Source organism: Tyto alba, unplaced genomic scaffold, assembly GCF_018691265.1.
Source record: "Tyto alba isolate M040663 unplaced genomic scaffold, T.alba_DEE_v4.0 Super-Scaffold_2, whole genome shotgun sequence".
Taxonomy (NCBI): Eukaryota; Metazoa; Chordata; class Aves; order Strigiformes; family Tytonidae; genus Tyto; species Tyto alba.
The window spans coordinates 6,848,327-6,920,415 of record NW_024881282.1 but is presented as its reverse complement, the minus strand read 5'-3'; positions in this window follow the sequence as shown (position 1 = coordinate 6,920,415).

Sequence of the window (72,089 nt, the reverse complement as noted above, 5' to 3'; positions counted from 1 at the left end):
GTGTTGGGTAAGTAACCATGTCTCTGAGGATCACCAGAAACTCTTGAGGGACTGGCACCTAAAGATAGCTAAATCCTTCACTGTCCTGGAATGGGTTTGGGTTTAAAATGATCATTATTCATGGCAAAAAAGTGCTGACAGTAATTGGAATGTGTGTTTGAAAATGAGTCCTCAATATCCTATCTAGTGGGACTGATTTTAGAACAGAGGTGTTGTCTGAAGATCTTAGAAATGAATAGAGACAGACTCTAAAAAGATTTTGGATGTATGTAAAGATTTAAGTGTGATTTATTTGAGGAGATTTCAGAAAGTATTAACTCTCCTGCATGGCATCTGCTTACATCAGAAGCCACAAAATGTTTTCCAATAAACAGGCGTAGAATCCTCAATGGAAAAAACCCCGAAGAAAACAAAGACCCCCTTAGCCCAGATTTGTGTGTTTGGAAGACAGGGCAAAAGGAAAGGTAGGAGGTTTGGAGACAAGCCCCTCTTGCCAGTGGAGCTTCTAGGGCCAGAAGTTGATTCTGTGTAGGCTAAACCTCTCCTGTACTCATCAGGGATAGGTTTTTATCTAATCAGCAGCTCCCTAAGATACTTGGGGAGTAGATTGAGAAGGAAATTTTAGCTAGTCAGCAGGCGTATTTTTATACTGAAATATGTCACAAGACATCCTGAGAAACCAGGTTTATCTAAATATTGACTTTTCCAGCAGAAACTGAGACAGAAGTATACTGTGCTACTTGTATAATTTCATATCCATATGGAAGAATCTTATTTTTTTATTTATAATTTTTATAGCCAGAAGCTGATGATCTTTTAGTGTGGTATATCATGGTTATACAGAAGATTATTACAAATAAGATTGAAATAATATTTTAATAATAATTTTATAATTAAGGTTAAATAATTAAGATTATTACTAATTTACTCCTTTCCATGCCAGGAACACTGTCTGAGTAAATGTTTGAACATAGTTCCCAAACTAAGATTTCATGTGATAGACAATCCACCACATCACTAAATAAGCTACTCCAATGGTTTCTCCCTATTAGATCCTAAATGCCATTTCTACCTGGATCTTGCTGAAAGATTTTTTACATGTGTTTGGAATAGGAGATATTTATATGGTTTATAGAAGCCTATACAAAGATTTAGATAAAGCATTTATAACTATAGAGGCCATATATATGGAAAAGAGAGGCAGAAGAGATGAGATTTGTATAGAATGGTGACAGTCATTAAAAGGTCTTATGAGTCAGCTGGTGATGGACATGCTTCCTTTTCTCCTGCAGTGTTTGCCTACCTATATGTTGAAACCTATAACTAAGCTGTATAAACCTCAACCCCAGATGAGCTGATCTGGAAAACAAAAAGTGCTTTTGCTGGTAAAGAACACTTACCACTGTTTTTGTAATTCCAAGACCATGGTGACTGACTGGAGTTTCTGTGTGTTGGCCTGTGGTGCTTACCTTACACTGTCTGTGGATAACAGTGAATCCATATCATCAGTGCTGAAGGGATTGCTGGTGTCTCCTTGCGAGTCCACTCAGTAGTTACCCTCTCAGCTATCAACTACAGGAAGGACAGATGGTATAATGTCAGCTTAAAAAGTCAGAGCAGCAGAGCAGTTGAGGCTGTCAAGTGTTTAGGAGTTGGACTTTAAGTCCTAAAGAAATGCTGCTCTGTTTTGAGTCAGCACCGCTCCTTTTTGGGAGTCATTTTGGGTGATGAGGTTTGCAGCCTTTGAGATAACAGTTAAAAAGAGTTCTGGTGCAGTATAGTCACTAAAGTTTCTTGATTGAGATTGCAATATGATTACTTTATAATAATTACAAGTTGGATTTTTTTTTTCTTATGGATTGTGGAAGAGAATGGAAAAATTGTTAGACAGCTATGTTATTATTCTGCACTAGTAATGGTTTTAATTTAGTCAAGTTTAAAGATCTGTGACTGTGATGAAACCACAAAGTAATGGTCCGAAGTCCAACCAAAATGGGAAAAAGCCATAAATTCATCAACTACCAGACATGACTTACACAAAAATACGGAAAGAGGAACTAACTTCTACAGTAATGTGCCTCACTTGGAAATCTCAGCATGTTCTCAGTCCAGATGTTAACTGATTTGGTAATATGACTTCAGTGCCCTTTGAAACTGCAAAATGTATTTTGATACCAAAGCCAGAATCTTAGTAGTATGTCCTTGTTCTTACCATGGCTTTTAAAACAGGATCTAACATAAGTTGAAATACAAAATTGAATTTCTTTAAGAATTTATCCATCTGGGGCCTTTTCACCACCTGAATTCCAACATGCTAGAGAATTATCTAATTCTCACTTCCAGGAATCTATTAATTTTCAGGCAAAATAGTAAAGTTTTCACAGGGAACATATGCTGAAGGTAGTAATTAATTTATTTGTTCAAGTAGACCTAAGGCAAGATTCATTGAATCATTTTGATTTGGGGTGGAAAGCAATTTTTATGGTATCTGTTTTTTTTTTTTTTTTTTTCTTTGTTGCAATATCTGACTGCTTGTTCCTGGTGTCTGTTTATATAATAAACCCTGTTACTGATGGGCTTGAACAGCTGACATGAAGTGCAGAGCTGTAGGTTTGCAGAGACTGTAACAGTGATTACCAGCTGAGCCTTTGCTGCTTTCTGTAGTGAGCAAACTGTGAGAGGTTGCTTAAAGCTTCTTGAGCTCCTGTGGTGGGGCCAAGCCTTGTTTCATTTAGAGGAAGCTGGTCTTGCCACCTTAGGTGTCCTTAGTCACCTTAGGTGACAGGAAAAATGAACAAAAACATTTGAGAAGAAGTAAAATTGCCCACAGAAGCAGTAATCATTGTCGTGGGTGCAATACTCTTAAATTAGTTCTGCATAATGTATGGCAGTACTGCAGCACCTCTGTGCAGGAGTTTGCATGTTTGCACCTCAAAAGGTGCATCAAGACAAGCCTGTTGGTTATTATCAGCCTAGCAGACTTGAATTTCAGTAGCTGTGAGCACGTCAAGTTTGAAGGCTGTCTTTGTGGCCATACTTCAATTACTTTATTTGCATATTGTGCATTTATAACCCAAGTATAGTTCAAAGCTTTACACTGTTAGGTCCTTCATGAACCTAAAGCGGAAAAGTGACCCATGATCCAAAAACTTACATAAACCACGAGGTGACTGAAAACTACAGTCAACATGAACACTACAATTGGTTAGCCTAATAGGTGTTGGTGTCAGTACTCCAGCAACGCAATTACTAAAATGATTTTCCTGAGAAGAAGGTGAATGAATGATTTGAGTGAGGATAACAAAATGTGTTTATAGGTATTTGTAGCTATATTTAACCTGTACTATTCATAGAAAATTGATCCTACTCCAGAACTAATTAGAGCTGGAATGTTATCTAAAGGATACTACTTTTTTAAGGCAAGCGTATCAAATAAACACAGTATATCAAATAAACATTCATACAACCTCTAATGGTTTCTTCCAACCTAAATTATGCTATGATTTTTAATGTATTTCCTGGTGTGAAAAACCACAGAGGTCTTAAGTAGTCTTACGTTTATATGCCAGTCCCACCTAGAAAAATAGGTACTTTTTTGCAAGAATCAGTATTTTAAAATGGGGTTCCAGGCAATGGAGCATTTTCTTCTCTGTGATTGCTCTGGGTCTGCCTGAACCAGCTCTCATCAGTTCTTCACAAGTCTGCTGTTTTTCTTCAAATATTGATGCCCTTGGTACAAGATCTGCCTCTGGAAGATCTCATTCTGAATGTTTTGCTGATGAATGAGTTACGAGCTTTTTGTGCTAAAGTATCAGACGAAATATTAGTTCATTTCAATAAGTTTTTTCTTTGCTGAAGATGTTGACTTAATTCAGGTCTTCATCAACAAGAAATATGATAATCAACCTGCTAAGAATAGTCATTGTATTTGATAAGAAATTAGTTTAAACAGTGTATCATTACTCTTTAGTTTGAAAGGGAAAAACTTTTTTGTTCCCATTTACTGCACTGATACCTGATATATACCAGATTAATTTTTATTATTTCACTGGAGTGTTTCCTGGTTAATATTGATGTAAATGAGAGCAGAGCCCTCTTCTACCATCAAGGACTGAACACAACCATCATTAATTGCTGTTTCATCAGGCAACTAATAACATACTCTTCAGCTAAGAACAGATATGTTTCTTTGAACTACTTCTAATGCAATTATGAAAGAGAGAAGTGTTTTAAAAGTGGGTTTAAATACATTTAGAAGTGGTGAGGTTCTTTGAGTAGTACACATGAATGAGACATGAATGATGACACTTCAGAAACTAGCAATGTTTAGGGTTTTCACAGTCAATACAGCATTGCAAGAACGACATGTTTTTATTTTTTATCTGTTCTGCTGTCAGAAAAAGACTACACTTACAAAAATATTTTTATGAATTTGTATTAAAGAACACCAATCATCTATAAAAATCACAATTCTGTTTGAAGTTTTTTTGTCTTTTTATTTTAAGAGGAAAATTGTATTGTAAAAGTTGTAAGTAAGGAGATTGGAGGTAAGACAACTCTACTGATTTTTTAGCTTTCTTTTTTTTTTTTTTTTTTATTTTTTTTATATTCACAGCTGACAGTGCACTGGGGTTACATCATTCTTTTTTAATCTTTCACGTCCACTTCCAGTTCCACTTGTGTGGGTCACATGTAGGTCACCCTACCTTAAGGGAGGAAAAAAAAAAGAAGACCAAAAAATGACACAACGACTCTATAAATTTAAAATTCTGTAGAGAAATTCATTTACAGTTTGACATGGAACTACTTTGACAACATTTATACAAACTGATTCAATTTTATGTTTGTAGCATTATTATAAAAATAAAGGATTTTCTCCACCTCATGTAAGTAATCTTGATTTCAACCAGGTGTTCAGCTAAAATTATTTGTGCAAGTCTATCACTTGCTGTATCTTGAGTCTGGACTTCAGTATGGAAGAAGGGATCTATATTCCAGATATACGTATGATTCAGCTTACTTGAAAAATGCATTTTTACTGTTTGTTTTAAGAGTCTTTCCCCAAATGGTATTATTCCTCTTGTTGAGTTCTTCATGCACTGAAATTGGTACAGGTTTCTCTGTGGGGTTTGATAGGCACAGAATCAATTCCTCATTTAACAGTGTTATTCTACATGGTTTGCATTAAGAAACTGCCACCAGCGATAATCTAACAACTTTATCAATTTCTTCCACAGTGCCATGTTGATCTTCAGGATGTGTGGATGGCTGAAATCACACAAGAATATGAGCTTCTGCTAGTTTGCAGAAAGCCTCATGTGCTATTTACCCTTGTCTAGGCAGTCTGTAATAAACACCCCCCCTTCCCAAATCCTTTTAAAGTTTATTTCCTCTATCACTGAATGAACTATTTGGTTCAATCTGAAACAATTATTTGTTTTCTTTTTTTAATCCATAGAAAATTTGAAGTCTTATTTCAGATCAAACTAGAACAAATCAGGAATTTGAATTTATTTGATTGCATCTCTTCTGCTTTTGCCACTTGGAAAAATCAGTTATTCACTTAATTCTAGTCTTAGTGACAGCTGATGTTCTAGATAACTTAAAGTTTTAATTAAATTGGTCAGTAGTCTCTAAATCAACTTACTATGTTTATTGCAGCATTTCTTGTAAGTATATTGGGCTTTACATCAGCTTATTTCAGCCATCTAAAATTTAAATGAATGGTCTAAGAAGTAGGTTATGCTACTAAAAGTGACTGGGCCTCTTCTATAGTCAAAAGAGAAAAGGAGGCTGTAAAGGCTACATTATCTCTTAAGGTAGGAAGAATGAATCTCCATCTGGAATCACCTGGTTCTCTCTGACCGGGTCAGAGAAGCACTCTTCTGACGATGGAGAGAGAGAAAAATCAGCTTAGACTAGATGGCTAACTTCCATTGTCACTTCAGGTAATGTGAATTCATCCTTAGCATCACTAGTGCTTCAGGAGAATTTATATTGAGTGTCTTGTGTAATATGCCAATTATTTAATGAGATTGAAACAAACTGTTTTAAGATTTCATTTTTATTTTTGGCATTTTGGATTTGAATGCATGTACTTTAGTTCAGCATTCCACCCAGGTTGGAATCCTGACCTTTGTACCACTAAAAGCTGTGCTGGAATGAGGTATTCCATATAAATAAAGAGTTTAAAAAGTTCCCTGTTTAAAAATGTAAATATTTTTCTGTTTGAATCCTGTTTCATATTTTAATAATGACCTGAATAATTTAACAGCATTTAGGCTAAATAAAAACCAATATGACGTGTTTTCTTCTTTGCCATTTGAGACACTACTATGCAAAATAATGTCTGTGCAGATGAACAAAGGTCTCCTCTGTGACCTGTGGTGTGTATAATTTTAATCATAAGACATTTGCTTCTGCAGGCACCTTAATGGCTGAGGACAGAAACTAGCATGAATGTTTGCCTTAGCATGACTGATATTCTGTACAACTGTGTTAGGATCGTTAATTTGTTCATGTCATACTGCTACAGAAATCCTGTTTCAGGGTTGGTGATGGGGAGGATGTAGAGAGAGCGAAGGATTATTTTCCTGTCTGTGTTGTAGATATGCTCATATGAAGCCTCCTGTGAGTAATACGTCTTACATATTTCTCATGCTGAGGTCTTTGAAAAGGGCTGACAAGATCTGATCAAACAGCTGTGGCTCAAGAAGACTGAGAGGCAGTGTGTTTTAGACTCTTCTGGGTTTTTTATTTTGCCCCCAAAAAAACCCAGCTCAAACCTGCCTAGAGGACCCTTTGGATTGCTTAAACTTGTGACACCAATACATTTTTACCAGGAGATGCCAATGAAAGCTACATTCCCCTCATGACCTCAGCATGAAAATAACAAATGATATAAGTGCTGGGATCCAATCCTTGGCTGCTGTGAGCTGGTGTATCTTGATGCATGCAGAGCTGTGCTTATTGGCCAGCTGGTACGCTATCCTAAGACTCTATCATGCCACAAAAGTAGACATTTTTATCTCCATTGCATATTGGCTATTCAATTATTGAATAGAAGCAAGCAGTTAGTCCTCATTTTGTTGAGTTGGGACAACTACTTTCTTGTTCTCCATAAGGAGTTTAAGCTGAAACATTAAATATATGATGATATTTACAAAGCACATGCAAAACTGACTTTTAGATACCTCATGTAGTTGCATTCTTAGAATATCAGTAATATCAATAGCTCAATAGTGGTGTGGACTAATTTTCCTCCTACTTGCCACTACTATTGTTACATTTCTATAGCCAAGCTGTGCCCATTTCTGGACTCAGTCCTGTGAAAAACCAACGTCTGTAAAGCAGTTCTGAACTTCCTCTCTTGACATTGATAGAAGAACAACTGTACTTGGAAAGATGAAGGGCTCATTTTGTCATCTTTACCCAAGTTAATATTTGTGGGATTCTGAAGGGAGACAAGCAGGTAATGGGAGAAAATGTGCACAATTTATCTACTCCTAAAAATATTTGCACACTCATATGGAAAGTACTAGTGTGGTGGATTGACCCTGGCTGAACACCAGGTGCCCACCAAAGCCGCTCTATTCCTTCCCGCCTCAGCTGTACAGGGGAAAGAAAAATATGATGAAAGACTCATGGTCTGAGAAAAGAACAGGGAGAGATCACTCACCAATTACCTTCACAGGCTAAGCAGACTCAACTTGGGGAAATTAATTTAATTTATTAAGAATCAAATCAGAGTAGGATAATGAGAAATAAACCCCAAATCTTAAAACACTTTCCCCCCACCCCTCCCTTCTTCCTGGGCTTAATTTCACTCCCGATTTCTCTACCTCCTCCCCCAGAGCTGCACAGGGGGATGAAGAATGAGGGTTATGGTCAGTTCATCACACTTTGTCTCTTCCGCTCCTTCCTCCTCAGGGAGAGAACTTCTCACACCTCTCTCCTGCTCCAGTGTGGGGTCCCTCCCACGGGAGACAGTCCTCCATGAACTTCTCTAGCTTGGTTCTTCCTGTGGGCTGCAGTTCTTCATGAACTGCTCCAACATGGGTCCCTCCCACAGTTTGCAGTTCTTCAGGAACAAACTGCTCCAGCATGGGTCCCCCACGGGGTCACAAGTCCTGCCAGCAAACCTGCTCCAGCGTGGACTGCCCTCTCCACAGGGCCACAGATCCTGCCAGCAAACCCGCTCCAGTGTGGGCTTCCCGCAGGGTCACAGCCTCCTCCAGGCATCCCCCTGCTCCAGCGTGGGGTCCTCCCCGGGCTGCAGGTGGAATCTGCTCCCCCACGGCCCTCCCTGGGCTGCAGGGCACAGCCTGCCTCACCATGGGCTGCACCACGGGCTGCAGGGGAATCTCTGCTCTGGCACCTGGAGCACCTCCTGCCCCTCCTTCTTCACTGACCTTGGGGGCTGCAGAGTTGTTGCTCTCACATGTTCTCACTCCTCTCTCTGGCTGCTGTTGTGCAGGGAATTTTTTCTCCTTTCTTAAATACGCTATCCCAGAGGTGCTCCTGCCACTGCTGATGGGCTTGGCCTCGGCCAGCAGTGGGTCCCTCTTGCAGCTGGCTGGCGTTGGCTCTGTCAGACATGGGGGAAGGTTCTGGCAGATTCTCACAGAAGCCACCCCTGCAGCCTCCCTGCTACCAAAAACCTGCCACAAAAACCCAATAAAACTAGATAATGTGCTGGCTATGTTTTGCCTTACAGATAATCTTCTTGTTATCTGTGATCTGTCATATTTATTACTGCAATATCATCACAACTTTATCAGGCATCTCCTTACATAGCACATTAATTTTTGAATTTGGAGGTCTGTGCTTCTGCAGTGAATGCTGAGGGACTCAGTGGAGATATTTCAAAATGTTAATATAAATGCAGAAATACAATGGTCTGTTGCATTAAATGGAATCTCAAGGAATATGGTCCCTTCTTAGTGACATGGAACATCTTCACTAATTATCTGTAAGAAAATATCAATTTAGCACCAGTAAAATTATCAACTGAAGCAAAAATATTTATGAGAGAAATAATAATGGGAGTAGGTTACTAAATTGTGTTTTGCTAGTATTCTAACAGCTAATTGCATATTAACTGTGTCGTGCTGGAAAAGAGTTATTTAATCTCAGGTTCACTGGTCAGAATAGTCCTGAATGTTGGCTTAGTTACTGACTAGTGTGGTTATCTCCTCATATGACTTTGATCATGTGTTCAGAAGATCCAGACTCAGATGAGCTATGGTGCTTCAGACACTGCTAGATAGATAGCTGTGTGTTTCTTCCAGGTTTTTGCAGAAGTCCAATCCCCAGAATCATATATAACATCATTATTGCTCACTGAACTAGGATTGAGGTTTTAGGATTCAGTTGAAAAGGATTTTGACACAGATTGTAGCAGTGTGAAGCTGATATCTCACTGAACCATGACTACTGGTTCAAAGGACATGTAAACATCTTTGTCTATGTGATGGGGATCTTAAGCTTTCTCAAATGAGCCTAGAAGACCCACACATTTAATTCTGATTTTTAGACTTAACACTTCCTGTTAAAAAACCCAAAGGAATCTTCATTTGTTAGAATGTTTGTCTGAAGCAATGTACAAGTCTTTAAATGTCTCATCTTCTTACTGTGTCTCAGAAGTCATTAGATAGGAGTTAATATTTTGATTCTATTTTGATTTCATTTATGCAAATGTATCTTAATTGAAGTCAGTCATCTTAATTTGTATCAGAATATCTGAGATCAGAATCTTACTCGCTAAGATTACCCTATTTGGATGCAGTATCTCATTTCCAGACACCATAAACTCAGACATAAATATTAATCCTCTCCTCATATATTTTTCTTGACATGATTGTTGATGTTTTGTTTCTATGCAGAAGTGACATCCCTTCAAGAGTCTTCTTCCCATATAGTTTTATAAAAGGAAGAATGAGATTTTGGTGTGGCCTCTTTAAACCTCTTATTGGAAGGCTGAAACAGCAAATCTAGAGCAAAGGAGCTGACTTAACAGAGCTAGTTACATTTCTGTCAGGGCTTATTATTGTAATTTTTCTAGGATCCTTGGCTCAAGAACTATTCTACACACACACACACACACACACACACACACACACACACACATTCTCCAGAAAAATAGGCACAAGAAAGATCATAAGCAACCGTAGATAACATTCATCATTTATTCCATGTAACATAAAAATTAAAAAGCAAAATAGAGTCATTGCAATTGTTTCTTTACAATACAGATACTAACTGATGTTACCAGGTTTCATCTTTGTATACTCAAATTTCCTCCTTTCTACTATCTATCATGATTTAGAAATGTCTTAATCACCCTTGAATGGGTATTTGGCATGTCCCTATTCAGGTCATGATTAGGGAGATAGCTTGTAAGATCTCTAGCAGCTGTTAGTTGTAGTGTGCTAGTTGTGCAGCAATTACAAATTACATGAGGGACAGTGGAAAGATGTCATTAGGTTACAGACAGATCATTTATAATATTTTGGTATTTCCTCTTATGAGTTATTTGTAATGGCAACTGTTTTTTGAGGCCATTTGGCTAATAGCGATTCAGCATAAAAGACAAAGACAAGGTACAGGACAAATCACAATTAAACACACAGATACATAAACTGTAACATAGATAAGAGAGCCACTAAGACCAGTCACCAATCACTGAGCAACTGATGGAGCTGCTCAAGCATATGCTTGAAGAGATTAAACCGAGAATTTTGTATCTGGTAAGAAGAAACACAGAATTATCCTGATTATTGAAATCTGTCCTATCTTCTTATTAAGCTCTATTTCTAAGTATTTTCTGTGTGACCTTGCTCTCTTCTCTGTCTGGGTGTATGTGGGTGATTTGCTAGTGAACTTCAAGCTGGGCTAGCCAGTGAGTAGAAGACCAAAATCTGTAAAGACCCAAGGTGGGAGATGGAGGCTGGAATAACAGTACCTGGGATCTGTGCATGGATTCTAGATGGATTTACTGTTTGGTCTAAGGTGTGAGGGGACCCATAAGTCTGAGAAAGTACTAAAACCAGAGCCATGGAAGGACTAGGGACCATATCTCCCACATGAATTACAGCCTAAGTTCCAATTTAAGCACTTAACTCCTATTAAATCAAAATATACCTCTTCCCTGTAGATATCCTTGAAGATGCCTGAAGTCTGTAGCTCAGTTTTCTGTGTCACAGTTCAAGTGTGAGAAGACTGGATATCTTAGATGTTCGAGATCTGAAATAAAGGCCATCTCCTGTGTTGTCTGTCTTGGGGACGTCAATCCAAATAGTATGTTCAGAGCTCGCTTTTATCAGTATCTACACAAAAGTCACTAATACTTTTTTTTGGCACATCATTCTAACACAGAAAGCCAGTGGGGCTGTCATAGACTACATTGTAGTGTTGTCATGAGCTCTATATAATGGTCTGTGACAGTTATAGGTGTCAAAAGTAGAAAAGGACTCCAGGCATGAAGAAAGTGAGGTGTGCCATTTCCTTGGTGATCTTTTCTTTATCTATGGACCAGCTTTCCAAATAGGGGAATGAGTGGAGCTGCCATAGACTGGATACTTTTCTTTGGCTATGCATACAGCCATAAGAGTACCTTATCAGGATTGCAAAGATTTCCCTCTGTCACTGATAATTGGAATCTAAGTAGTAAAAATATATCATGCATGGCATTACCCTTGAAGCAGATGAGTAGCTAAACCATGAAGGATGGTTAGTTTTCTGGTCCTGCTGGATGAAGACAGTATGGTACAAATCACAGCAATGCAATCTTGTTCAGCTGCCATGTACCCTGCTCTATGAGAGAAAATATTGGGCCACATCCTCATGTTTAATTATACATCTCAAGCTAGCTGGGGAGTGTTCAGCAAGGATAACCCTTTCTTTTCTTTTCTATCAAGTTGACTTTTTCATTTGCCAGATTATTTTGCTTTCTAAATCTTCTATTATTGCCAGCTATTAGACTGGAAAGGGTTGAGACAAAGCTCTTAGGGTAAAGGTATCTGTAGCCCTACTACTCATAACCACTCACTCAGGACAGTGTGCAGGTTATATCAGGTGGTGACACAGGGCTGCACAGCCTCTCTCCTTTCTTCCCAGGTGTAGAGAGTGGATGGCTATGACTTTACTGTATTTTTGCAAAACTGCAAAGACAGTTACCACTGTCATTATTTATTGTTGTTGAAGGCTTAAGAAAGACCTGTGATGTGGGCATGGGGTAGTAAGCAAGAGAAGACAAGTGGTTTCAGAGAATAAATTGAAACAGCTAAAAGAAATTATGTCAAAACTGATTTTCAAAGAAAAAACAAGTTTTGATTAACCACACATTTTTTTTTCATGATGAGAAGCAGATTTTGGCCACAATGTAATGCATCATGGAAGATGCTGTCTGATAAGGGTAATTGGCCCACATAAGACGGAGGAGGCTTGAGACAGCACAGCTACCCCTCCCATGTGGCACTGAGATTTTATTTTATAGTGACATATTTGGTTTTCAGTCAACTATATAAAATTTTTTTATTCATTTTCACTCAGTAGTCTAACTTTCAGAGAAGAGAATTAACCACCTTCTGATTTGTTCCATTTTTCATCCCTTTTAATTGTCAACACTCATAAATTATAGAACTAATCCAGGAAATGTCTGTGGAAACTGAATCCGTGCAGGATACCAGAGAGAGAGTCTTAGAGCAGGATCTTTCTCTCCTACCACAAGAAAGTCTAAATGTTTCCACCTAAGCCAGCTCTGATACAGTGAATAAAATAGGCTTAAGGTTATTTTCCTTTGTCTGCCATAGGAGGAAACTCTTTCCTGTAAATAATAGTAAAAGATGTTCTATTAACTTAAAAGTAAACTGAGTATATAATCTCGCTCCTATGTAGATGCCTACATTGGAGAGATCTTGAATTATATAAAAAGGATGTAAATATCTGTTTTCTCCTATGCTTCAAAACTATTTTGCATTTTCTAAGAACATATCCTACCATTCAAACTTGCTTCTTTGCTTCTGGTTTCCTTCCCTTGACCAAATGTCTGCTTTGAGTAATAATAGTCTTCGTTATCACATAAAAGTTTCATCAGCTTTCCAGCAATTAATCGGTTTGATCTTCTACAGTTTTATGGTTACCAGTGATCTACTCATACATGGCTGCTTCTCAGCTTTGTGGGCAATAGAGAAGCCAGGTTTCTCACTCACAATTGTCACGAGCAATGGTAGCACAGAAGCTTGTCTGGAAACTCTGCACTGGGAAGAAGGAGTCTGCTGGATGCTGCCAGGAGCAGGCAATAAATTCAGTGTGCTTCAGTCAGAAAAAAATGTCAGAGTATTTAAGTCTTGTGCAGAGAAAAGAAAATAAATTAGATCAGTACTAAGTAAAAATTTTTTTTTTTTTTTCAACAAAAGTAAATAGTACTACTGCAGGCATTACTGTAGTTCTCCTGCTTTTCCCCCACTAAATTTTTCTATGTGAAAGAGGTACAGAGTGATGCTGCTATGACAAGTGAGGCTGCTATGATAGCCATTGAAAGTTCCTTTGGGTAAATCTTTGAAACTGAAATATTTCACCTGTAACATTAGAATAAAAAGTGAATTAAATAAATATTTCACAGATAGATAGGGAAAAGAGAACCAGAATTGAAGAGGGTAGAAATATGACAAAACCAAAGTACATGTGTCATAGAGGAGATGGGACACAGCTGCATGTCTCATCAAGAGAAGAAATGGAGTCACCAAAAGTGTAAGAAGAGAGTTTTAAGGATTGGTTGGGAGAGCAATAGCTAGGTGTTTGTATTGTCCCCTATATCCACCTGTTTCCTTTTTCTCCTGTAAAAAAAAGACTGCTGTTTTTAGACACCTGAATCATCACTTATAGATGAAGAACTATGAGTTAGTGAGTAACGAAAGATTTTCACTTAATGTTCTTGGTTTCTTAGTATGGTTCAAGTCACCATTTACTTGAGACTCCAGAAACTGAGCCTAGCCCCTGTGAGTGCCACTCAAGGCTTGGCAAGAGTTATGCCAATACATCTGGATATACTAAGTGGCTTTAGCCACTGTGCAATTTCCACTCCACATGGTGGCTGTCCTGACTGTACAGGCTATGAATTATTACTGCAGTTGAGCCTGAAGCAGGCATCTCATTTAGAAGGCAGACTAATGGGAATTTTCCCTGCATTGACCTAGGTCAAACATCTCAGCTGGAAGTTGTTTCTTTGCATGACTTAAACTCATTTGCAAGCTTTAGAGTATTGCTAGTGCTAATATTGTCTTCTTCCTAGCAGGGAAGAGAATCAAGCTAGATTTGGCTATCAACCACAATTTCTAGTTACCTGAAATTTTGAGTTTAATTAAACTTTTAATGCTATTTGGTTTCAGTCTAGATTGACTGATTTTTTCATGTAGGACTATTGCTGGTGAACTCAAAGCTCCCAGGATCTTCTGGCTGCTCCCCAGAGTTATGATTCTTCTTAGCCTATAGCATACATGCAGTCACAGAGCACAGCCCATCAGGAATCCAGGCATCTTTTTGCCAGATTTTGCCTATAGAAGTGAAAAGGAGAGCCACGGCATGGGCTCAAATTCCACTCCATCCCTGTCTATACCATTCCATGTTTTGCAGAGTCCCTGCTGTGGTTTTGGCTCATGCAATCTAACGCTTTCTTAGACAATGCCTGGGCTATTTGCATCAGGCAGCGTAGGTGAGACCATGCTGTTTCGGAGTGGAAGAGGGGTTCACTGCATAAATGACCCTGCCATGCCACTTGCCCTTGAAGCCAAGGGCCCCGTGCTTATTAGTAAAATCATAACCTCTAAGTTTTATCTTGAATTTGCTGAGAGCTACAAGATACTTAAAGACCCGGTGAATTTTTTTAATGAAGCTTTGTGTCATTAGCCTCTATACTTGGGCAATAATGAAGTACGGTTATAACACCTCTTTAAAGTCACTGCTCTCCTGTAGCGGCTTTCACACTGCAGGTTTTGGAGCACAGTACAATGGATAGTATACATCGCTACCGGTGAAATGAAGCACACTCTCAGCTGCTGTGCAGCAGTTAATAATCTGAATGCAGAAATACTGTGTAATTGGTATAGTGGTGATCCATGGGGAACATAGGTCATGAAACTCCCTACTGCTGTGTTTTCACTCTTTAGCTTGTGGTTGCCAGTTCAATCGGCTAAGAGGCTTTACACAGGAGCTTTAGGGAACAAAGTGGACAAGAAAGTTGTATCCAGATGAAATTATAAACAACTATGGTTGGGGAAGATGTGCATTTTCAAGATGTTCTTGCAAGAAGTACTTAATGAGCAAATGGTCAGGATCTCAGCATTACATCTTGTTCAACAGCTGGAACCTTCAGAAGCAAAGCACTCCTTCCCACCATGAACAGGGCATCAGTTCACAGTCAGAAGGAAGAGTGCCATTCACTGAATCATCGACTTCCAAGCAGTGAACCAGGCAAACCTGACTTGACTTTAAGGTCAAAATTCAGCAGAGATAGCAGTAGTGTAGTAGCTAATGATTGTGTGTTGCTCCTAAGATTCTAACCAGAAGTCACCAATGGCTATGTTTGATAATGAAGATAGTATTTACCTAGATGAACTGAAGTAATACATACACAACTGACCTGACAAACAATTGCGTATTTACATTTTAACTTCAGAAAAATGAGGACGATTTGCTGTGCTGTGCATTGAGCTACGTGTATAGGCCGTGGATATTGTATTTTGATGTACCAAATGGACAACTTTTTCTTAGAGATAAATTATATGGGTAATTTAGAATTTCAGAGTGTTTTTTTTGTTTCTTTCTATCCGTGTTTGTCAAAATAACATCAGTCTCATACTGCTTGGCATGGACTCTTCAAAGCATGGTTAGAGATGCCACTGAAGCTAATAATTCAACTATACCTTGCTATATAATGAACCAGTCATCACAATAGTTCTATTGAAATATATGCTGCATCAACCAACCATTGCTATTTCCTCATCTGGCTTTCAGCAGCAAGAAGACGTTTAGAGGCAATTGTGTTGTGCATTGTTCTAGTGTCAAGAAGTGGTCTATTCAATAAAAGTTCACTTGAGGTCCCAGATTACAAGACACTGGGACCTTGTAATAATTATCTGTTGGTGGGCCTTTGCTTAAAAATCTTGCTTGTTTCAGACTCCATAAATTTTAGTCAAAATTGCTGCTCATGGTCTGTTTTCCCTTTTTCGTTTGAAATATGTATCTGTTTTTCATGTTGAATTAAAAGGAAAATAAATTACATATGTGATCTACTGCCACTGTGTTGCCATCTTCCTGGTATTGGAACAAATATTTTCCATTGACAGATCATTTGTACTGTGTTCTTATCAGAGGGAAAGCCTTGTGGGAGACACTTCAGAAACACATTCCTCAACTGGGCATGTGGGAACAGTGTCTTTGGAGCAGTGCCTTGGGAACGGTGTTCGTTATTGATACAGGCCACTATTTTAATGCTTGTTCTGCTTCTTCATTGCTTACACACACAGGCACACATTTGTGTTCATATTGCACATCAAGCTGATTATTCCTGTTACGAGTCTTTGCAAACCCATTTCTGGTCTCTGTGTTGCCTGGTTTCAAATGGGTGTAGCTGGCAAAGGAGAGAGGCCACATCCATACCTCCAAATGATTTCACTGCATAGGGTCCTTGTCAGATTTAGAGCAAGAAAGACAGTTTAAGTCCTGAAACATTTTCAGCTCCCAGCCAATGAAAACACACTGTTGTCTGTGCTGCATGGGTGTTTTAAAATATATGTCTTATTTGGAAATTCTGCAGAACACACCAATGTTAGCTATGACAAGCAGTTGAATTTCTTATTATTCTACCCTATTCCCTCTTATTACAGCTATGGCTATCTAAATGATAGCTAGCTCTTTTAACCTTTCCTGATAAATCAATCCTTCTTGTCCTCTAATTATTTTAACTGCTATTCTGTGAATCCCCTCCATTTTTGACAATATCTTTCTGATAAATTGCCTATGGATACCTTTGGTATCCAGCTACAGCTGCTGCATTGGCATCCAGAAAGACCTTATATGTGTTTACTCTAAGGTGCCGTTGCATATGGCATCTATGCTCGCTATGTTTTATCATCAGATTGCACCAAGCCTCAGTAAATGTATTCCCTCACTGGGACTTTCTAAGTTTCACTGCCCCATTCAGTATCTGGGACGTATATTATTTTTGAACCTCACAGTGAATCTCACCTTGTCAGTTTACCCTCAGACTCTTTACTACTCTCTTCTCTCATTTATTATCTGCTCTTGAGAGTTCAAAAATAATTTAATAAATATTGCTTTTATTTTTATGACCTGTATTGAAGTACCACTGACACAAATTCAACCAAAATTAGGGACACTTTTACACCACTGTTCCATCATTGAATAAGAAGCAGAGATCTTGTGTTAAAGAATTTGTAGTTCACATAGATGAGAGTAACTGAAGTTGTGAGAGTGTATATTAGAATATGCATTTTATAGAGGGGAACCTAAGAAGCAGCAGGTACCATACTGGAGGGTAGTGAGACCCAAGCAAAAGCTTTTACCAAGCCACTTTGAAGAGCAAGAGTAGTGTGATAAAAATCAACAGATACTTTCAGCAGAGAAATTGTGAAGATGCTTCATATATTTAAAGTTTAATCTGTAAGTAGATTTCTGAAGTAAAAGCACAGGTGCTAAAAGGGAACTGCTTGGAAAAGCACCAGAAAAATAATAATCAGTCTATGTCTACATGGTTGCAATGTTTGTACCTGAAACAGCTCTTCAAATAGTGACTTTAATAAAAAGCCTGTTTATTTTATTAAGAATAGAGCCCTTTCAGAGTATTACCCTGCATGCCTGTGCCACTTGCATATTCGTAGGATCAAATCATGCGATTTCCCCAAGGGTGCACTGGTGACAGAGAGATGAATCGAGAACCTCCTCAGGCCCAGTTTGACACCTTCACCTTACAACTATTTCCTTGTTAGCACATCATTCTATTCTGGCCACTTAATCTCTTGTAGGGTGGAAGCAAATTTTACAGCACAAGATTTTATACCATAAAAGTCCCACCTGCTTTTTTAAAATAGGGGTTGAGTGCCATTTAAGTAGCGCAGATACCTTGTGTTGTCCCCACTATGACAGATGAAATTACAGCTTGGATTATTTTTAGTAGGAAATGTTATCTTGCAGCAGAGGAGAATGAGTGTAGGGGATAATAGGATTAAAACAAAGTGTCTAAACTGACTTGATGTTTGTTGTATCTCCATTTACATTTATTTCTCACCCAAGTAAACACCACCACCTTTATTAGTAATGAAGCTGTTTATCTTGGTAAAGTACTGGTCAGAGTTACAGCTTTAAAGAAAAAGGTTGTTGGAAGAAAAATGACATTTGCTTTTCTTTTGTTTGGAGGGGCATTAATGTCAGTAATTTCCCTAAAATCCCCTGAGAAATGTCTATGAAAGACCAGAGAGGCATAGTGATTAGAATACCGTAATACACCTCCTCTTTCTCAGTCCTAATGAGGGATATCCCAGGCTCAATTCAGATGTCCATTTAAAAAAAAAATCACACATTACGCATTCCCATTTTTTAGGTTTTTATTCTTAATTATGACTTGAAATTATGAAGATTTTTGTCAACAGTAATGGTGTAGATACAAAAGAAGGGATCTAGCCTGTTGGGAAGTGTATTAATAATATAGTAAAAATGTATTAAAAATAGCATAAATGGATGTATTAAAAATGGAGTAAAAATTAATGACACATTTATTTTATTTTACTTTTTTTTTAGCTTTAGGTTTCAATAGCAGCAAAATCTGGGACCAGAATACTTTTAGAAGACAGGGAGAAGATCTACTGATGTTGAGCGTCAAGAGTGTCAGAAAACTGTGAAGTGAACCTTTTTTTGGCAGCAGTTTGAGAAAAGCTATTTGTATGGCTGCTAATGGGGAATGATGTAAATATGAAAGAATAAATGTTTCACCAATAGGATGAAGTATTCCAAATGTTTCATGGATACACACAGACACACATGCACACAGAGTTTAAATAAATATGTAAATTGTGTGGCATGGATTGAAAAAGAATATAGCTTTTGAAGCTCTCCCCAAGGTGTCCTTTTCAACATTTGTTTTCTGGCTTGTTCTGTCAGGCTGAGGATACCGTGAATATGAAAGACATACAAATTGCCATCCAGATTTTGCTTTTAAGACTGAAGACTGCTTATTTGATTGCAGTAAAAAAGTCAACTTTGCTTTTTGATTTGATTTTTTGGTAATATTATTATCATGACAGACTGGAAAATAAATCTAACAATGGTGGCAGGTGTCAATTGTTCATTATTCAATCTCAATCTCTTCTGATATCCAGCAGACCAGATAAACTGGAATAGCTTCTTGATCAGATTCTTCCCACAAGCACAATACTAAAAGAAAAAGTTCTTGTCCCACACTGCAGCTTTTTCTTTCCTTTTTCTTATTGTGTTTTATTCAAAGCCATGCAGGGACAGAGAAATATTAAGATAAAAATCAAAACCCTCCTGGAGTTAGGCTCATCTGACTCCATCTCCTATAATGTTGGAATATCTTGTCTTTAACTGGTGCCTCACCAGCTAGCTATCATCTCACCTCCTGCTGTCTGCTGAGTTGTTTATAAAAACACATTTCTCTCTGTGTATGATACAGATGCTTTAGAGGGGAGAGGAATATATTAAGCATGCAGAAGAGATAGGCAGCCTTTTCAAGTTTCATGGGTCTTGGTGGGAAATCAAGGGAAGTTAGTGACAGGAAAAATAATTCAAACTCTTTAAAGCGCTTTTGAAGTGATTGCTTCAAAGCCCCACTTTTGCATTTTACTGTACAATCCCTAAGCTTGGAGATGCAAATCCAGTCATGATATTGTATCACTCAGGAAATTGCACAAGTTAAATCTACTGTGAATGAACAGGCAGTCTGAGATTCATCTCACCTGCCTAGAAATTTAGATGCCTGTGCAAGCTATTTAGTTTCTCTTGTCAGTGGGAGATAAGTAGCTGAAGAGGATGGTTCATCTTGTCCTAAGCCGGGTGTCAAGGGGAGGTGGTTGGAGTAACATTTTGGAAGTATACTTGTGTGCCCTTTAAATATAGATCACTAACTTGATGTAGATGATCAATAATTTTTAGATGGCTGAAGTCAGGTTAGATGGAGTCCACCAGCAGCGATCTGTTAGCGAGCGTCATGCTGCTAATACCTGAATGTTTCACTGCAGAAAAGATGAAACTAGATCTAAATTTTCTTTCCCATCTTTTTAAAGCTATCCAGGGAAAAGGAATAGAAAAACACGCTTTATAGGCATATCTACACCAACAGTGTGGGAGATGGAGGAGAGTTCATTTCACATGATATATACTCAGCTCCCTAAATCTTTAAGTTACCTGTAAATTATTCTAGACTCCCATTCCATAAACAGAATTATTCATTAGTCTGAAAATATTATAACATGAAAAGTTTTGAAGACAAGATATGTTTCAAATGAGAATTTAGGATGTGAATTTTGAAAGTGTTCAGTGGTCACTGAACAGCAGCTAGTTTCTGCACCTTCAGCATGTGGATATGTCTTTAATTTTCATTTCTGAATGAGAAAGAAGGAAAGCCAAAAGAATCAGAATTAGTTCTATCCCTCTCAGGATTTTCTTTCTCAAGGAGCCAGTTAGCAGTCATGTAGCAATGGGAATGGACTCATGCCAAGGCAAGTCGCCTTTGAAAAACATCTGTTTAATCTTTTTAAGGCAACCTTTCAAAATACTGAAATAATGGAATTAAATATAAATAATGTTTGCCATATTTTATATAATTTTAATTTATGAGACCAATAAAGATATTTTTCAAAATAAATGGTCAGTTTTTAATTGAATAAGGAACTGATCTGGGGTCACTGTATCCAGCTCTGTAAGAAAAGACCCCTTGAAAAAGTGAAAACCAGTAGAATCAGGCTGTTTTGTTTGTTATCACTTCAGCTATTCTATCAGTTTTTGGACTTCTTTCCTGCTGTGCAGGAAATCTAGAATAGCCTGTTTGCAACAGGTTTTCTGGGGTTCATGTAGTATCATGGCACAGCAGTGTTTGTATTGCAAGTGAGGTAATAGCACAATGACTTCTTGAAATGTATTTTCACAGGCAAACTGGGTACTAATGAGGTCCCCAAGGGCATCTGGGTGATTTAAATATTTTAATTCTCATCCATCTCTTTTGTAGAAGTAACTTGTTTAGCATTTTACTGCTGTGATAGCAGTAAGGACTCCAGTACTAGAGTGGAAAGGAAAAGTTCTTGTCTGAGCAGCAATTTTGGAGGGTCTCTCTTCAATTGCTTCCAAGATTTCCCCCTGAGCAAGTTCCCTGACTTTCTTCCTCAAAGATTTGCTGCCAAATAGAAGAAATAACCAGTTGGTCGGTCTAAAATACATAGGGCAACCACTCAACATGGGGAAACATTCATCAAAATCTGCTGGTCCCTTTTAATTTTCTATTCACCAACCAAAAAATACATACCCATAAGGAGAGAAACTGCCCCTTGATTTTCTGCTCTGTTCCAGCTGTTGTCATGCCCTTTAGCACAGAAAAATAGCTATTGGCTGTTGTCTGTGTATATGTTACTGTCACTGGAGCTTAAACAGCCCCAAAAGAGTAAGTTTTTCTTAACAGAAACAAACGTTTCTGTTAATGAGTTTCAGCCAGCTGCACAACAGTGCTGTTTTTGTACATTCCAGCATCTTGAGCTTTCTGCTAATGGTCAACATCACAGTACTGTGCGCATGCAGTATGAAAAAGGGAAGGCCATGTAATTCTGCTTCTTTGAAGAACACATTTTTGTTAGGAACAGTAAAGTCTCACAAAAAGTCACACTTACAGAATGATACATTTGTTCATTTTTTTTGATGAAACCTGCCAATCAAAGTGTTCTGATTTCTGTTTCTTCATTTCTTACACTGTTGGGCTGAAGTAGATGTTTTGATTTAGATACTTTAATATGAGAAAGGGCAGAATTGTACCAGTTGCAGAGGGTGTATTATATTGTGGTATATCTACAAATGTGCACAGATTGACGCAAGGGGCACCAACATATAATGGTAAAAGTCAGCAATAATGACCTGAAATCATACAAAATTCTGTACACGATTGTTTCTTCAGGGAGGGGTAACAAAAGCCCCTTACACTTTACTGTACACGGAACTTGCCAGAAATTAGTAGGATCATAGAATTGCAGAATAGTTTGGGTTGGAGGGGACCATTAAAGGTCATCTAGTCCAGCCCCCCTGCAATGAGAGAGACATCAACAAGATCAGGTTTCTCAGAGCCCAGCCCAACCTGGTCTTGGATGTTTCCAGGGATGGGACATCTACCACCTCTCTGGGTAACCTGTGCCAGTGTTTCACCACCCTCACTGTAAAAAATTTCTTCTTTATATCTAGTCTGAATCTACCCTTTTTAGTTTAAAACTATTACCCCTTGTTCAATAGCAATAGTTACTATTAAAAAGTCCTTCTCCATATTTCTCACAGGTCCCTTTTAAGTATTGAAATGCCACAGTAAGGTCTCCCTGGAGACTTCTCAAGGCTGAACAACCCTCTTCCTCACAGGGGAGCTGCTCCAGCCCCCCGATCATCTTCATGACCTCCTCTGGCCCCTCTCGAGCAGGTCTGTGTCTTTCTGATTCTGGGGGCCCCAGAGCTGAACAGAGCACTGCAGGAGGATCTCATGAGAGCAGAGCAGAGGGGGAGAATCCCCTCCCTCGACCTGCTGGCAACACTTCTCTGGATGCACCCCAGGGCACAGTTGGCTTTCTGGGCTGTGAGTGCACATTGCTGGCTCATAGTCAGTTTTCCATCCACCAGTACCCCCAAGTCCTCCACAGGGCTGCTCTCGATCCACTCATCACCTAGCCATATTGATAATGAGGTTTGCCTCGACTCATGTGCAGGATCTTACACTTGGCCCTGTTGAACCTCATGAATATCACTTAAGAATCTCAAAATAGAGAAATAAGTAATCTCAATAGGGAAGCAAGTTACAATTCCTATAGTCATTCAAGTTGGTCAAAAATGGAAATGTATGTGATGATGTCAGACTTTTCTCCTGTTAGAAGACCACTGATTTGAAATCCTCAGCTACAATGAAACCTAAGGGAAAGGGAAGGAAACAATAAGCAAAGTTTTATAAAACAAAATCCTGGTAAGCTATTTGCCTGTTTATATTTTTTGAGGGTTTGAGGTAATAGTGTAAGAGCTTAATTTCCCACATCTTTAACTGTTATTTTAATCCTTTGCTGAAGACTGTTGAAACACACAGACTTTTTCTCTTTGAAAAGGAGACTGGAAAAGGAAAGTTTTCCCTGATTCATCCTACAGGTCTAAAGGAAAGACATTTCCTTAATACCCGAGCAGTGTGCCCCAACAGAAAAGGGGACAAGGCAATGGGGCACGTAACATTACGGAGGATGGTAATTTTCTCAAAGAAACAGCTGGGAAGCTGTAGGTCAGAGCTCTTTATGTCTGCAACACTCTTCTGAATATTATATTCTTACCCTCAGCTGATTTGGTGTGGTCATTTCTGTAACGGTTTTAGTTCACTTTACAGCAGTTAATGTCATGAAAATTGTGCAAAGCTGCCATAAACTGATTCAAAACACTCCAGGAGATTACAAAAGTGAAGGCTTTGGATGGGCTGGGATTTCCTTACTGCATGAAATCTGGCTGCAATTGATTTGCATGCAAAGATTGTTTGCCCAGTCCTACTGTTAAGTGGCTTATGCTGAAAATAAGCAATTTTGCTTATTTCTGACAAAGCCTGCCCTTTCAAGTGGAAAGCAATGCAATGGCCCTAGACTGCTGTGGGACATCAGGGGACTGGAGGCTGCTCTGGGATTTGCCCTGCATGAACCACAGTTGCTCCAGCATGCAGACAGCCCAAAAGCTTACTTCTTCAGCCCATTCAGACTGCATAAAATTGCAATTTGCAGTTGCTGTTTTCCAAAACATCATTTTCCTTCTATTTTAAAGATTTTGAGACAGAAACACTTCTTGAGCTAATCATTAGTATGTTTTTAACACTACGGATTTTGAGGGATACCTGCCTTTTCTCAGGTAAAATAAATACCTTTTCCCCCAACCCCTGAGTATAACCATCTGCAAATTAGCTATCTGGCCTAAACTAATTTTGCCAATTCCGCCTGAAGTTTCCCAGGAAAGATAATCACCTCCAGATGATTCAACTGACCTATTTTAAACATGTATTTAGAAGAAGATGAATCAGAATTTTGTCTTTTCCAAGGTTCTCCTTTCCTGAAGACTCTTTGTGAATCTAATGACTAATATTTGTTTTGTCTAGAGAGTTTATATTGTAGCATCTTTAGTAATAGAGTTGATAGATAAAGACACATGAAAGTGTACAAAGCTAATAGAAAACAGTAGCAGTGGGAAAATGTATGTAGATATACATAGATCAAAGGAGCTCCTTGAAATTTAGCAGATTATAGAAAATAAATACATAACTGAGTTCAGAAGAGAAAATGAAAGAGAAAAATAAGAAGAAAACATCCCAAATGATTTTGTTACGTGATCTGTGTTGAGCACCTTGTGTTGTGTTCATCTGCATGATAATGATATTGTCTGATAATAAAAAGAATTACCAAATCATCAGTGCAGGGCTACAGAAGATTTATAATTGGGTTAGATCTTTTTTTGTCATCAAGGTTTTATTGACCTGTAGAACCATATCATAAATGTCAGCCATTTCTCCAGAGAGCTTCCAGTCTAAAATACAAACCATAATTTTTGGAAGAGGTAAAAATGCACCCCACTTTAATTGTGTAAAGGAAAATAAAATATAAACAGGTTGTGCTAATTCATAGCAGCAGTTTCATCCATTTCTGATGTCACTGTATGAATGACTGGTTTACACTGAATGTAAGTACTATGATGGATTTTCATGTTTTGATGAAGAGATTTTTTTCTACTTGTTACTTGTGACACAGGGAAAAAGTTGAAAGATAAGATAAGGATGTGTGACCAAGATCTTTGCATGCCAGAGGTAAGAGAGCTGACCTTCAACATATACAACAGATTCAGTAGGTGTGTTAAGTAGAAACTGTGGAAGGACAGGAATAAAAAAAAGTTACATCATGTGGAATGGGAGTCATTAGAAATAGCTGAGAAGGAGTGATTAAAGGTCCAGATAAAACATTAAAGCCAAAAGAAAAGATGTTACAACAATCAAGGGGGATAGTTTTTCAGATTTGAGAAAACTTTCAGTAGAGTAAGAAGCATGCAGAAGACCATATTGTCAAGATATTGTACATGGAGAAGCTGCAAACTCAGATCATAGATATATCTGGGCCATAAGAAATCAAATGAGACACTACAATAGCATGCATCCTTTTTTGCCAAGTAAACTGACTGGTTGAAACAAGAAGATGTAGGTTCTCGTACAGTTCCCATTAGAGATACCAGCAGTTTCCCATGGTACCAGGGGACCCGGGTCAGGTAACATGCACTGTCCTTTGCAGGACCCTGAGCAGAAACAGTTTGTGGCATCGTGCACTGCTTGTTGTGGGCTGCAGATCTCGGCTGCTCAAGGGGATGAAGCAGAATCACAAACAAAAATGCTCTACTACAGGGAATCTAGCAGTGAACTTTGCGTCTCCTGCAACTTTTTATATAGGAGGAAGTGATCTGGGCTATAAATATGACCAGATGACTTTTTACTTGCTTGGTAACTACCAAACACTCAGCTACATGGTTAAATGCATGCAATAGCAAGACAGTTGCTATTAAAGAGTAAATTATGATGACATACGTTATTTCTCAATGTCTATACCATGGTTGAAGGTTACATAGCAATTACTTCTGATCTCATTAAGAATAATTAGTAATTAACAAGTACTCTAAGGGAAATGTGATTACTATGAAGTCACCTGATATTTCCTCAAGGGAACTCTATCCAGTTACAGAATATATATGTCCCATTACTTAAAGCAGCACATAAAATACCACTTTATTTATGCAGTACAAGCAAAACAAGCCTGTTAAAAAATGTTTAATGAAATATTTGGCAAAGACAAAAACATTGATTGCAGTGACTATACTACAGAATATTTCCAAGCTCTTTTAAATCAGCTACTCTTATCTGCCATCTAACATGCCATATTATTTTAAGACAAAGCAATAGATGCATTGAAACAAAATTAAAAGCATGCCAATCGTCCTCACCTTTTTCTGATTCACTGTTCAGAGAATAAGATTGGGAAGGCACCTGTTTCTAACTAGAAAATGCTAAAGATAAACATGGAGCAAGCTCACCCTAGCCCACTGACCATATCGTTAGTTTGAAAGAACAGAGATCTACCTGCTTGACTTTTGCAATAGCCTTCCAAGAGACAAGCAGATGTTTAAGTCTCAAAAGAAATGATGAGAAAAAGCTGTAAGCCAGTATTTCACACTGACTGATTTGCCAAGAGCCTCTACTGCTGTAAAAGAGGCATCTGATATAGAAGTAAAATGCACCATTTTTTATTTTAAAGTGTTTTAACAATAATTAGAAAAGAAATATTTCATATTGGCACCTAGCTATGTGTGGAATGGTGCAAATGTTGAAGTAAATAATTATTTGTGGATTTTTATGGTCACGGAGTTGACTGGCTTATAAGGTTTTTTTTGTTCTGCATGGTTGGGAAATGATTCTGTTTTGTGAGTTTAAAAATCCCAAAATTTCATTTTGTTACACTTTGGAATCCAGTAAATGGAACTACAGAAAGCGTCAGTAAAATTGTCACATATTAGATTGATGCAACAGCCCATTTTGTGGAACACCCATTTTGTCAGAATTGGTCCAATTAGCCCTAGTAGGAAATCATCCTTCAGAAATATGGAATAATTTACCTTTTACTTTGAGTTACTGTTTACCAATGAACCACAGCTGAGAAAATCAGAAGAATTATTTTCTCCCTCTTTCTCACATTTTCTGATTGGACTCAAAATGGTGAAGTGTTACTTTGAGTGTTTTTATCATGTTGAGTGAGAAAGATGCCTTTGCTATTATGGCAGGGCCAAGAAATATCTGCTAAATCTTAGGACACTCCTATATTAAGCAGTGTGATACTGTAATGATAGGTGAATGTCATTTCAGCTAACAGAGCCACATGAGGCCTGAAAATCCACATTTTTCCAAATTCCAGAATAATTTGTTTATTATTAGTGGTGCTTACGTTGAGGAAAGTGTTCTGCCTCCTTCATTGTGAACAATATTTGATAACCATTTGTAACTTAATATTAATTCTGGAGTTTGACACTAATATTATGATTTCAGAAGCTGCTATTTAATTGTATTTAACTTCAGCATTTAACATTTTGGCAATTCTATAAATATCCTTTGTACAGCTCAATTTTGTAAGTAAATACCTATTTTTCTATTTTTGTCACACTGCAATATATTCATGCAGCACTTGAGATACACTTTTTTTTTTTTTGATCATTAAGATAATTTTTCTTTCCACATTGATGGTACTTATTTCTAAATGTAGAAGTTCCACTTATTGCATTATCAGGTTTCATGACAATCTCATATTCAAATCAGAGCACATATCCCCTCTGAAAAAATACAGATCTTTTAGGATATCATGGATACACTTCTGAACATGTTGAAACTCAAAACATATTTGAAACTTAGAATATATTTCCGTGTCTTTTAGAATAGGTATGTGAATGCAGTCATCTAAATATTATCTGGTTCCCAGTCACAACTGTGGACTTCTATACTGCAGAGATTACATTTTCTTTAAGAGATTTATTTTTGCTCTCATTGCATGTTTCTGGTGATTTTTTTGGAAGCTGTTTTAAGCCTACAGTGGTGTTACACTTGCTGTTTCCTTCTGCCGTAGACCATAACACCATATTAAAATAGGCCTGTTGTCTTCCAAATGTAGGGGATTCAAGGACAATGTAGGGGATTTTCTGTGCTTATCATCCTACTGTGTAGTTCTTCATCAAATAACTTTCTCTAAACAAATTAGATTACCTCCAGCATGTTATCCTTGCCTGCTCTGTTATATTCTTGAAAAAAGTACAGGTGGGCTTGTCAGACATAGATTTTCTCTTTATAAAACCAGCCTGAATGTTTTGTCTATCTCAGATTTTTCTCAGTGCTGTGTGATTTCAAGATTTTTCTTCTTTTTGAAGTCTAATGTCTAATCTTTTTTTTTTTTTTTTTTTTCCTACAGATTTGCTCAATACTGACCAGGCTATGTTAGTCTTCCTTTAGAGAATTACTTGGTTACACTCAACCAGAAATGCAACTCACGATTTCCTTTCAGCTCCAGAGGAACTTTTGGACTTGACTTTGGATGGATTCATGACTGAGTGCCATGTGGATAGTTTTAAGGACCCATTCCCTTACTGAAGGGCTGAAGACATTTTACCAAAGGTATTTAGCACTTCACACATTTGGGTTTTTATTCTGTTTGATGTCTAAATATTTACACATACAAGTTTAGGACACCGTCATGTTCCTCTGGTCTGAGGGCTATGCTCACATTAGGAGCTGGTGTGATGCAGTAGATTGGACCATTCCAAAGAAGTGGACCACGGTAAACATCCCTGCCCTACTCTGGCTGCAAACAGCTCTCCCCTTTATAGAGATATAATTTCCCATTTAAAGATATAAAATATCTTTATAGAGATACAATTTCCCATTTAAAAGACTATTTTGGGGGATTAATCTCCTAGAGTAACCCATTCAGTGACTATTGCTGAGCAGTTTGGCATTACAGGGGACTATTCTGACATATTATATGAAGTTCCAGTTACACAGTGCATGAAAGTATGCATTTTGCTTTTAGCTGGTGAGTAGTGTGGTTCAAATCAATGAATTATTGGATCCTTAAAATTGCTCAAACATTCAAGAGCTTTGCTGACTCCCAGACTATGTAAACAGTGTGCATCTTAACAGGGAACTCAAATCAGATCTCAGTTTCATGCCTTATAAATTACACTGACTACATCTATAAATAAAATTTACTGAGCTGCTGTTTAATATAATGGCCTTATGTATTAATCTTCTGAAGCATTCATGTGCTTATTTTTGTGGTACAATTATTATTCAGGTTTCTTTGCCTACATTAGTGCATTGCTGGGAGTGAGAGGTTGTGTTTCCTTAAGTACCACATATTAAATTGCAACGATACTTTTTGAAGACAGAGAAAAATAGCTTTGTGTGCTGCATCCAAGAGAGTAAAAATAAAGTACATCAGACAGAATGTATTCAGAATTCTGAAACATATACGCAGTCTCTTAACTGGATTGCAGGGATATTTGGCAGAGAATGAAATCCTACAGGTTTCCACAATTAAGTCCTACCCAGTAGATGGCATCCATACACCAAGACTTGAGACTATGCTCAAAGTACAGTGCAGTGAAGATTTTTTTCAATGTTTTATTTATGAAAGAAAATTAACTTTGAATCTTTGTGTTTTGCCTCAAGCAATATAAGTAGTAAACATGATTTTCACACCAATAGGTAACAAATAGTTTTCTTAACAAATTAGATGAACCCTGATGTCTGGTTTCAGATTACTTTAGACTGATGTGTGTATAATACATTTCCCTTACATACAAAATCTTTTTGGTTTATAAAGGATAAAGTGAAAATGACTGGAGATATACTGTGAAGCATGAATTATCTTTTGCACAACATTTTGTTTTTTAAGACCTTTTTTTTAATGCATGTATAAACCATTCCAATTTTTGTCTGCCTGGTTCTTCATAGAGGTGTTTTGCTTTCATGTATCAGCTTCCTTGATATTATCACAATATATTTTACAGACGTTGCTTAATTGAAGCTCTCATGAAGTACCCCTGTGAGGCATTGCCAATCTGTAGTGATATATATCTATACTCATTCTATAGTGGGGAAACAAGGTATTGAAAGAAGAGTGACTTAGTATATCAGTGCCAGAGTAAGGAATGAAGCTCAGAATAAGTGACTTCTGCTTCCCTGCCCTGTCCATTAGAGATGTTCTTCACAAGTATCCACAGCTGCCCTTACACATCTGACAGCATTACAACACAGCAAGTATAATTGCACTTGTCTTGATAGATCTGAAGTTTCTTACAGTCTTTTGTATATGGAAATGTAGAGGGAAACAGGTTGGTGAGGATGCTCTGGAGATCCTTTGGGACTGTATATCTTTTACATTGTGTTACGTGATTAGGGATGGTTGGATTCCAATCCTGCATTTTTGACTTAACTGAAGAGACATCCTGGTTGCATTTACCGAGGGTTTGGAGTGAACTGAATACAAATGATCAAAAACTTGTGACCATTTGATTTCCTTTACAACTCCTTTCCAATTCCTTTTTTGTTAAATATCACTTTCTTGAATTTTCCATGGAAATTTTCTAAAAGTCAGTGTTTGTTTATGAAAGATGTTGTTCAATCCCTGAATCTGTCTTCAGAGTAATTTTGAAAAACCTTATTCCTTTGTACTTTGTACTATTTGCACAAATAATCCAAATCCCACTGTGTTGGCAATGAATTCCACTCTGGAAGATTTCTGATGACAGCAAACATGGGATGTGTTAAATTGCCTACTGAGGCACTGACCTTTCTCCTCTGGTGACAGAGAAATCCTTCATTAGGCTTTCACCTGAATTTTAGACAGCTAAAATTAGGGGAAATTAAACTATCCTTAAGAGGTTCATCTTCATGTATTATTAACAACAGGTTCTCTTAGACTGGGTATTTTATCACATTGAATCTTATCTTCTTTCTGAATGAAAACTTTGTGAGCTGGTGTACAATTACCTAATATTTTCTTTCAGGGGGTCAGCTGGCTTAAGGTCTCTGGACACTATGCTGGGATCTTGCACATTACCTCCAGAGACATCAGGGAATTAATGTCATGTCTAGGTTGTTTTGTTTCCCTGGATACCGTTATTTAACACTGATTTCTGCTTTAGTCTAAGGAAATTGGAAAGCTTGATATTTGGTATAACTGGCAGTCAGGCAAGGTACAAAATTACTGTATATCTCTTTTAATATTTGGGAAAATAGTAAGGTTTTTCATTTTCAATTTAACCCTACCATTCTTTATGCTCTGTGCACTGTCTTCAGGGCATGATTCCTAACACAAAATATTTTTAAGCATCAAGATTAGAACACCTTCTCTTCCTGGTAAGATTTAAAGGAACTTTCTAGTAATTCTATTCCATGGCTGTGTCTTTGTGAAAAATTGAATGTATTACACAAAAGATGACTATTGAATTTGTAACAAATTTAGCCTCCTTATGAAACATTATGTTTGAGACCTTGACTTAATGAAATTCTTTAACAATACATATCAGTCAGCACCAGTTCTGCCTCTATTACATTCAAACAGATATGTTTCAAAAAATCCTCTACTTTTTCAAGTGAAATTTCCCTGTGACTAAGTGGTGACTGAAGGTGAATTTTCTTTTTAAAGTTTGAACAAAAACTGTGAAATCTTTTGTGACTTATATCCCCAAAATGAGATTTTCCCTACAGAAAAATTATTGTATTTTTTTTTCTCCTTATAAGTAAAAAATGGATAAAGTTTGAGATTTGAAGTTTACTTTAACTTGTCAACTGAACTATTCCCTGATGAGAAGTAAGTGGTTTGGTGACTAGTTAAGAACTGACATGAAGAAAGGTAACCATGGCATGTTTAAAATTAGCAGATTTAGAATATATTTTGAATGTGCATATTTCAGTTTTGACCACTCTTGGTATCACTATTGGTGGTGACTTCATCTTGACCAATAAACCTCCTGGGCCTGGTCCATATTCCTAAATTATTAGCTGTAAATGACTCAGATTAGCCAGGGTTCAGACATGGAGCCCTGACAGAGCAAAGGATTGCAAATCTCATCCTATCTCATGAAGCTCTTTCAAACAATAGAGTTAAAATTTAGAACTGAGCATTCATTATTGGAGGAGGTGAATTTTGCCTCCTGAGGCCTGAATCATGGACTTCTGGGGCTCAAGACTTGAATGTGAATTATTGAGAGCTGGAAGAATCCCCTCTGAATCAGAGACAGAAGAAGCTGGGTCAAATATCCAGAGGCTGAACCCACAATTTGTTGCCAAATATATTGAAACAAACTGTGTTCAGTGATTCACTGCTAAACATGTAGGTAAAATTATTTAAGCATTTTTTATCTGAAATATAATTACTTCTAGAAATGTTGACCTTTACATGTCATGAATAGGGTTCTGACAAGTTTTGTATATTTCCAAAATTAGGTTCTGCAAAAAGAAAGGCTAAAAGAATGGTAGAACAACAGAATAATAATAGATACCTCTCCAACTTGTTAACTTTGCAAAGGAATATTATTTTTAATGCCATTACCTCATTGTGTTAGAAGCAAATGACAAAACCTGTGTTAGTGAAGAAAAACAGAAGCCTGATATTGATTATGAATGGTCTTCCACCTAGCTCTGTGCAGACCTTGACACCTCCACATTTCCAGGGAACTTTGTGACGGTTTCCACAGTTGAGGTGCAAGGGGAAGAGGGAAAAATCTTCCTAGGAGCCAGCGTATGGAAGAAGCAGTACAAAGATGAGCAAACGTGTTCTTGAAAACATTTTGAGTATTGGTTTACTTTTGACAATGCAGTGTCAAATTTAAAGTGGTGCTGAGAGTCCTTGTCAAACAAACCTAGCCTAATACTACCATTACCATACATTCCTTACTGCCTTGGCAGAGTTTGTACAACTTTGAAGTTATCCATACAAATGACTGAGAGTCAAATTGCTGTGATGTGTTAAGATAAAGACAAATGTATTGAAGTGATACAAACACCTGGAGAATGTTCCCTTCCAGACCAGTTGTATTGTTTCTGATAGCCACAAGAAAAGCAGTCAAGCAGAGTTTGATATTTATAGCAAGCTCCCTGCAGGTGACTGGATTTCCGTTTGGGAATGACTGACTTCCTTGAGACATGGGAAACAACACATGCCACTTCTCAACCATTTTTTAAATGATGATCTCTTAAATTTCTTTCATTCAAATGTCCCAGTCTCTGCCCTTTGGGTCCCAAGTGTGTCTCAGATTAAGGGGACAGGCCACAGTAGTAAGTGTGCCTGTTGCTATGGTCTCTTTGGGGCTCTGGGTTACAGCCTGGCTCTCTCGTGTCCCACTTGGTGTTGCTACTCCTCAAAAATAGCTATTTGAGCAGGCAGCTGGGTCTGGCACGTGGGCTAATGGAATAGGTGAACCATGCTGTGGGTTTATGTGATGTACAGACCTAGCCATGGAGGATATCTGGTGGTCTGCTTATTAGTGAGCACTACCTTTGTATCTCTGCAAAAAATCTATTTTAACATAAAAATCTGCAGGTAAAAATATGTTGACAGCAGAATTTCAACATGAGCCATTAAAATGCACCTGAAGATGACCATCCTGCTGTTCGCTTTGAATCACTTTCTGCAGCGTTCTGTGGACTGTTAGTCAAAAAGAAAATACTAAGAAGAAAGTCTAAATTAGTCCCTGGACAGTACAAATGCAACTACACTTGAGTTCATAGGTACTGATTTCACACTGCATTGCCTGAGGATATACTGAATGCTAGCATGAGGCAATGTTTATCCCGACTCTGGTTAAAGTTGTGTCTTATTGCTACAGTCATGAAATTCACTAAGTGAAAGGTCAGGCATTTTATCTGGGGAAAATATATGAAGTGATTTTCTCCAATGGGAATTTGTACCAATATAGAAGCAGTCCTTCATAAGACATTTGGATTGTGATGAAAAATAACATTACAGCCCTGTTTTGGGGTTGTTAACACTTGGAAAAGCATTTCCTGATACTAACTGTTGCTGAGGATGCAGCATGACTGTCACTGTGCATGAGGCAATATTTATCCAAATCTGTTTTCTTTACTCTAACCAGGAACATCTGCTGTTTAATGAAAGTGAAAGTCCATTTTACTGAATATTTTATTTTTGAAGATTATTCAAGCAATCTTATCACAGAATAGCAAAGTCAAAGGGAAACAAAGGTGTTTTGCTTAAAAAAAAAAAAAAAAAAGAAACTTTTCTGCAATCCAAACCACTGCTTGTGTACTTTCTGAAGCCTTATAGCCAGTCTGAGAAGGTACATTTCCTCATGTCTGGCATAAAGACATCTCAGGTAACAGAGAATTAGTCTTAATATGAACGACTTTTCTTCACCCTTGGCTCACCTTTTCCTCTCCTTCTTCCCCTGTATTATTTTAGTGCCTCAAAGACCAACTAGAACTGCCATGCTACGGTTGTCCCTATGCACAAGCAGTGACTTGGGTTTTCATTCAGCTGCCAGGAGAATTCGTACTGACTGCAGGAGGATTGGGGCATCAGCTCACAGCATCTTCAATGAGAATTCATGCTTTTCATAAAGTTGCAAAATCTAGCAGAGACAAAAATTTATTTTTGTATAATTTTATAAGATTTTCTTGAAATGTTTGCATTTAAAGGGATACAGACTTGTAGTGTTTAGTCCTTCCTTTCCTTCATTATGGAAAATAGGAAATGCATTTTATCACTAATATAGGGAATTATTTTGTAACAGTTCTTGTGCTAAACTTTCATGGAGACTGTTCAATGCAGACACTGTCTGGACAGAAAGGTCATGTAATGATTTCTTTGAGACCACTACATGCTCTCTGGCTCCAGCCTCTGTTGATCTGAGAGTTGACTCTCAGCTGGTGAGGTTAACGCACTATTCCTTTCAAAATCTTCCTATTTTTTGTACATATGTAGAGATGCTTTTATGCACATACCTAACTGAAGTGCCAGGTTTGCAGCATGAAGAGAATTGAATTTGAAATAATTCCTGGTACAATTGCAATTCAAAATGAATGTTATTCAAAATTAATAACACTGCACAATATTATTTGAACAGTAATGGCTCCCACAGAGGCAGTAGTTTTGGAACTATACTATTAACAAGAAAGCTTGAATTACTACCAATACCTACAGATTCTCAATATACTTAAAAATATTGCTGTTTCACTATTTTTTACCCTGCTTAAAGGATGGTTGAGATGCTCATGAATTGTGAAGCAGTCTTCTGGGCAGAGTTTTAATTAAGTGGATTCTGTGGAAGCGAATTTGATGTTAATAAAGCAATCACATATTTTTTTTTTTTGTTTAATGTAAATATTTTATGTGCATGCCCTATGGGGAAATAAAGAGAAAAAAGATACAAGCTGCATAAATATAGAAGTATAAGAAACAAAAATTAACTCAAGTCTACTTCCACTTTGGAGAAGAAACCTGATTATTTTAAAATATTATAGTATTATCTGCTTGAGTTTTCAGGTGAAAATTTTGCAATAATTTTACCTAGTCAGTTTTGCATACCATCCCAGGACAGGATATCTGAACTTAGTCCCTGCAGTCCTGTATAAGAAAAAGGTGTCTCATCTATATATTAAAAACAGATCCCATTGATACAGATAACTCAGGTGAGTTGCTCAAAGTCTCACAGGAAGTCTCAAGTGAGCCCAAGAAGACAACTGAAACCCTGAGAACTCCTTCGGTGCTCTAATACTGAGAGGAACTTCTGTTGTTTAGTTCACCCATAATAAAATGACAGAAAAAATACCACCTCTCCATGAAGCTTTTAAGCAATATTCACCATAGAAATATGCTGTGGTGTTGTCTATTGTTAAGCTTTGGGTCAACTTGTTTCAGTATTACCAGTCCTATTGGTGAAGATGCTGTTGTATTTTTGTGTTACTCTTCAGGTGCTGTTCTCTGAGAAATTCATGTGATCAGCTGTTTTTCCTTGTTCTAAATATTTAACCTCTTTGGGGAAGAATACCCCCTCAATTTAAAATTTTGATCATATGTGCCTGATTTTCAGCTCATCTGTGGTGCAGATGAATTTTAAAAGTTCAGAGGTGTATCTACATGTAGCGTTGGCTCAAAACCTTGCAGTGAAATGAGTAATTTCCTTGGTAGTGACAGGCTCTCCTTCTCCACAGACTTTGAGTAGGTGCCATACTCCAATATTGGGTGGCTGTGGCATTGATCTCTTGTATGGTCAGCTTGGGTTTGTGCCTGTTTCCATCCTTGCTGAGCCAGGGAAGAGGAGGAAAGCAAGTCTCTTGGAATCCTTCATTTTCCTTTCAATGGCTGGTGTGACCTGTTGCCTTCACTGCCTCGGTAGCTGAGGCAGGAGTTAAAAAATCCGAGAACGGTGCCAGGTTCCCCACTGAAGTACATTGGGACCTTGCTTACTTTCTAGTGACATAATCCACTCCACTGGGAATGGACTCTGTGGGAAAAGCACAAGGCAGATTTTGCTCATCCTGTCAATATACTGTTGTGGGAACCTTCTGGCACTCCTATGTCGGTAGTACCAGCTTCATGGTCAACCTGCAGTGAGGCCAAGACTCTTCTCAAGTCTTTGCATTGACTTTCCTTGAACATTAGTTTAGACATAGTTGTAAGCTTGTCTCCAACAGTTTCTGAAAGAGGAAGAACCAAGCATATTCAGCTTTTTAGTCCTTACTTGCAGAACTGTTGTCAGTTCTTTAAGATACAAACACGTACAAGTTCACTGAGTTCCCTGGTGTGACTATCTTTCCTTGGAAGTAAATATTATATCTGTACTTCTATCCATGCTTTCCAAAAAAAGTTTGTTGGGTTGCTGTCCAGATAATGTGTCATGGTTTAACCCCAGCTGGCAACTGAGCCCCACACAGCCACTTGTTCACTGCCCCCGCAGTGGGATGGGGGAGAGAATCAGAAGAGTAAAAGTGAGAAAACTACTGGGTTCAGATAAAGATGGTTTAATAGGTAAAGCAAAATCCACGTATGCAAGCAAATCAAAACAAGGATTTCGTTCACCCCTTCCCATGGGCAGGCAGGGGCTCAGCCATCCCCAGGACAGCCGGGCTCCATCATGTGTAATGGTGACTTGGGAAGACAAACACCATCATTCTGAATGTCCCCGCCCTTTCTCCTCATTCCCCCAGTTCTATATGTTGAGCATGACGCCATATGGCATGGGATATCCCCGGGGTCAGTTGGGGTCAGCTGTCCCGGCTGTGTCCTCTCCCAGCTCCTTGCGTACCTCCAGCCCCTCACTGGTGTGGAGAGAACCTAGCAAGATGTTTGATATCAGGGAGCATTCACCAACAGTGCAGGCTGGGGGCCTCAAGTTTGAATGTGTTTTTATTATAAATCTAACCACCTGTCTACATACAGTGACATGCTTTGTAGCTGTGTATGGAAAATGCCTGAATGATTTCTGCATGGTGAAAGCAGATCACTTCTGCTTTGCAACAGGGGCTTTGAGGGTTCACATAAGTTGGCTAGGGGAGTGAGAGAGGGCATGCAGGACTCTCTAAAGCTGTCCATTGACAGACTGGCATCCCTAGGGCACAAAGGAGGGAAAGTTGTACCTCAGAACTTCAGATGTTTTTCCAAGGGTTTCTATAATTGAATTGTCATGGCTTATTTTTTTTTTTTTTTTTTTTTTTTTTTTTTTGTAATTCTGATAGCATCCATGGGCTCAAAACTGAATCAAAGCAATAGGCAAAGCCAGGCACACCTTGATTAGCAGGGATAACATGGAGAGGAGGTGGAATCTCTTATAGGATTTGCCAGTGACAGCTCCTGGTCTAAATTAGTCCATTTGGACTCTAAATATAGCCAGTTCAAATGTGTTGAAGGTCATTCATCCCATCCTATGATAAGTATCTACTTTGGATGAGCCAACTACTCTCATTGACTATAGAGGGAAACAGCACAGAGTGGATGATAAACAGTTGAAGACTGAAGATTAGTAAAATATAGCCCACCCATAATTCTAACTAGGGGGAATTTTGGGTCTTCATTAAATCTAGCTTGTAAAATAGTAATAACATGAGAATCCATTGACCTCACAGACATAAAGACAATATTTTTCCTGCAGATGACAAAATTGTTTGCCTAACATGCCCACTAATATGCAAGTTAGACTTTAAGTAATTGCTCTGTTATGCAGGCTGGCTATTCAAACTGATATAGCCACAACCTGATTTTCTTTGTCCTAAAAGAAAAGAACGCTATATTTGGATACATGCAGGGACCACCAGGGAGGTATTAGGTCTTCAGTGATAAGAAGAATGCAGAAGTATAATACAAAGAGCTTTAAATAAGATGGCATGTAAAGTGAATGACATGCTTCTGTTTCTAAGCAAGGTATCTTTAAGCTTTGAAGAATTTATAACAGAATGACAGATACAGACAGAAGCATTTTATTGTCATCCTTTGATTTCAAAGTATTGGAAGTCAGAATTGATGAGGACCCCTCTGAAATCAAGAGAAGAACCAAGTTCAAAGCTGCTCTCTGTGAAGGTCAGAGATAGAAGTGAACTGTGTTAGGAAGCTGCAAGTGATTGTTTTGTGATTTAAGGAAGGTATTGAAGAGTTTTAGCCTGAATCCACATGTAAAAGTGATTAGAACTAAGAGAATTATGAAAACTGCAGGCCATTGACCTTCAAAAATTGAGCAAAAAAGAAAAAAAACAACAACACAGACTCAACTGTCTATGGTGTGCTTGTGAGGAAAGACAAACCACAGTATGTGCAGCAGCTTAGTAGATGAGCAACAAATGTTAACATGCACAAATCTGTCTTCAAAGAAGGTGTAGAGGAGACAGTGGCAAACTCTTCTCAGACAGGCACGATGAAATTACAAGAGGCAATGGACACAAGCTGAAACATGAGAAATTCTGGTTATTTATAAGGATATTTTTATTCACCAAGAGTGTGGCCAAATAGTGGAACAGGGTCTCAGAGAGGTTTTCCAGTCTGTGTCCTTGGAGATATACAAAAGTCAATTAGACTAGAACCTGAGCAACCTTTGCTAACTGGCCCTGCTTTGTGTAGGGGATGGACTAGGTGACCTCTGGAGGTCTTTTCCAACCTAAAATATTTGGGTGACTCTACAAAAAATACATGAAAACTTACTAACACTTTGGGTGGTCTGCCCATGCTGAGTTTATCAAAGCAGATTTATTGAAAAAAATGTCAGTTCCCTGAAAGAAAGGTAGCTTACAGAAGGGCTCTGTTCTCAGCTATCTCATGTTCTTTTATTTTTGTTTAAAGATTCCCTATTGCCAGAATATTCCTGTCCTTGTTCTAAAATTCAAACCAGATTTTTGTTTCAGGAAGGCTCAAAATAAAAATGTTTGGAAACAATCTCAAATAAAAGGTTTGGGTTAGGGCCATGCAAAGAGTTTACATTTAGCTTGGTCCATGGAAAAAGATGAGAGTCAAAGCTTACCAAAAAGAAAAACCTGAAAGAAATCAATTTTTGAAGAAAGCTAAACATTTTCTATTTGACCATAATTCCAGATTTCAACAAATTATTTGTGTGTGTTTTTATTTTGGAAGAATGTTCTATTTTATTCAACTGGTCACTGAGCCAGAGGAGCTGTGTTTGTAGCAAGAGCAGAGCAGAAGGAGGCAGAAAGAAGGCAGCAACAGCTTGAGAGGCTTGGAGATAGTCTTTCCTACTGACTTAGCTATCTGGGAACTAACCTAGAAGTACTGGAATACTGAAAATATTTTTGTATTATGAAGTGACAGAAATATCTGGAGTTTTAGCTTGTCTCATTTTAACTCAGGAAAAATTTCTAAGTTTAGGTGTCTGGATAAACTGTCAACTGCATGCCCAGAGAGCTTCAGGAGCCACTCACTGGCCAGAAAAAATTAGTGACACCCATATTGCCAGTGCACACTGGTTTGCCATGATTATCCCATAGTTAAACTGGTCACCAATTAAGAACTGCCAGAGTTAAAAGATGTCAGCTATTATTAGTCTGACTAAAAAGCTATTCACTGAAAGACGTTATCATAGGATCATGAAAAAACTAAGGTTAAAAAGGGACTCAGGGGGCCTCTAGTCCAACCTCCTGTTTGAAATGAGGTTATACCAGGTTGTTGATGGCTTTATGCAGCTGGATCTTGAAAACTACTGAGGTCTGAGATCCCACAACCCTTATGGGCTCTGTTCTACTGCACAACTGTCGTTGTGGTGCAACAGTTTATCTTTGTAGCAAAGTCTGAACATCTCTTGTGTCAATTTATGCCTATTGTCTCTTGGTACCCCACCATGCACTGCAGTGAAGAGCCTGAGTCTGTCTCCTTGGTGACCTCCCTGTAGGCACTGGAGGGGCTACTGCTAGGTGATTGTGAAGCCATCTCCTCTCCAGAACAAATAAGCCTCGCTCTTTCAGCTTCTCCTCATTGGGTAAATACGCCAGACCTTGGCCATCTTGGTGGATCTTTCCTGAACTTGCTTCTGTTTATCAACAACTTTCTTGTACTGGGTTACACAAAATTGCATGTAGTGTCTTGATGTGATCTAGCAAGTGTCAACTAGTGCGAGGAGTTCCTGGCTCTGCTCCTGACCATACAGCCCAGAGCCAAAGTGCAAGATGGTCTCATGCTCAGCTTTGAAAACACAACAGGGTTACACCACTGACTGCAGCATGTCACTCTCTCCTTTTATGACCAAATGCTTCTTTAGGCATTTTTACCAAACAGTACCTATAGGTCTGCAAATGCATATTAGAGGACAGAAGAGCTAGCCAAGCTGCCTCTGTTTGGGGCAGGTAGGAAGAAGAGGACACTATGGGACTTCATCTCGCAGCAGATCTGGAGGCAGTGTAGTCAGCAGGACTGACGATGTCAGGTACCAGAAAGTGCTGCCAACCGGAGAGGTGCCAGAAGGAGATCAGTAGCCCTAGAGCCTCTAGCAAGACAGTTCAGGGAATGGGGAAAAATGTCTGAAAGTCTGAAAGAAATTGCCTGCCCCCTGATTTGGTCAGCACTTGGGACCTAAGGAATGCCACCTCTTCAGTGAGCAGAGAAACTAACCAAAGAACTAGATCCAACATTAGGGAACAAGTGTCCAGAAGCCACATCTAAAAATCAGGGAATGGGGATAGCAGGGAATATATAGGAGATAAAGGAGGATGATACAGAAAACACAGCCAGGCAGGCATGGAGGAATCATTTCTGAGAAGAGGGGAGAAACAAACTCATAGAAACCATGAGGAGGAGAATCAGCAGCCTGGGAAACAGGAACGCACACTCAAAGCAGAAAATGACAGAAAAGTGCATGAATGGGATTAGAAAGAAGTAGCATGCAGCAAATTGAGACTGTAACACTCTTCGTACTCCCTGCCAGTTGGACATCTGTCTATTTTCCTGAGGGGAAAAAGAGAGGACAGTTGTGACGGGTGATAATTTTGTATGTACACAGAGGGTTTTCATCTTGAGAAGAGAAAAGGTCTCTGTCCTTATGTTTTAGGCTTTTTGTTTAATTACACTTAATGGCGTCTTCCTCAGCGCATTGCACAATAGAGCAGCTGTCACCAGAACAGGATCTTTCTACTTTGAGAGTTTAATGACCTATCATTTTTGCTTTGATGGTGGCAGGAACACTGCGCTTTTGTGAACTACTTAAGATTTTTCTTGGTGACTTCTTTCTGCCTCCTGTCCTCCCAGTGAAAATGGAAAAGTTGTTCACAATGTTTTTTTAAGAGAGATATTTTATTAAACTTGGATGAAACATCCTTCTCGATATGAGACTGTTTTTCCAGCAACCTGACTTCTGAGATTAGGGTGAAGAATTGTTTACTAGTCTTTTCTATTATGAAATCCTGCTTTCTCTGCCTTCATCATGTGTGAAAGAAAGGGTGAATAAACTCACTGGGCTTTTCTGAAGTACAATAAGCAAGACTAAGAAATTTATTTTACCAGAATTGAGGTCTACAATCAGTCCTGAAAGAAGTCCTACACTCCTGGTGTCATGGCAAAAAGAACTGAAGCATTATATGTACAAATGACTCAAGTGGCAAGGCGGTTATCTGCATGAGTTTTTCTAATCCTAACAGGAATACTGTGATGAGTTTTGTTGTCCATTCTTTGAAAATGATCTTGAAATGTTGGGAAGGGTCAGAACAGTTGTAAATCAGAGGCTGTATCATAGGGGTACACTCTATTTTTCTGTCACTTGCTACATTTGTAGAACAATGACACATGAACTGGCAACAGAGATGAGAAATATTCAATTAGGAAGTAAGATGCAAAACAATTTTTGTCAATAAGATTCAATAGCTCTCGGATCCTTACTAAGGGGAATGCTAAATCACAAAAATCTGCCTTTAATTCAAGAAGAGATCTCTTTCTAAAGTCTTTGAGCAAATTCAATTGGAAGATTTTGTATATGAAAAAAGGATTATTAACATTCTGGGATTTGTATGCTTCAGAGAGCACATTAGAAGACAGTATTAGCTTCTTCTGGCCTTATAATCCTGTCTTTGTTTACATTTGCAGCTGAAGTTTGGGTGTGAGTTTATGATCAAAATTAGACTTGCCCATTGTGGATGCTGTTTCCATGCCTGCAAGCAAGATCTCAGACATGTAAGGTCCTCTACACTATGCCCCACATGTCAAAACATGTCTAGTGTGGTTTCAGACCCTCAGATCTCCTTTAATACATTGCTGTTAGGCCCTCTACAAAGTAATGAGAGAGAAAAAAAGGAGCAAGTGGCTGCTCTCTCATCAGATGAATTGCTATAATCTTTACAGCTAAAAGGAACTGGTAGGATTTTCTTCCAAGGATCTCCAGCTGTTAGCAAAACAGACACCTGATAAACTGCTCAGTCTGCCACAAAATTAAAGTATAGCTGTGTTATATCATAACTTTTCATCACTGTATTACTGGAGTTGTAACACAAGGCAGATTTGTCCCTGGATTCTTCTCCTGCATAATGCCCATTAAAGTCTCTGGCCTAGGAAAATATAAAATGGAAATACAGTGCCTTAGGCAGCATTTCTGGAGCGTCACATTTGTAACGTCTGCCTAACACAGTGTCATTGATGTAGTCTTCTCTGCATGAGTATGATTTTGTCAGTGCTCTGTGGTGCTTTGAAGAAATAAAGTGCTACAGAAATGCAAAGTAATAATAAAATATTTATGCATTCTTATCATGTAACCCCATTTTCTCAGTCTTTAATCACCATATATGCGTATGTTTCTACTGTAATTTAGGGAAAAATTTAAGCCTAGATTTAACTCAAAAACTGTTTCTTATCATTGTACATATTTCAAGTTGAGCACGTGTCTAAAAGCTTCCTGATTTTGGACTGTATATTTAACCTTAATGTTCAGTTGTGGCTCTGTTGTTAAAATGCAGTAATTAAAAGGGTCATGAGGTAGGTGGAATCAGCAGAGAACCTGAAAGGAAGTCCAAGTGCAAGCATTCTGATTTCAGGGGTTAATTATTCCTTTTAGGATGTTTGACTTCAGTGAAATTCAATATCCTGGAAGCTGAGATATAACATTAAATTTCCAGAAGCTGTCTGCATGGAACAGGTCTAACTATCATTATAATTTCTACAGTGCTTTGTGTCCTTTTTTTCATAGATGTTTAGGTGCTAATGACATGGAATTGATTCATATCTGACCAGGGATACCCTTGGAACTGAACATTCTGAGTTTTATATCACAGTATTGAACTCAAATCTCCCTGGAAGATCTTTGTCTGTGGTCTGAAGACCTCCCAAGGTATGCTGTTGTTACACTGAGTGATGAGTGAGCTGCTTATTTAAGAACTCAGCATGGAAATGGCCATATTAATGACCCCTATCCACTTATCACAGATCACTGTTACTGTAGGTCTTCCTGCTGATGACTGGCTATAGATACAGAGAAGTAAAAAAGAACTCAGTTATTTAACTCTTTACAGGTCGCAAATCATAATTCAGACACTAGTAGCATGATAGAAGTATAACAAGGTAGTCACATGTACTAGAATTTCTGATTTTTTTTTTTTAATTGGGGAAAAATGTATCATATTAATCAGGAAATTATGCCTGAATGTCATAGAATCATAGAATCCCAAGTTGGAAGGGATCTCAAGGATCATCTGGTCCAACCTTCCTTGGCAAATGCACAGTCTAGACAAGATGGTCCAGCACCATGTCCAGCTGAATCTTAAAAGTGTCAACATGGAGTTTAAACAAAATCCCAAGAAGTTTAAGCATAAAGATTACATCAGAACCCGTTCCCTCTTCTAATTTTTTCCCCATCTCTAGAATAAGTTTTGAGGTTTATGGTACAAGACTAAGGAATGTTTCAGTGTTGTGGTTTGGGCCTGATCGGCAACCAACCACCGCAGCTAATCACCCTCCCTTCCCCCTCCCCACCTGGGAATGGGGGAGGGGATTAGAGGGGTGAAGGGAGACTCGCAGGCTGAGATAAAAACAGTTTAATAATGGCAATAAAATGAAAACAATAATGATGATGGGGGAAACAAAAATAAATATATAAACAGGCAATGTACAGCGTAATTGCTCACCACCCGCTAACCGATATCCAGCCCGTTCCCGGCCAGCAACCCCGAGATACCAAGATCCCACAATCGCAATCCTGGAAGCGAGAGAGCTCCTTCCCAACCACCCCTTTATATAGTGAGCATGACGTTCCATGATATGGAATATTTCACTGGCCAGTTAGGGTCAGGTGCTGTGGCCGTGCTCCCTCCCTGCTCCCTGTGCCCTTGCGCACGGGCAGGACATGGAGAGTCGGAGAGTCCTTGAAGTCTCAGCAGCAGCTGAAAACATCAGTGTGCTATCAGCATTTTTCCCATACCAAACCCAAAGCTAAATCCAAAACACAGCACTCATCTAGTCCCTGAAAAGGAATATTAACTCTATTTCAGCCCAAACTAAGACATTCAGTTACCCATGCATGAGAACTAAATTCTCAGAAGTCTTGCCTGTTCTTTTATGTGCCTGAAAGGTCAGACACATTTTATACAGTAAAGTTACTGTAGGTAAAAGGATAGTGTCTGTGTCTTCTCACTAAAGTGTCCATCTGAGCTTCTTACTCTATGTTTCCTGGATAACCAATGTAACAAAAATAAGCCCTTGCAAGGTGCATGACAACTGATTAATTTTATGTCTATAATTTTACTCAAGAAGTGACTTCAAACAATACATTACTGCATTTTCAGAAAGGAGATAGCTGTTATGTCTTGCCTCAGAGATCCATGGATTATGATTATTTTTTAAACCAAGTCTATTTTACTAATTTTAGTCAGATTTTCCTAGTGACTTCAGGTCTTCTGACTCCCAGCCTAGTGCTTTTTTTTTTTTTTCCCATGCTATAATCAGTCGTGCTACTCTGTATGCAGAAATTGTGGCAAGGCAAAAGGAGCCTTAACCTCTTTTCCAGTATTTTCTGTTGGAGTAGACATAATCCTTAACATTGCACAACAGTGAATACATATTCTTCAGTGAGACAGAGGCTACAATCTGCCCTTATGTGTATTGACTTTGTATGATTTTTCACATCCTCCAAATAGTCCTATCATAAATACATTTGTGACATTTGTCAGTCTATATCACCGGGTGAACATTGAACAGCTTTGGCATATAGAAGTCCTACAGCAAGAATGAGAAATGGCTGCAAAGGGGGCTATCATGTCTGAAGATTATGAAGGGAGGAAGAAGAGGAGTGAAAAGACTTCTTCAAAAAGACTGTCTGTTTCTTTTGGGGGATCTTGACTGCCATATTTCACAGTTCTGTTGTTGGGCAGGTAAAGATGATGGAGAGATCACTGGGATTTCTACTTTCAACTTGCCCATCAAGAGAGAACTGCAAAGGTTTTCTCCTATTGTATTCAAATAGTTTGGGATATCAGTCTTGCCAAGCGCTTCCTATCAACCCAGCTGGAAATGCATCACATCAATAAAGTGAGTAAAAAAAATTGAGTAAATGCATTCTCTCCACAAATTTAAAATGATGTGAAGACAGAGGTCCTACTGATAGCTCAGTGCTTGAAGATAAATTCTTTGGTTTAAAATATCTGATTATGGAGCTAAGTTACTTCTCTCTGAGAGCAGTTCGAGGAATGTCTGTGGAAAAGATTAGGAGTGCTGTGATGCCATCATTAAAGTAGAGAATGAACAAGTGTCACAGATGATTTTCTCATCTCTGGCTTTCAGTGGAGGTTGGATGGATCTGCAGGAGAAAACTGAATCGGTGTTACTAACACAGTCACACAGGAAAACAGTCTCTCTGAGTCCATTTGCCATTTGTTTAGCCAAAACTCAGAAAGGGACTTCGGGAAATCATTTTTCTCCATTCCCTTGATTCAGAGAGGATCAGTTATGTTATGTCACTCTACATAAAAATTCTGTCCTCTGTTTTGGAAGACTTTCAATGGTGAGGACACCACTAGATCCAAGGCAGCTTGTTCTTAGGCACAGTATTTCACATTAGAATGAATTTCCAAATGTCTAATCTGAATGTCCCTTCTTGCAATTTAAAATTATATTTGTTTCTTGGTTGTAGATATTTATGTAAACAGACTCTAGGGTGGGGACATTGACAGAAGACTTTAATTTTTAGCAAGTGCTTGTAATGAACTTATCTTTGCTCTGGCCTCTGGATCTCTTAAGGCTCATTTTCCCTTTCTGTGGTTTCCTTGTGCTTCTACAGTATTTTCAGCTCCTTACTGTACTCTTCAGCTCCTTACTTTGTCTCTGATAGCAGCTCCTGTTGCCTTACATTTCTTCTGATGTCTTCCTCTAAGATTCCTATGTCCTATTAAAAGTAGCTGTGTCTAGTGCCTTATGTCCTCACCTGATCCTCTCTTACCCTTCATTTCTAGAATCCTTTTAACACACTTACTTGCTCATTTCTTGTAACACTGTCTTTTACTTGCAGAAAGTCTTCCCTTGGAAATGATAAAGTGATTCTGCATAAGTGACCCAGTGAGTGGTTTGGGCCTGGCTGGCAGCCAACCACCACACAGACACCCTCTCTCCCTTCTCTTCTGGCAACAAGAAGGGACAGAGAGCCAGGCTTGGGGTTTGAGATAGGACTGGGATGGGGAAAAATCCCCCTTTATGGGCACGAGCAAAAAGCAGACTTGTTAGGGGAAGAAAAAAAGAACATACATTTATTACAGACACTAACAACACGTAACAGACTAAGACAGTGAGAAGCATTGTCACATCTTGAGAACACCTTCCCCGCACCCCTCCCCTCTTCCCGGGCTCAGCTTTGCTCCCGATATCTCTACCTCCTCCCCCCAGCAGTGCAGGGCGGTGAATGGGGGGTGCAGTCAGTGCTGCCATTTCCTTCATCTTCAGTGAGGGGAGCTCCTGGAACTTCTTCCCCCTGCTCCATCATGGTCCCCCTCTCACAGGAGACAGTCCTCCACAAACTTTCTCCAACATGAGTTCCTCCCACGGGCTGCAGCGTTCCCCACACTGCTCCGTCACGGGTCACTAACTTTCTCCAACTGGATTCTCTCCCACGGCTGCAGCCCTTCCCAAGCTGCTCTGCCGTGGGACACCCCTGCATGCTGGAATCCTCCCAGCACTGAATTACAGCAGTGGGGCTACCTTTTCCCACAAGACCCTGGCCTTCTTCAGGCACAACACCCTGATCATCTAAGCGGAAGCCATAGGCCATAAATCAGTGTCTGCTCCGCTGTAGATCTTCATGGATTGCAGGGGGGGCCTCCCTGCCGTCTCACCACAGGATACAGGGGGGTCTCTGCTCCAGCACACCTCCCCCTTCCTTTCTTCCTCCGTTCCTCCACTGACCTTGGTGTTCACACAGCTGCAGCAACTCCTCCTCACAAGTCCGACTGCATGTCACCATGTCCCTTCTTAAATACATTATCACAGAAGTGCGGCTGATTGGCTCAGTTTCCCAAACAGAAGTGAAGCAGATTTGGAGCTGGGGGAGCTTCAAGCAGCTTCTCACAGGAGGCCTCCCCTATAGCCTGCTCCTCTGACACGAAAAAACTCCACCACTCACTCAACCTAGGACACACAGGCTTTTGCCCAAACTGGTACCGATTCAGATTTCATATCTATGCTTTGTACTGATAATTCACTTATTAAAGTCAATAAGAAAGAAAGCATAATACCAGGTAATTGTAGCTGTGCATTTTAAATTATCAATTATTATTCAGACAGATTCAGCAATAGAAGATTTGAAGACAGTTTTTTCTTCCCTCATATTTTGGTATAGTTAAGGTCCTGTATATAAACTAAAGCAACTTGTTCAGCTATTGCATGTGAGTTAAAATATCTGACCTGACAAAATATCATCTTTTCCTTGTCAACACATTTTAGCCAGGCTCTTGGAAAAGAAGATGGCATAGACCCTTTAAGCTCCTGTGATATCAGATAAACTCTGTACAGTGGTGTTCCCTGAGGCAGTCTCTGACAATACTCTGCTTCTTCTATGTCACTTAAGTCAGTTCACAAGTGGAATTGGGCCCCAAACCTGGTTGCCAATCATTGCTGAGCAGCAGAAATGGGTTAAACTGGGAAGGTAAATCCCTTATAATGAGTAATTCACCATAGACTAGTCTTCTAACCTCTCTCCATCAGTGGTCATTCTTACATACACTGCATGTATTATTTGCCTGTCTCACTAGGACTGTATGAGAATGAAATCATGTTTGTAAATTGTGCTATAGTACATTACAGTACATGGACACCTTATACTCATGCAGATAATTATCTAAAGCTAAAGTCTATAGTCCAGCTGAGGTCCAGCCCCTTCTCTGCTGGCTAGACAGAAAATGTAGGTGCACTTCTTAGGTTGTTTATATCATACTGATATGCTAGACACCCATAACTTGGTTGGACATTGCACACAAATTAAGTTTCTATGATGGTGAGTACACAGTTTGTTTTCTCTCAGACATGGTTCTCTTCCAAGCTATCAGTGTTAAATAATAGGTGGGAGTTAAAAATAGGAGAAGCTGATCTAAATATTAAATATATCTTTAATATCTGACTTTCACAAGTCCTTTATCCCAGATTGTTTCCTCCATTAGCACCTACAAGAGTTGATTAAATATGAGACAGACGTGCCAGATTCATCAACACTGACATTTTTTTTTCAGATTGTATGTACCTACCAAAAAGAGATTGTTGCCATTTGTTATTAAAACGATCCTAACTACATCTCATAGGAGCAAAAAATAACTTTGTTTTTTATGCTCAATAGTTTTTCTTGCCCTTGATAGCATAATCGACAAATTAACAGTGATCTCGTAATTTATTCCTGCAATGTTCATTTTATTTATAATCCAAAAGCAATTAAATTCTCTTTTATGCCACATTGTCCTGGTGACAGATGTGTGGTTACCACACAGACATTTGATGGCTGACATAAATCATTCTGTGATCAAAGTGTCTGTTGACTTGAGACTCTGTATTTGCAGCAGATGCCTCCACATATAGTGACAAGAAAATTCTTCATGGGAGTCACATTTCAGTTAACCACCTTGCTTTACTCTGACTTTGCAATCTGACAGCTTGGTTATTTTATGACAGCCAGGATTCTTCAAACATATATTTACAAAGCTACCAAATATGTCACTTTATCACTTATACCAAATAATACCTTTGATAGAAAAGAAGCACATTAAAATTTATAGGGGCATAGTGCTTAAGGAGCAGGAATAGTGACTTTAACAATTTGACAAATTTATCCCCAAATGTTGGAAGAGCTGCAGGATTTTTTTTGTTACAATTTTGCTAAGAGCAATATCCACACTGGTAATATTTCCTTTTTCTCATTGTCCCCTTACTATCTGTCACAGTATCAGGGATTAGATTGCAATGGAAGCTAGGATTCTTCGATTGCAATTAAGAGCCAAGTCAAGGGCCAGAGTTATATAATTTGATTGTTTATTTTGTTAAACTGTGAGGAAGCCGCTGGTGCCATCCCGAATAGTTCAAGAGGCTGAAGAATTAGTGCAGTCCAGAAAACATTCCCTGAAGTTGTTTTTGCTATGGATAGCCTTTTTTGAAGGGAAGGGGATTTTTAATATTGCATTTAATGACAGATGGTGCCAGCTAGTCTTGCTGTTGGCCACAGAATGAACTCAGGCACTAGCTTAGTTTATTAGTATAAAAATAATATAGGGCTGCATAAAATAACAGTCTAAATGAGACAGGGTAGGGGATGAGTTTTAGTGAATTGTCCAAAGTAAGGTTTTAACTCTGTCCATTTAGTGCAACATAAGATGATGACCACTTGCCAAGGGCTGTTCTTAGTCAACAATACGGACAAATCCATCATCTCTCCAGTCTACAGAGTCCTTCAGGACTATCTCAGCAGCTCTTATGCCCTCAAATAATACGCCTGCATGCCTTCATCATACATTTCAGGACACAGCTAACATCCATACCTTTTTACTCTCTACTGCACTGGGCTCTCACACAACCTCATTTTGTTTTGGACCGCTTGGACAGAAAAAGAACAAAATAATAACCACGTCTGAGGTCTTAGATGCACTACAGGTTGTCCAGAAGAGGTGTAAGACCAATGTCGTGGTTTGAGCCTACTCAGCATCTAAATGCCACACAGTCACTCACCCACCCTCCCCCCACTTGGGAATGGGGAGGGAATCGGAGGGGCAAAGGGAGACTCAAGGGTTGAGATAAAAACAGTTTAATAACAGTAACAGAACAATATGCTGACACCAGTATCAACAGGTAATGTACCATACAGCTGCTCACCACCCACCAACCGACGCCCAGCTGGGGACCCCAAACACAAAGGCACCACAGCAACACCCCCCAGAAGTGAGAGCCCCTCCTGGCCCACTCCTGCCTTTATATAATGAGCACAATGTCACATGACATGGCATATCGTCCAATCGGGGCCCAGCCCTCCAGCTGTGCTCCCCCCGCCCCCGCACACAGGCAAGGGCTCTGGGACCTGGAGAGCCTCTGGAACCTCAGTGTGCTGCAGCACTCCTCCAGCTGCCAAACAAACATGAACTTTATTCCAGCCCGAACCAGGACAGCCAAGTGTTGTGAAATGTAGATGGATGTTAATTGATGCCATTTGTCTTTAGTCAAACAGTGAACCCAGCCCCCATTTTATTTGGTAGTATGGACACAGCTACAGAGAAGAGATCCCTGCTGCAGTGAACCTGCACCCCCATACAGGTTGAGCTGACAATGGGATAACAGGCAGGGGAAAGGCAGAAATGACATAATTGTTTTACTATTAGTAATGGTTGAAGAGATCATTGAGGTAGGGATAGGAATTCCCATAAGCTATTGTATTTAATAAATACATCAACAGTCAATCGGTTGGTTATTTAACTTCTTATCAACCCATATGGGATGAACCTTCTGGGTTAGACCATGCAGTAGAAGTATGACAACTGAAGGATCACACCAGTCTGAAACATTGCCTGGTGTCAAACAGGTAATCAGCTGGATCTAATTTTTAGCTGGAGTGATGCTGTGAGTAAAAGGCAGCACCACTCATAACAGGAGCCTGAAATTCAACTTCAGTATTGATCTCAATGGAGCTTGGTGTTCTTTGTAGTTTTGGGGGACCTGACCAGTTTCTGCTCAAGGAATTGTATCTTCTAGTTGTGGTTTAGTTTATGTTCTCCCTCCTGGCCATGAAGGGGAAGGAATCGGTTCAGCTTACTCTGCAGTGTGGCCTTGCTAGATGTTTCATGTTGATGCAGGGAATTAAGTGCTATGTTCTTATTTCTTCTTTCCTATATTAATGAATAATAGGCATCTTTTTTTGGTTCTTTTTCCTCTTGATTTCCAAACTAGAATTAAAGGAGGGGATGACAATTTGCTGTTAGCTTGACTCTGTAGTGAAAAACCAGCTTGGACCACATGGGAATCATTTAAGGGCTTCCATAAATGCAATACCATCACCTGCATGGAGTATGTGCTTGTTGCAGGACCTTGTCTTACAGGTTGGCCTAGTTCTTGTAATATTCAAAGCCTTTGAGTTAACTTCCTGGAAAGAAAATACCTGCACATGCTACTGTGCCCATGGGGTAGTTAATGACATCAGAGTTTTATTTTGTGCTTTATCTGGAAGGGCATTAGATCACTATTGGGCTTCTGAATTCTCAGTTGGATCAGGATCAAGAACTTATTAAAACTGGGGAACGTTAATATCATCTTTTCTGTAGTACTTATATATGTATAAAGCATGTCGCCATTTGTTACAAGATTTATCCTTTCAGTTTCTAGTTCTATTGTGATTATGTCATGCTGTAGAATAGGAACATCTCTTATTCTTTTCCATGGATAATTAATTTATACTGGTAAAGAAGGATTTACACAAAGTGGAAAAGTCTACCTTAAAAGAAAGAATCATTCTGTCTAATGGACTGGGTTTAAATATTTTTTTTCTAGTACATGTAGGAATAGACCACTGAAAAAAGTAAGCCTTTTAACTGGAGATTTTCAGCATAGCCATTAGCTAGCACATCAGCTCTCAAGGGCTTTTTGTTTGTTTGTTGAGATTCTTTCTACTTTCCTTATAAAAAACAGATCACCAGAAAAAGAACATTTTTTCTCTTTTTAAAAACCAGTTAACAAGTGATAGAGGAAGCACTAAAGAAAATACTATGTATGTAAAATTATTTCACATCACTGAAATGCAACCATTTCTGGGGCTACGGGCAGGGTGAAAGGTTTGTACGCCTATGTCCTAATGTATCAATTTATCTCACTCCAGCACTGTGTCTGTTAATGCTTCCTACTTAATGTAAACTTGATGAGAGTGTGTTAAAATGATGGAAATTGTTTGCTTCCAAAATTATGAGAGGAAACATTGAAATCAAAGTTTTTCCCATTGATTGTAGTGATATTATTTAGTACTTGAAGGGTAGAGTACAAATATTTGCAGGCCAGATCCTATTTCTTTAGGTAGTTGTTTTCATGTTGCTACCACTGTATAGATGTTTTTAGGCAATACCCAGATACTCACAACCCAATCACAGCATGTAAAAACTCTGGGAATGACATGTTTATTTCCCTGAAAAACTTATTTCCTAGGGCATTTTCATCGCCCTCACTTACTTCTGTGAGAACAGAATTAATATAAATGCAAACACTTTTGTCAGTTCCCCTCTTCAATGATGTGCAATGAATGCAGGAAGAAAACACAACTCTACATGATCTAAAGCCATAAAAGAGAGATGTGGAGATGGACACATTGTGCCAAGATGTGATGTCAGGACATTACCCCATACTGGGAATGAAGTTAACATGCACTGGACACAGCAGCTGTGTAACTGATTTCCTACTCATGCTTGTCCATTCCCAGAATCAAGGCAGTTTCACAGACATTTAGGTGTTGTACCTACTTACTGTGATGCACCCAAGAAGGACAAACAGGAGAGAAAAGTTAGAATTCTCTCCCCTTCAAAACAAAATGTTGAAGACCCTCTACAGCAAAGAAGATTGGAAGAAACATCCATTGAAAGCTGGCCTATAAAATGACACCACCTCTAGCTCAGGAGTCTGATAATATTACTTTACTGTTACTCACTTGCCTGGTTCTTATGCTTTATCGTAAGCATCTGCTAATGATCACAGGTCAATACATGGTGGTATTTTTGTTGCTCTCAAAGACAAAGTCTTTCTGGGCCTCTCTGCTGTGTTTTTTCTTCCTGACTGGCTCTTCTGAGCAGTCACTGGCTGTTCCCCTGACCTGACAATGAATTATGTTATTATCCAGCCTCAGCAATGCCTCAGCTCATTCCCTACAAAAAAATCCTGCTTTGGCACCTCAATGCTTCTCTCCACTCCATGACTCCCACACAAGACATGGGGGGCTCAGCACACACATCCTTTGATCTCCTATCCAGCTGTGTCTTGCAGGAGGAACTGAAGAGTGGGGAACGTGCAGGGCTGCCCTATGGAAAAGGGTTCAGATGCATCTAATAGCAGCCAGTGCTCCACAGGAACCATGTTAATTTGCTTCCCTCAATGTCATGGTTTCTTTGGGGAATGTGACCTGACCTGAAATTGCTCCATCTTGCACTTTGGTGAAGTAGAAGGGTTTGATCTTAGAAGGAGTCGCACACTACTACAGGAATGGGCAAGATTATTATATACCTTCTCAGCTAGAATTGGATAAAAATATTTCCTTCAGAATTTCTTTTCAGTAAATAATGTGATATCCTAGGGAGAAATTTTTTTTTAAAAAACAAAGCATGAGAATCTCATGTTTTCATTCCTTTGCTAGGTTCAAGGTCTCTGACTGAACTCCATCTTCTGTCTGCACTGTGATCATCAGTCTCTCACGAGGCACAGCTTCCCCCTTTATGAAGAGGAAATACAGTGGACTGTGGCATCTCTGAAGGGAATCTCTATGTTTTGATTGTTTTAATCAGAGGTAACATGGTGTTTTTTTCAATTTTTTTCACCATCTCTATAAATGACCTGATTTGCAAAAATACTAGGTAATCTAAACTAATACTAAAGTTATGGGATTGGTGAAAACTCAACAACTTTGAAACTCTGAACAATCATAATCCATACCTCTCCCTCTATTGCTGGTTTCTTTGGTTTTCCAACTTTACTAGGCATTTGTAAAGCTGCTGAATGGCTTACACTGGAGAAACATGATAGCTTCAGCAGTTGCAGAGCACAGTAGGTCCTCATCCTGCCCCGATGCCCGAGCCAAAGAGGCTATTTTCCACTTGACTGAATTTTGTAGAGATTGGAAGGTGTATCAAATCAAATTATTTCTGGTTTGTGGTGGCATTTGGCACTTTAGTAAATAAGGTATAACAAATCTGCTTAATTCTCTTTTTCTCTTGCTGAGGCAAAACCAGCATCAGAAGAAACTGTTATGTTCATGTTGGAACATTCAGTACTGCTGGGTATAATGTGGGAGATTCTATGTGATGTTCAGGAACCAAGTTCAGTTGCTCGTGTTATGCCAGCTGGTGAAAATGAATTAAAATGAAGCTGTTGGAGTGGATGGTTTCAGAGATAGATAAATATAGCTTCTGTATTGCTATATCATTCTGTTAATACATTGTTTAATTCATCTTTGTTCTCAGCTGATTAATCCAGAGACAGGGCAGTGAAAATTAACTCCCCGTTACACCGCATTTGAACTCACTTACAGCTCTCATATTTGTTTACTGACCTCCAGATCAAGGACTTCATAAACTTTTGAAAGGAATGAATAAGCAGTCACAGCTGAATGTTCAAAATGCGCATATCAGAAGTAGAGTGGGGTAGTATTTAGAATTGGGACTACAAATCATCTGCCACTGATTTCCCATGAATCAGAGCGTCATTGTCCCATGCCTCCTTATCTTCATTATTATGTAGTGCTAATGATAGCTGCATACTTAGAAATAGTGAACAAACATACTTTGTCTAAAATTCTGTCATCCTTCAGTGATTTAGAAACTGGACTTGTTCTTGTAGCCTCAAAATGTTTAGTGTTCAGCTTTGATTCAGACGAGTACTTGAAAGATGATCAATATTAAAAAACTGTAAGGTGCTAGCATTTACAAAATTACAGTTTCCTGGTTGTGTTTAGTTGTGAGGTGGAATGCAAACAGATTTTGTTGAGTACTTCAGAATATGTCTTTGCTGTTCTGGTAGTGTCCACAAAATGCAGAGTTTTACCTAAAGGGAACATGATCTCCACAGAAGTTAACCCAACCTCTCAGCGAGTGACAATAACTCAGCAAGTGATAATAACTTTCAGTTAAGATACTCACACACTGCAGGAAGGGACCTGGCATGCATGGAAATCCATGGAGGAATCCTTCTTGGCTTAACTGTACTCTAAATCAGACCCTAACTTCTGACAGGGACAAAAGGAGGGAAAACAGAGGAATTCAGTTTAACTGAAAAGTAAAAGACCTGGTCAATCTGTGGAAAAGTATTTGGGTAACAGATTCCTTAGCAATTATTTTCTCCTTCTCATTTAATTTGATGAAAACAAATTGACCATTAATTTTATTCTCTCAGTATGTACAAAATTCGCCTTATTTGAGAGTAGCCAGATCTCAGAATTCAGTCATGGATTTCAGACTTTTTCTGAATGAAAACAATAGAATTGTGTCCAGAGTTGGATAATATGGGATATCTCATTTATCCCAGCCTAATAACACTTGGCAAATGTTGTTTCCTGCATATTTTATAACTATAATAGTGGTGGACCAAATCTTTCATTTCCCAGGAATTGAGGAGATCATTTTAGTATAGCTTTTCATGGGAGCAATGCCACACAGGCTTTAGAAGTGCACTGCAAAAGACCTCAGTGAGGAGCATGAACATCGTACAGGGACAAGAACTGCTAATGCTGCAGCATGAGTTGCTTTTGCAAGACAGGACCCAGGATAAGCACTCAGAAATCAAAGCAGAGAGCTGTAAATAAGGTCTGAAATGGAGATTCCTCTCCCTTTTTTTGGCACAGAGAAGAACTTAATTAAATTCTTGCATAGTTCAGTATTGCACAAGCATTATGTGTATATATTTAGTTGACTCTGAAGAAGCCTCTGAAGCCTGTACTCTAGTGAATAATCAGTAGGTCAAGTAGAAAATCAGATGCTTAGGAGAAGGCTTCTGTATTTGGCCAATTTATATAGACATATTTATAATTATATGCATGTTCACTTACATATTATGTATTTTGCCTAGATATTTAATACACTACATACTATATGTCTATTAGTATATAATTCTGAGTATTTCACTGATACCCCAGCTCTTCCATGTAACACTTTCATATGTCAATAAGAACAAAAATGTGAAAAGGGATACATGCTAATCTGGCTGACTCTGTACTGAATCAGATTTAGTGTTCTCCCAGGCAGCTACAATATTTCAGTTATAAATGTAATGTAAGAATATACAAATTGACGAGACCAAAACTGCATCTGACTCAATATTCTGTCACTGAATTTGCTACTGGGACATGTTTGGGAAAGAATCATCTATTCACATGACTTGCAGAAAATACCATGTCTGTGCAAGATGTACATAAATTATACTCCTTTTGCTGTTTGCTCACCGCTTCTGTCCATTAGTAGTTTAAGTACTACAGGCTTGACTGTCACCTGCTGAAGGGCACTGGATTACATTTTACAAAGCAGTCAGCACTAAGGGATCAAATGCTTTTATACTGTTCCAGCTCCACCTCCAAACCAAACCTGCTCACATAGAGTCATAGAGTCATAGAATGGTTTGGATTGGAAGGGACATGTAAAGACCATCTAGTCCAACCCCTCTCAATGAGCAGGGACATCTTCAACTAGATCAGGATGCTCAGAGCCCTGTTGAACCTGTCCATATCTTCAGCATCCTTCAGCGTATCTCAAGATGTTCTCCCAAACATCAAGGTCTTCTTACCTCCTTGTATGGAGAGATCTCCAGAACCCTCTGATCTCAGGTATTAGCATTTCATGACAATGTAACTGGTATCCAGGAAGTACAGAGTTCAAATTCTGGCTTGTAATGTGCTATGATAACATATGTCATTTGAGTGTGGGAATAGGCATCCACAGTTAACACAAAATCAGGAACAGGTTCTCAAAATTAGCAAGGAATACTTCTCAGAAGTCAAAATAAGCAATCTGGCAAAGAATTAATATGCTGGGTCAGGAAGTATGGTGATGAATGCTGAATAAATAAGAGTCTGCAAATTGGTTTTGCAGGGAGGTGAGAAAACAGGGAGGTTAACAGAGTTTAGCACCATTCAGATTTAAATGTTACCCTGGTGTAAGTTTTAAGACCTTTCAGGCAGAAAATCCCCGCCAAACTATCATGTGTCAATTGCTATTTTCTCTGGCATACCACTTTTAATAAGAACCATGGAAGTTTTTCAGATAGTTCTGGACAAGGAAACTAACACAGTACCAAAATTAAAAGACAGCAAGGAGACTGAAAGGTGTTTTAAGAAAGTTATAGTATATTAAAGTTCCATAAGTTTGTTAGAAACATAATTCATAGTACCACTAAGTAGATAGTATTAACTTGTACATTTTATATAAATCTCTAAGTTTGGAACAAACTCCACACCTCTTTTATCAAGTTTAATTTATATTGTAAGATGAAATAAAAATTTTATGTTCTGCATGGAAGAAGAAAAGGTCCTTAGTGAATGATCTTAAATTATCTCCTATTTGAATGAGTTCATTTTACTGAGAGAGTTCCATCAAACCTTTAATTAGACTTAAATTGTACATCTAAAAAGTCGGTAATTTGACAGTGACCTCCTCAAAACACATTGATCCAAGCTGATGGAACAGACAATGAAATGTTGAAAATAAAAAGATTTTTCATTTTAGTCATGGGGTTTTAGGTTTAGTGTGACAGATTGGGGCAAGCATCAACTATTAAAAAGATGATGTTTTCATTTTTTCACTCTCAAGGAAGTTTCTAGTGATATAGGTCTGATTAGTTAATGTTTGTACAGCACTTCAATAAATGTAAAGTGCTCTTTTGGACTTGATTATGTTCTCAACAAATTTGACAGTGGACTTTGCATTGACTTCTATGAGAGATGAGCCGCACTGCTAGTCAAGATTTCTGAACTGCTGAAAAAGAGATTTTGAGGAGCTCAAAGCTGTAAAGCAGATTTTCAAACACACTGGTGTCTTCATTTCTCATTTGGTCCATGATGAACCTCTAGTCTCTCAAAACCAGATCTTTTCAGTTTAAAGTCTCCCATTCCTATCAATATGGCCTTTCTTATTTCTTCATGTATGCGGATGCATTAAAACATCCTTAGCAAAAAGCTTTGAAGCAGTTTTCATTTGCACTTCCTTTTCCAGTGTGATTTAGCACACTGTGACTCCTGCTAGAGCTATAAGCAGTGGTTTTATAGTTTCTTTAAAAATGTGATGAAAATATTGAAATTTCTTTAAAAATGTGATGAAAATATTGAAAAAAATTGTTTTATTCTGATTTTTGTAGAACCTTATTAAGTTGATTCCTTGATGAAAGCTGATTTTTGACGTTTGCCAGACAATTTGCAGTCGGCTCAGGTGTTTTTTTTTCACACTACTGTACAAATTTGTTATGATGAGGTAAACATCCAATGTAGTCTGATCAGTACAGTTCCATTTGCTAGTCACAGAACTTCATCAAGGACAGCATGCAAGCTTGTTTGAAAAGTTTTTTTTTTCCATAAAATTTTGTTTGCAGCTATTATGTAGATTAATGTTATTAAGTTCTTTATTAATCTACATTATGTTTTTATTTTTTTCCCTTCAAATTCCCACACAAGGTTTACAAACCAGACTTTCCATCTTATCCCAGTCATCTTGCTTGCTCCATTTCAGTGTTGCAGAATATCAACATTCACAATTCCAAGGTGTGTTCATCTTATTGGTAAAATATATTACAATAGTTTTCTAAAAAAAGTCTGCATAGACTCTGGTGACACTAATTTTATGCTAGATCTGCACTTCAGGTTTGCCTACTACATTTATGAGAATGAAATATAGATTTCTTAAAAGAAATCAGAAAGAAGACATGGATTTTAACACTAGATAGTAATAAAGCAAAGCTTAAACTTAATTCTTTTGGCTCAAAAATGTAAATAAGTAAATTTGAGGAGAAATAAAATCAATATCATGAGATGTTGTTTTTGAACCTGAAGAGAGGTCAAGGACCTTAACAAATGGCTAGACATTGGGTTAGAGGTTTTCTGTTGGTATTGTTCCCTGCCTTATAAACAGAAAAAGAAGATAGTGGAATTTGGTCCAGTGCTGAAATGTTAAATGAGACTTTTCAAGTGAAGTTATTTCTCTTAGACTTTAACTTTCTTGCTAACAAGACATCTTAATATGAAACTCCATTTTAAATTCTCTATATTTATCGGAGTGAGAAAGTGACCAAAAGTGGTTATTTTTTATTATTTTTCAATTCAGGAAATAAATAGGAGGTGTTATGGAATCATCTTATGTCTTATGGACATCTCAATGTGTTTGGGCGCTTGTAAAAAGTAAAATTGTCATTTTTACCTAAATTCATCTGCAGGTACTGCAGTTACTTCAGAATGAAATAAATAAAAGATAAAATTATCAATTAAATCATATATATGTACAACAAGCAAAATTTAAAAAAAACCAAAATTTATTGTTAACATTTTTTATTTCCTCTTTAAAGATAAAAATGAGAAGGTATCAGGTGAAATAAGTTAACAGGTTTAATCAAACATAAGGAAGTGCATTACTGTACAGTGCCTTATTAAATGCTGCAACTCATTACAACAGACATTGTAGTAGACAAAAATGATTAGATATTTGAAAAGGAATTAGGCAAACTGGAAGAAAAATGGATACTGCTGACTAATACAATGACCTAGACACCTTTTTTCCTCAAACTTGAGTCTTGAATGGAGTGGTATAGGAGTGACAACCTCAGCTTTTCTCTTCCTTATCCTGTTTTTCCTTTTCCTCTCCCTTTTTGCCTTCCCTTTTACCATTCCTTATCCCATCTTCAATTTCTATGAGCTACAGCTGACTTAATTGGAAGTCCTTGTCTTGAGTGCTACAAGAAGCTGGAATTTTAAGTTCTGCCACCTAAAAGACCTTCCTTGAGCAGCCATTATAGTTACCTTCATCTTGGCATGGGTAATGTAATAACACCACAGAGAATACTGTTTTCAAGAGCCATTTTTAATTCCAAATACTAAAGATTCTCACAAAATTGGGAAAAGACATGTGTGCATACGAAAGAAGTTTAGTGCTCAATTTTTTTCCCCATCAAGAATCTTATTCAGAATACCTGAGGATGAATGTGACTGATTACATTTTATAATTTCAGTTATTTTAAGAGACTACATAGAAAAGCTGTTAAAATTTTTGTTTCATTGCTTGCTTGCTTATTAATCTGGAGTAACATAATTGTAAATCCTTGACAGAGCAGTGGGGAATTACTAATATTTAAATTGTAATTTCAGACCCTAGTGACTTGGCAATAATGACTAGCTTTAGTCTTTTAGTTTTTTTTTGAAGTTAATTTTATTTTTTTTTTATAAATATTTATTCTGGTTTAAAATTCCCATTGAAAGGTTTAGATCTTCAGTAGTGTTGGGGGTGTTCAGATATTGGTCTTTATTTCCAGCGCCTAGAGACATCATCCTACTGCAAGTGGGTTGTTGTTGTCCTGTGACGAGCTCTTTCTACTACTCAGTGCACAGTGGAGGACACTGAAAGTATTTCCATTTTCAGACTGTCTTTGATTGCTTGAAGAGATTGTATTGTACAGTGGGTGAAGGACCCTGAAAATCTGGAACTCATGTATCTCTCTCCATCCTTGACTATACACAGAGCTGGTAGAGACCAGCTACAAGACCATTAGTAGATGCTTCCATGGAGGCAGTCTTCAATTCTTGTCTCTCTTTCAGTGACGTTACTCCTTTCTTCTTTTTCCTTTATTCTGGTGACTGTAGATGCAGCCTCAGAGAAACTGAGCTGACAGGTTGACAGCAATCTTTTACAGCACAGGATCAGGTGAAACCAAAGCATTTTTAAGGCTCAGGGTGACCTAAAGGGTCAGCTGGGATGAATCCATGCACAAAAAATATTAAAGAAGTTAAGTTTCTGTATAGACTGAATTCACCACAGGTGTTTGTCACAGGCCCAATTCTCATATCACCTGGACTGGTTTACTAATACCAACTTAATAATGTGTTATCCTGAGAGCAGTAGCCTGCTGAGATAAGCAAACGTAACATGCAGTATTTACATTTACAGTCCTGGCTTTCCCATTAAAATATTTGTAGTACACTGTAGAAATGTGGATGTGCTTACTGTGCAGATTTCCATAAAATTATTTCCCTGCTCAGTTGGAACACTGTGTAAATTGACTGAAGACGTCGGGTGAGATCAAAAAATACATTAACGTTTTCTTTCTCAAAATGTAGCAAATAGGTTTCAATATTGCTTTTGGAGGTTATTTTCTCTTCGGGGCACAAAGTAGCATGGAATGGTTTAAGTTCTTTTGTTTTCGAATGTCCTTCAACTTATTAATTTCAAGGCCCCACTGTTCGTTGTGATTCATTGCAGAAGTGAATAACTAATGTCACTAAAGTAGTGAGATCGCCTGAGCTATTTTAGAAATTAATGGACTGACTGTGATATACTGGAGCCTCTTTCATGCATCTATAATTGGAGTGCCAATTTATTTCCAATCATTTCAAGCACTGTAATTATAGTGCATCATTGTTGCCTGCTTAACATTCATATGGGATGCTGGCACAATAATGCTGGCAGGAGGCCACATATTTTACAACTGGAACGAATGGTAAAAATGAGAGGTAATATACAAAGGAATAGAACTTTAAATTTTGTTTAAAGGTTTTGTTCTGGCTAACATGTAATAGGATCATGGCAGAATGACACGGAACAAACTCAACCTTCATAAAATTTCAATAAAAATGTTTTCCAAATAGACTATAAATCAGTGTGGGAGGAAAAAAAAAATAACTCTAATATTTTAAATAAAAAACCCATAGTCTATAATATCCAATCTTTTATTTACATTTCAGTTGAAGAAGTCATTTTATTTGCCACAAAAAAAAAAAAAAAAAAGCAGCAAGATTTTTTTCTTTGTTTATGAGTAAAATGAGAAATCATAGGGGCTGGAAGGGACCTCTTGAAGTCTATGGTTTTGAAGACCTCAAAGCTGGATCAGATAGAGCAGGTTTCTCAGAGCTGTGTCTAGTCTTCACAGATGGACACTTCATAATGTCTCTGAATATCCTCTTCTAGTGCTTGACCACCCTCAGAGTAAAACTTATATTTCTTGTGTTGAAACACAACACATATTTCAATTTGTGTTCGTTGCCTTTTGTCAATTTCTTGGGCACTACTGAGAGGAGTCCAGCACTATCTTTTCACCCTCCCATTAAATATTTATACACACTCATAAGATAACCCCCTGAGACCTGTCTTCTCCAGGATAAAGAGTCCCAGCTTTCTCAGCATCTCACTGTTTCAGATGCTACTTACCTGTTACTCATCTGTTATTCATCTTTGAGTCTGTTTGCTGGACTCACTCCAGTATGTCCATGTCTCTCTTGTATTGGATAACCCAGAACTGGGCACAGAACCCCACCTGTGTCTCTCCAGTGAGGGACAGTGAGGATCTCCTTGATCCACTGGCAGTGGTCTTCCAAATGCAGCCCAGGATGCTGTTGGCCTTCCTTGCCACATGGGTATATTGCTGTGTCATGGTCATCAGGATCCTCAGGTCCTTTTCTGCAAAGCTGCTTTCCAGTTGGCCAATCCCCAACCCATACTACTGCATGGAGTTACTCCTTCCCAGGAGCAGGACTTGGAATTTCTCTTTTGTGAACTCCAAGAGGTTTCTGTCAGCCCACTTCTTTTTGAGGTCCCTCTTAAGAACAGCACATTTTCTTCATTTGTGTATGAGGATTTTATATGAGACAGAGTGGAAAGCCATACTAAAATGAAGATAAACAACATCCACTGCTCTCTCCTCATCCATGGAGCTAGTCATCTCATTCTAGACATCTATTAAGCTGGTCAAGCATGCTTTCCCCTTCATAAATCCATGATGAGTACTCCAAATAATCTTGTCCTGGATTTCAACCTGTGTCTGGGAAATTAGTTTCCAACAGTAGAAGCAGCCTCAGCAATACTTTTATCTCCGGTACTATTAAGAAGACTTTTTACCACAGTCAAATTATATGACTGAATCAGATCCCAAACACAGTCTTAATAGGACCTTTCTGACAATCTGTCCTGAAAGACATTCTGACATCAGCCCATTTTATCTCATTGGTTCTATTTCGTGTTTTGTTTCCTGTCTCATTTGTGCATGGCTGTATCCTACTGTTCTTGTCTTCTTGGTGCATTTTGACAACAGGACTGATTCTTCAACAGCTATGTTCCAGTCACCATTACTGTTCTACAACAACTCTGCTACCCTTATTTGGTGTGAATGACTGTCTAAATGCAAGCAGTTCCCTGGCTTAGATAAATCCTATCACTACCTCTTCTGCCTATATGTCATTATTACCAGTCTTACTGCTTACCTTTTTCCCATAGGTTTTTTCTGAAGGTTTAGGTTTAGGTGTAGTTCCTTCTACCATTATGAGAAAGCATTAAGACTCCCTGAGCTTTGCCTGTGACAGTAACTGGTAAGAAATCTCCCTCTGCTTATGTCAACCAATGAACCTTTTCATCCTGTTTTCTCTCCCTGCCCTGCTGAGGAGGGGGAGTGAGTGAGTGGTTAGGTGGGTATTTTCCTGTTTGGCAAAGCTAACCTTCTACCTGAGCCAAGATCTTCACTGTAGTGTGGAACAGGAAAACAACAGATAATGGGCATGTGTTGATATAAGAGATTCCAACTGGATATGAGCACAAGATGATAAGGGGAGAGACAAGTATTTTGCTTTAAGAGGTGGCAACAGCATGGAGAAGAATGAGATTCTTCTGGATTGTCGATTAAGTGCTGAATTTATTTTCACATGCTGAGTTATAGACATCCATGTTCTTTTTATTCTCCACCCTTGCTTTTGTGTATGCCGTGATAAACCATAACAAGGAAGGTTTTACATAGAGTCAGATAATATTGATGGTGAAAATATAACAAAAAGGAAGTTGTTACCCTATAACTTTAATTTACACATGGGACAGACTTGCAGAAAGCAATGTATGTGTTATCTCCAGAGAGTACTGGAAAGCTTAATATTGACTGATTGGGTCAAGAAGGTTGTAAATATGAATGTTTCCAGATCTACCCTAAGTACCTAAACAAGCAGACAGCTTCATAATGAATAGTGATAAGATTCACAAGAGGGTGTATCTGAACAATAAAGGTGATCCATTCCAGAGCTCCTACCCAAGTCAGCCATATTACGCATACAGATAATCCCTGGAGCTTCATATCTTCAATGTAGAGCAAGACTAATAGCTGCCTGTTGGAGAAATCCTAATGTGGGAAAGAATATAACTTGCTTTGGGACCTGCACCCTGTAGACACTGCAGAAGCAAGTCAGAGGTCACACAGAACAAGGTCAATATAGGCGTAGCCAGAAGCAATTAAGTAGACCATCATTATCAGTATATCATCTGCTCATATGCTTTTTTAAATCTCAGAAGGCTTTTTCTGTGTCTTTAGACACATCTTTAAATCTGATCTGATCCATTGTTTGTTCTTGAATGAGAGATAAAACATCTACGCAAAAAAAAAAAAAAATCACAACAAAAATCTTCTTGTTCAAGGCTGCAGCAGGAAATTCTTGAGAAAGGAGGTGATGGAGTTTGGATGCATGCATTAGAATTCTGTTGCTGTTTCAGGGCAGTGAAGGAATTCCCTACCTGAGAGCACTGTAAAGTCTGAGAAAAACATCGCTATTATCCAGAAAGGTCACCAAAAGAAACCAATTAGAATTCTGGAAGGAATAAATCTTTAATAATGCCCTCCCTGGAAAGGTCAGATGAGAACTCTACATTGGTCTCTTATTCCCCAGAAGGCATTGGCAGTATTTTCACTTGGTGTAAATTGGTATAACTTTGCAAAAGTTACTGAGCTTTTGCTCTTATCTGTGCCAGCTAAGAACATGTAACATTTTGCCAAACACAGGCAAGCCTTGGCTGCATCAAAATCAAAATAATTTTCCTCTAAAGTAATTGGATTTTCTTGCACACATGCCACATGCACAACTGTGTAACAATGGAGTCTTGCATTCTAAAAACGCTGTGTCAAAGAGGATCAAATTTAATTAATTAATTACTATTTGTGTGCTCTGATGTGCTGCATGATCTGTGAGGTGCAAAACTGTAGGAGGGACCCTGTACGAGTCAAGACCGGATTGACGACCTCACACCGATGCAATGAAAGTCGTTCTCCTTTATTTACCCAAATAGCCCCAAGATATACAGAGCCAGTCACGCGCTCTATGCTTTACAATCTATTGGCTAAAGGCACTTATCACGCCCCCGGAAGTGCTGTGATAGGTCTGCATCGTTAGTACCCGTATACAAGCTAAATCTACTTTGCCGTTAGTGTATCTGGGCATTCAAACAGGAAGGAAGCACTAGCTTGACTTCCTCATTCCTGCCCTTCCAGATGACCTCAAGGGCAGGATTACCACGTGGCAGTTTTCTGCTCAGAGACCCAGCCTGGATTGTCCAAACCCTGTAAGATCAGTGCATGACCCTGATCCCCAAGAAATCCTACCACACAAAACATTCCAGTCTTCCAGATAAAACTATTTCTTACCATGCATTCAACATTGGAAACAACTTTAAAAACCACAGAACGTTTTTAATGCTTCCCTTTAAGTATTTGAACATACAGTGAGAACCATCCTATTGCCCCCAAAGCCAGGATATACTCTTCTGAGCCTTGGGGGAGCTAACTGGAGGAGATCAAGGAAGCAGAGACATGGGTGATTCCTTCATCTGATAGAGAACAGTCACTCTAGAAGGCTTTTGGTTGCTGAAGAGAAGGAAAATGCCTGCATAAAACATAAAGCTGGAGGGTGCTAGGAAGAGATGTTGGTGAGGAGATGAAGAGCCTTGTGAGATGAGTAAGAAAGAGAGATGACTTGGAAGCCAATTTAAAAAATTAAATACAGGAGGCTAAATACTAATCAAAAATCTATACTGTATTCTGAACTTCACTGAATAACATGCAGGACCAGTTGAAGGAGTGGAATAAGAGAATCAGTATCTCATTGTGTGATAGAAAAACAGTTACAGAGAAAGAGATGTCCTGTTATTAGTAACTAGGGAAATATTTAGGTTTGGTGTAACCTACATCAGATAGATGATATTGTAAAAAAATCTATGTTCAAATAAAAATTGGGACAGATGTTCATAAAATGCAAATGAAACAAAGAAGAAGCAAAGATAAGCAGTTTCAAGAAATAAAGACCCATTTAAGCAGAGCACTTCTTAAAAATATGTAACCAAACTAAGACTAAATATATATGTTCCTGCACAAATTCCAGAAATCTAAAAATCAAAAAGATGAACCAGATATCCTATTAAAAGAAAATATTAATATACTTGATTCATATGGTAGCTAGTGAGACACTGAATTTGCAAGATGCAATTAATATAGGAATGACAAAGTGAGCTATACTGATGAAAGAACATCCTGTACATTAAAGAAAACCATATATTTCAGAAAGAATATTGTAAAACTAGAGGATAGAGAGAATCTTCCCCTCATAGCCTTCACACGAAGGGTGTGAATATTAATTTTGCTCTGAACAGAGGTAGACCTTTACAGTTAGTATGCTCAACACCTTACCCTCAGCCTGCATCTGTTCAAGTGGGATGGTAGGCAGATGTGGACTTGTGAACAGACTGAGGCTTATGCTTAAAGATACTGTAATAAAGGAGGAAGAAATTAGCATAGAGATAGTTGTTGACTCCGGGTCGAAGATGGGAAGATTTTCAAAGCTAGGACAAGTCTGTATTTACTTGAGAATCACCTACACTGCTAGGGGTTTTTACAGGCTACATTACTGGTATTCAAGAGGGCATGGGAGACAGTTTGGGGCCACGCTGCAAGCAGCTGGCAGAGAGGGCAGAGCAGCTGGCAGGGTGCAGTCCCATCAGCCAATAATCAAATGTAAGAAAATAAGCTATATGCTTATAAATGTCTCATGATGTAAGGCAACTGATGTGTCCTGGGCAGGAGACTGCTGCTATTTTTTCAGCTGGTGATCCCAGGTTATTCATGTATGTACCTATACATACACACAGTGAATTAGTACCTATAGAATGTGGTAATAAGCCATAATATGAACTAAATGACCTTGTAGTACAGCTCAGGAAAAGATTATTCACTAATAAAACATGTAATTACTTAAATTTCATGCTTATTACATGGTCAGTCAGTTAATGGTAGTGTAGCAGAAAAGGGGAGAAGCATTTTATCAAGAGCTATCTGGAATGTGCAAAGGGATTTGTTTGACAAATGCCACAGCAAATAAACTGATTACAAAATAGCAGTTTTCTCTACTTGTTTTGCCTGCTGTTTATCAACATTTTTGTTCACATTCTAACCTAGGGAATTAAAGAATGGCTAGTGTGGCATGAAAGCAAAGAGGAAACCTTCTTTGGGGATCTGTAAAAATCACTCTTTCTCAAAAATGTTTTTCAGTTTCTTCTCATGTGGTTATAAAAAAATCAAAAACATTCTTTAATCAGGAAGAAGTGTCAGAGATCAGAGGAAGCCATTTTCCAGGAAGGTTAGCAGCTCTACTCTGAACTATGCTACAATGGAAGTATATAAACTAAGATCAACACATACATTAATACCAGCATATAAACTCAGACACATTGTATACGTGGGACTAGGTTGCACTGCTATGCAGCCTAGACATTCATAAATAACACCACATTCCCTTTCCCACCTCCAGTCTCGACTATGAGTAAGAATCTTGATTAGGTAGCGTACAGATTCCTGTTATTTCTTAACTGCTTTGAAGGCTGCAAGGCTTGCATTTTCATTATTTTTCCCCTGAAATCATGAAAGTTAGAAAAAAAACATCACTGAAATTGAAGAATTTCATGTGATCAAGGGCTTCTAAAGGTTGAGACTTTAGAGAAAAATTCCAAATACCCTAAGAACTATCGACACTGAAAAGTATTCATTGAAACTGAAGAGACGGAAAAGTCCTATGAAGCCAACATACTCCAGGCAAAACTGGAGAAGTCTTGCAATGCCTGATTGCAGGAATAGCACCCTCTAAATAACTTACACATACACACCATGTCATGGTTAGTATATCTTCTGCTTAATTGTGTATCCACACAGTTTTCTCCTTAAACAGGTTATCTTTGAGGAAAGGAACCAGATAAGGATAATCTATCAATTAATTAAAGCATAGTCCCAGGGCACTGGCTATGTAAACCACTGTCTTCTGGTCATAGGATCCAAATGTTTCTTATATATAAAATTTACTGCAGCAAGATAATTTATGTTTGTCTCAGTGTCCTAGGTTGAGTGAGTGGTGGAGTTTTTTCGTTTCAGAGGAGCGGGCTATAGGGGTGGCCCCCTGTGAGAAGCTGCTTGAAGCTCCCCCAGCTCCAAGTCAGCTCCACTTCTGTTTGGAAAACTGAGCCAATCAGCTGCGCCTCTGCGAGAACATATTTAAGAAGGGACATGGTGACATGCAGTCGGACTTGTGAAGAGGAGTTGCTGCAGCTGTGTGAACACCAAGGTCAGTGGAGGAACGGAGGAAGAAAGGAAGGGGGGAGGTGTGACGGAGCAGAGACCCCCCTGTATCCTGTGGTGAGACGGCAGGGAGGCCCCCCTGCCACCCATGAAGATCTATGGTGGAGCAGACATTGATTTATGGCCTGTGGCTTCCACCTGATTGATCAAGGTTCTGTACCCAAAGAAGGCCGGGGTCTTGTGGGAGAAGGTAGACCCGCTGCTGTAATTCAGCGCTGGGAGGATTGCAGCATGCGGGGGTGTCCCACGGCAGAGCAGCTTGGGAAGGGCTTCAGCTGTGGGAGACAATCCAGTAGGAGAAATATAGTGACCCATGATGGAGCAGTGTGGGGAACGCTGCAGCCCGTGGGAGGAACTCATGTTGGAGAAAGTTTGTGGAGGACTGTCTCCTGTGAGAGGGGGACCATGATGGAGCAGGGGGAAGAAGTTCCAGGAGCTCCCCCCACCGAAGATTAAGGAAGTGGCAGCACTGACTGCACCCCCCATTCCCTGCCCTGCACTGCTGGGGGAGGAGGTAGAGATATCGGGAGCAGAGCTGAGCCCAGGAAGAAGGGAGGGGTGGGGGGAAGGTGTTCTCAAGATGTGACAATGCTTCTCGCTGTCCTACTCTGTTGCGTGTTGTTAGTGTCTGTAATAAATGTATGTTCTTTTTTTCTTCCCCTAACGAGTCTGCTTTTTGCTCGTGCCCGTAAAGGGGGATTTTTTCCCCATTCCAGTCCTTTCTCAAACCCCAAGCCTGGCTCTCTGTCCCTTCTTATTGCCGTAAGAGAAGGGAGAGAGGGTGTCTGCGTGGTGGTTGGCTGCTGACCAGACTCAAACCACGACACTCAGATACCTGGACTCCGTGGCTACCTATCTACTAAAACATTAAATATGCCTAGGATTGTTTTCTGGTGATAAGGACAACTGGCATAAACTGGCTTGAGTACATAATATTAAAATCTCTTAGCCTCCATTACAGTGTGCCTACATCCAAACTGCCTATTGAGAATAATCCCTGGTGCATGCTAACTCTTGAACACTTCCCAGAAACTGTTCAGGTGGGCACTAATCAGGCTGGAGCCAAAAGCAGGGACTGCTATAGCAGCTTACCTGTATAGCTGATTGAATTGCACTCCCTGAGGACTATTCCTGGTGCTGTTTATCAGTCTGAATGTCACATAAATGTAATTGATCAGTATAAAGGTAACCTCTGTTTTGGAACAAGTAGTCTGGGCTTTGCTGCTGATTCTTTTCTCAGGAAGTTGTGGTTTGCTAGAAAGCACAGCACTGGATAGACTAGAGTTGAAAACAACTAAAGCTGCTATGTATAAAATATATTCAACTTTCTAAGAATTTTGGGGAAAAAAATTAAAAAAATCACATTTTCATTCAAACCCTGATATGAAGTTTCTTTGCTTAAACAAGATGCATGTAACAACTGCTTGAATTCTGTTCACTTATGCAGAGCCCATTAGAAATAAAAGAGTATGACGGTCTTAACTCCTCCATCTTATAAGATAAAATAAAATTTTAGATTATAATTATATTATAACATTTTCAATATCACACAATGCATTCTGGACTAAATGCTGGGACATCCAAAGAGTATGAGCCAAGCAATCTGAGCCTTATGTAATCCCTTATGATACTCAATTTAAGATTGTTTGGAGTTCATTATGTCACTATTTGAAGCTGGGAACTTTGCTTTCCATTCCTCAGGGATGACGCACTATATATTTATACAGAAAAACTACTATTTTCTTAAAGCATCTCAGTGCTTTCAGTGTGGATACACTCAAGCAATATTTTAATAATTTGGCTAAATACATGAATTGCAGCATTATTTTTTTTTTTTAACTCTAAAAAATTAAAATTGAGGTCTACAAAAGTGTGTATATATCTCCTTTAGGAGTTAGGCACTTAGCTACTATTTATTCCTACTGTGAGTGAAGAGCTAAAATAACAGTTAGAATTGTAAATCTGTTTCTTAACGTCTGAGAACCAACAACTGACAATCAAACTGACAAACTCAAGACGATATGCATAGCAGCAATGGGGTGAAACAACTCAAAAGGAGCACTGTTATCTAGGTGGTAGTAAATATTTTTCCACTACTTATATATCTGATGACATGATGTAAATGCCTTGCCTTTGGAACCTCATTTATAATTGAACTTTGCATTATACTGTTCCCTGGTGGCATAATAGTCAGCATAAGTAGCAACTTATGGACTTGTTCTCAAGCTGCATGCATTTTAAATATAAAGACACATTAGTGTAAAGTGAAGGACACTTCACTCAATGAATATCCACATTATTCAGGCACAAAACCAGTGTTTTGAATGCTACAGAGCCTCAGCTCCCACAGGACTGTGCAAATTTGAACTTTCAGTGCTACAGTGTTTTCCCTGGAAAACTGAATTGTCCCATATGGGTTTCAGCCCCATAGTACCTGAGGAGTGTACAAAGCCAGACAAAGTAATTTAATGTACTGTGACTTATTTAATCTACTTTAATGTTAACATGATAATTTATTTTATGTTCCTTCTAAGCCTGTTACATTATGTGTTCTCTTTCCCTTAATATAAGTTAGAGATATACTTGTTAATGCTTCAGCAGTGCTTTTGTTACTGCTGCTTTAGGGGAGATAAAAAGATTTTGATTTTTCTCTGAGTATTGCTGGAGTATTTGTCAGTTCCCCAGGTAGGTTAGCACTGATTTGTGTAGGAATGGAATTGGGCCAACACTTGAGGTCACATTTTCACAAATATTCAGATACTGAAATAGGGAAGAAAGCATGCAGTAAAATTTACACACAGATCAAGATAGGTTAAGGTCTGAGTTAATAAACAGATGAAGACATTGACAGCTGATGAGGAGTGTGATGATCTCAAAACAGCATGCTGTATTGGGGAATGCCTAAACAGGCAATAGGAATTGCTGAAGAGAGGACAATATCTGAAATAAAATGTTTAAGCTGAGTTTCATATGTTACATTCTTCTCTACACAGTGGCTAA